This window comes from Aedes aegypti, chromosome 2 (assembly GCF_002204515.2).
Source record: "Aedes aegypti strain LVP_AGWG chromosome 2, AaegL5.0 Primary Assembly, whole genome shotgun sequence".
NCBI classification, from domain to species: Eukaryota; Metazoa; Arthropoda; class Insecta; order Diptera; family Culicidae; genus Aedes; species Aedes aegypti.
The window spans coordinates 425,555,021-425,617,339 of record NC_035108.1 but is presented as its reverse complement, the minus strand read 5'-3'; the positions used below and the strand labels follow the sequence as shown (position 1 = coordinate 425,617,339).

General features: G+C 38.0%; 1 protein-coding gene across 1 annotated transcript; it reads left to right on the top strand.

Moving 5' to 3' along the window:
* Positions 1-34,853: 34,853 nt before the first annotated feature.
* On the top strand, positions 34,854-58,747 carry LOC5573132 (chitinase-like protein Idgf4). The gene is made up of 3 exons (XM_001660698.2): positions 34,854-35,116; positions 57,407-58,130; positions 58,188-58,747. Exons 1-3 carry the CDS (start codon positions 34,990-34,992, stop codon positions 58,660-58,662), a joined length of 1,326 nt encoding a protein of 441 aa, XP_001660748.2. The 5' UTR covers positions 34,854-34,989; the 3' UTR covers positions 58,663-58,747.
* Positions 58,748-62,319: the final 3,572 nt, after the last annotated feature.

The following is a 62,319-nucleotide window of genomic DNA, read 5'->3' as shown; positions in this document are numbered from 1 at the left end:
ATGTAATAGCCCTATAAGGCCAAAAACGCGAATTAGCAGGCTAGTGGTTACTGGAGTAGTCTCCTAACATAACTCAAACTTGAGATTCACGAGTTTGTAACAATTGAAGCTTATCACCGCAAGTTTGTTAAGTTAGCAGGCATGCAGCGTTTGACCCTTGTTTCAATGAGTAACTTTGATGAACGTATAAGTATTCCAAATCAGCTGTATCTTAATATCTATTCAACCTTATAACTTATTATATTTATGAGCTCCATATAGTCAAATTTTCTGAGCAAGCGTTGAAATTCACAACTAATCATTTTATACTATAGTGACCCTGTTGCAAATAAACAGCGAAGAAAATATAACTTTCTATATAACTGTTTCTGAGATATAAGTGTCCACTTGCAGATTTTTGCTATTTCCTTTTTTTCAAAAAGATTTTTGCCATTTTGTTTTAAATGCTTTCCATAACAAACCATCTGCCTTTGAAATTTGCGAAACAATCGAAAATCAGTTCATATTTGGTGAAGTTATGGTGATTTGAATTGCAAGGCACAGACAACGAGTTATTTTCATGAAAATTACTCTAGAAACTATTTTTCGATATAATTGAAAAAAATCCTTGCGCGAATCGAAAAAACTTGCGGAAACTCACCAATTTGTGAAAAATTTTAACAAATCGGTTCTCTAACAAAAATGTTACATTCCCGTCAAAGTTCTCTGATGTCATATTGACCCCAGACTCAGACAAAGAGTTATTGAAAAGTCGCAAAATAAAAAGACCGCTTGTTTTTATTTTTCCCGATTCGTGTGGCCTTAAATCATAGAGAGTCAACTGACAGCAGGTGTGACCCTAATGGACTATTTGTATTGCGGCTCTAGTATAAGTCGTTAAACTCAAAACTTAGTATAACAAAACTATATGAGCTCGTATGGATATTATTCTAGTTCGCAAAGCTCAGAAACGCCACTCGTTATGCTTGTAGATCCAATGACCTGTACTCTAGGTAGTTCTTCGATAAATTTGAACAGTTGCTGAACTCAAATTTTGCTAGAGTATAATCAAATAAGCCCGTATAAGTATCAACCCTAGGGGCCTTCCTTGGCCGCGGCTATAAGCAAAGCCATGCTGAAGGTGTCTGGGTTCGATTCCCGGTCGGTCCAGGATCTTTTCGTAAGGGAAATTTCCTTGACTTCCCTGGGCATAGAGTATCCATCGTACATGCCACACGATATACGCATGCGAAAATGGCAACTTAGGCAAAGAAAGCTCTCATTTAATAACTGTGGAAGTGCTCATAAGAACACTAAGCTGAGCAGCCAACTCTGTCCCAGTGGGGACGTTAATGCCAAGAAGAAGAAGAAGAAGAAGTATCAACCCTGCTCATGATTGTTCGAAAAGTCAAAGATCACGATAGGTAATTTAAAGACCTGTACTCAAAGAATGTTTTAGGTAGCTTTCAATATCCGTTGACCTTAAAGCTTGGAAGAACCAAACTATATGAGCCTTAGACATGTTCACTTTCCTAAAGGTACCCATGCCTCATCAAATTCTTATTTTTTTTATCAAGGTAAGTCTTTTGTCCAAAAATGAACCAATTTAATAAGTATTTGTTTATAATTATGAATCGTGGTTTACGGCCAACCAGCCGAGTGGAAGTTTAACAACTACAGAAAAGCTAAACATTACATATAATTTGCAATTGGATTAGATGGACAAATTGATGTGAAGATTTGCAAAAAAGTTACACGTCTTCTCAGTGAGAATCGAACTCACGACTCCCCGATCTCTAGTTGGGACGCGTTACCACTACGCCATGAGAGGACTCATGAACGCAGAAGTGCGTTCAATGCGCTCTCGGGCTAGGCATTGGATATATATATAGAAAGCGTTGTGTTTGGATGGGCATCTAATTCTTCCGAAAGAGGTGCACTTTGCGAAAAAGGACCACGTGATTATTGAGCTGAAATCGAATTCAGGTTAACTTCTGCGTTCATGAGTCCTCTCATGGCGTAGTGGTAACGCGCCCCAACTAGAGATCGGGGAGTCGTGAGTTCGATTCTCACTGAGAAGACGTGTAACTTTTTCGCAAATCATCACATCAATTTGTCCATCTAATCCAATTGCAAATTATATGTAATGTTTAGATTTTCGGTAGTTGTTCAATTTGATAAGGTTTAAGATGTGTATCAAATGGATTGTGTGGGTTTTTAATCAGTTTTTCGAAATATGCTTCTCGAATCCCCAAAATTACTTTGAAATTTATTCAAAATCACCACATATCTTTTGATAAGAAGATTATCTTAAACTACGAAAACACTAGGGTGTTGAGAAGGAATTCCATTATTTTTTCTATGTATTTATTAAAAATCTTTTGACGAGTATATTATTTTTCCTTGTATTTGATTCAGCTATCCATTTCATCAGCGTGTGACGAACATATCACGTAACGACCCTCATAAAGCCATGCGGTAGACTACACGAATTCTCAATGAAAATTACGGTAACCTATGATGAAGACGTTACATGTTTGAACTCTAAAGTAGCATCACCTTTGGTTTAAAATACAGGTGATGGTTGGGCTAGGGCTCGTAAATCGGATGATCCAAGGTTCAGGTTCAAGTTGATGAAGTTTTTTGCATATACAAAGGTGAAAGGGTTAAAAAAATACAAAACCAATTTAAGACACATTTTAAACATTCAAATTGACGTCCTTTTATAAAGAAGACTAGTGTTAATAAATATGTTCAACATTTGATGTGACACGGAAAATCTATTGAACAATTTTAAAGTGAACTGGTCTAATGAGCCTTTATGATTATTATCCAAGTTTCAAAGCCTCTGCAAGATCACTCGTTACACTTGGATAACATTCGTTGATCTCAAATCGTGAGAGGATCCAGCTATATGAACTTGTCAATTATTGCAAGATTTAGAAAGCTCACACTTTACGCTCGTGGATCTGATAAGTGTGATTTATGTTGTTCTTGGATTACCTGGAACAGTTGTTGAACTCAAACCAATCGACCAATGGATTACACAGTTGTAACAGATGTTGTTACTCAGTTAGCGCGTTTTTTTTTTAACAAAATATGTTATAATTTTGGCTTGTTAGTTGTCAAGAGTCAGTAGTGTTTGATCCTTTGCTCGCGTTACTTGCTCCTGCGGGGGCGGGTGATGTGAGCAGGATCAATCGTGTTGCGCGTCGCTCACGTGGCACGAATAAATAGTGGCACAGATCACGTTAGTAGTGTTTGATCTGTTGATCATATCGCTGGCGTTAAACGGGTTAGGCGTGAATGTATCATGGGTCGCATCACCAGTCGCTGGTGACTCTTTACCTTATCCCACTAACCCAATATCCTTTCCATGACAACTGTGGAGATGCAGAAGATTCTTCGGTCTCTAGTAACAACGGTTGTCTAGCTAACATTTCTTCCCTTCCCCGATGATCGTAAGGACGTGGCCGGCGCCGTTATTGACTTTTAAAATTTGAGCTCTCGATTTGTGCACATTGAAGAATGGTAAGCTAATCCCAAGCCCCATTCATTAATTCCCTGTGCAACTTGGATTGTTCTAGTCAATCACGGAGTAGCAACTACGAATTGTACGGTCATATATGCTCATGCTCATGCTCATAATTTTGGCTTGTTAGTTGTAAAAATAACAAAAATTACAACACAATTTCCTTCATGCTAAACAAAATTGAAACAAAATGTAACTTATTATGTTGCAAATCAAATACAAATATAAATCACTTTATTATTTTCCAAAACAGAATTATGACGCGGCGTCCATTTATTACGTAACGCTAAAATTGACGATTATCGACCCCCTGTCCCTCCCTCCGTCACGCTTTTTGTATGGAAAAAATAAAAATTTTGCATGGACCGTAACGCTTGAGCCTACTCCTCCCTCCCCCTTGAGCGTTACGTAATTTGTGGATGGCGCCCAACAATTTTTTATAAGGAATTGATATCAATTTTTTATAACAAATTGTGTTATAATTATGTTTTAAATTGAAACAAATTTTAAACAGACTTTGTAATTCAAACTGATTTTATTTTGATAATGTTATAATTTCTTGATTCAAGTTAATGTGCTTATAACAAAAATAAAATAAAATGTGTTATTTGTAACAAATCTTCATATAATTGTGCTACAATTTTGATGTAATCCACTGGTCGGGTAACACTTATAGATCTGAAGGCCTGTACCCTAAGAAGTTCTTAAGCCTAAACGGGAATAAATGTTGTCCTAAATCATTCTAAAGATCAATATTTATGATTGTAGAACTGAAGATCCGTACTAAACGGAGTTTACTGATAATTTTATATAGCCATTAAACTAAAAACTTGGTAGAACCTATTTTTGATCCTGCGTGGGTCTAATATTGCAAGGTTCTGAAAAGTCTCTCCTTACGCTTATGAATCAGAACAGGTTATCTCCAAGTAGAATTTGGATAACCTTAAACAATCGTCGAACTGAAATCTTGGCAGAGTATAAAAACAAACCCGTATAAGTATCCACCTTGTTGATTATCCTCCGAAACATTATTGATGAAATTTGTTGATCTAAAGATTTATACTCAAAGGAGTTTTTGGAAAATTTTCAAAAGTCTTCGAACTCAGAACTTGGCGTAATTTTAATATATGAGTACTATCCTAATTTGCAAGCCTCTGAATGGTCAACTTTGTAGATGATATGACCTGTACCTCAAGTAGCTCTTGGATAACCTTTAAAATTCGTTGAACTTAAATCTCGGTAGAGTATAATAGAAAAAGATCGTAAAGGTATTAATTACGTTCATAAATCGAAAGGCCCGAAGTCAAAGTAGCTTTTGTGTAACCTTAAATAGTCGTTGAGGTTTGACGAAATAAATTTTCATGAGCCTATAAATGTGATCAAACCATAGAGAAATCAAAAGTTAAGCATGTAGATCTGAAGAACTGGATTCTGAAGAGTTCCTAGCTGGTCCAGAACACCAACGCAAATTAATATATAGGTGACATAGCTTTACGCAAGCATGGTCAAACAAGTCGTGTTCGTAGTCTATTTGCCAATAATTTATGAAATATCATACAAACTGAATTCAGTGCACCAAAGGATTCCCTATGGATTTTGTCTCCATGTTCCTGTCAAGGATCTTGCTAGCAAACTACTATTTAAAAAGTTTCCGATTCCGTCTGGAGTTTTTCCTGATAAATTGATTAACGAAGTAAATTAACGATTTCTCGTTGATTTTCACAGAATTCTGCCCAATGATTTATTTTACCCAAGAAATCCGCTCAGAGCTGTTTTCCTTTAGGAATCTTCTAGGAGTCATTTTTCTTCTGTTTAAAAAGAACACCGACACGTTAATGCTTCCAGTGGACCGATTTGCCCTTTGAAGGAAGCACGACACTAGATAACGGACTAGCATGCAATGCCCAGTAGTACAGTCGAAATACGTTCCTGACGAAAGGTTTTCCGGACTGAAGCTGGAATCGAACCCACACTTTTTGACTCGATGCGACTAAATTCTCGGTAACACTAACCGCACGGCCACGAAGCCCACACATTTTGCAAGTGAACATCTTGAGATTTATCTGAGGATTTCTTTCTGGTGATCCTCTAAAAAAATCCATGCAAAAAAAATAGTTGGAGATTTTTTTACGAGCATCACAAAAGTGTACCTGACATAAAATCACTGAGAGTATTCTATCAAGCATCTTATCTTGATTATCAATGGGAATCACACCAATAATCACAACGAAGATGTTACTGGTAATTTTCTATTCAAATTTCTTATGGAATTCTTACAGTTATTTCATTAAAAAATATTTAAGAAGGTATTCTATTTTCGTTATTTTACTTGAAAATTTAAATAAGATTTAAGCCGGAGATCACTGGCAAGCGAGCAAATTCAATCCCCTGGGGGCGATTTCCTGATCCAAGGGGGCGAAAATTTCTAAATTTGGGGGGCGATTCTACTAGAAAGGGGGCGAAAGTGGGAAAAACTAAAATCTACGATTCATTAGAATAGACTCAATTTAATGGGAGATTATATTCTATTAATCTGAAGGTTCCAAATCAAAACCTTTCGCTATATTTGTTTGTACCATTCAACATTTTCTTTTAAAATTAGGATAGACCAAACTAAGACACATATTGTCAAAGACAGAACATGAACCAGTTTTTTTAGCATATCGCATTCTACATAATTTATATTTGTAGTCAGGGATAGTTTGAAGGTGTTTTTGAATTTAATAAATTGATGTTTTATTTATAAAAGAGCTTTAAAATTGGGCAGCTAGTGTTATGATTATTGGCATCCGGGTCCTCACAGGCAAAGTTTTAGACCAAATTTGAATTTTTTTTTAGCGAAAATCAGGTGCCAGCGTTGAAACTAATAATTACCGAAGACGTTAATCGTGCAACTAAAAAAGGATTTAAAGAATTACCAGATAAAAAGTTTCCAGGTTTTAAGAAAAAAAAAAAATTACTTTTTTATTTTTATTTTTTTTACAAAAACGTTTTTATATTGCACTTAACAAGACATTGGAAAGTTTTTTGGATGTTCCTTCTTAAGTTTTGGAGTTTTAATATTGTCAAACATGCATATCATAAAATTTCTAAAATTTGCTCTCACAATTTAAAAAAAAATATATTTTTTAATCAATCAAATTAATAAGTTTCGAAATTCAGAAAATCATCCAAAATTATTTAGTGCAGTGAAAACTGAGGCAAGGGAATGCATGTAATACACTCGGGTTGATTGCTGTTATGGATTACTTACCAGGACGTCATTTTTACAAAATAAATGATAAAATTTTTCAGTTCAGCAGATAGATTTGATGATAAAAAATTATTATTGAATATAATATGAATAAATGAAGCTTCAAACATTTTTACATCAGTAACCTTGATTGCTTCACCAATCTTTGATTAATTATGGTTATATATTGGTCTGAATTTTAGCAAAGTAGAGCGTCCAATCAGAATATGTTGAATCTCTTAAAGAAACCGTTGCAATTTTTTATCTTGAATTCCAGCAGAAGTCGCATCAAAATCATGACAAGGATTTCTTTGACTCCTTTAAAAATTAAAAAGAAGGATTTTTGGTTGGTTTTCTGAAAAATTGTGTATGGTTTCTCCAAGACTTAACGTATTGATTTCTCTAGGTTATCTAGAAATTCTTCAAAAAATATTTGCAGGGATTGTATCAGATACTTCTCTGTCAGGATATTATAGCTCTGCTCAACATACTATCAGAATACACTGAAAATTTGTGATAGGAAAACTCCTCCAATGATCGCAGCAAGCCGTGCACGCGGTCGGCTGTGTTTTAAATTTTGTGTCACGTTTACCTCGTCTCGCATTTTTTTTTTTCAATTCGAATGGTAAAAATTAGATTCGGTAGATGGTACTATGCCACGTGCAAATATTCTGTGGGAACAAGTTTTTTGATAAAAGTGCTTTTTTACGGAGATTATATCTGGAGCTGGGGCCCAGATAGCCGTAGCGGTAAACGCGCAGCTATTCAACAAGTCCAAGCTGAGGGTTGTGGGTTCGAATCCCACCGGTCGAGGATCTTTTCGGGTTGGAAATTTTCTCGACTTCCCAGGGCATAGAGTATCTTCATACTTGCCACACGATATACGCATGCAAAATGGTCATTGGCACAGTATGCTCTCAGTTAATAACTGTGGAAATGCTCATAAGAACACTAAGCTGAGCAGCAGGCTCTGTCCCAGTGGGGACGTAATGCCAGAAAGAAGAATATCTGAAGCTGATTTGTGCAATTTAGCTTTTTATAATTATATTCGATTTGCTTGCGTTTTGCTCGAGAGTGCTCTGTGATGGTTCCAGCAATTGAATTCGTTTCGCGCGACTCGTTTTTTTCCTGTGTGTTTGTTTGATGGGCAGTGCTAAGTTACGGCTCACGCTATTGTTCATTGTTAGATGAGCAACGGATTGCAGAGGAGTTTCGGAAAAGGAATTTGGTGAGTTTGTTCTAATCAGCAGCGCATGGTCACAATGCGTAAATATTAAACATTTGTCGGCCAGAACGTCTACCGAACGTATCCTATAGCACTACGCTTTCCATCAACCTTTCACAACATCCCGTAATACCTATGAGAGGTCGGAGAGTTCTTTGCATCTTTCATAAGTAGGTGTTCAATAAATCATTCTTTCCCATTCCCTAGCTTTCGCAAGGACGTGGCCAGAACAGCTCTCGATTATAGTAGGATGCGTCAATCTTGTCTAAGAGTTAGAAATTAGTCCCAAATTTCTTACTTTGGTAACGGACGGGAAGAAGGAAACCCTCATACAATGGCCTAGGACTGTACCACCTACGAATTTGAGCGAAATGCTTAATGCTAATGCTGATGCTATTTTTTTTTTTCAGAAACTCCTCCAAAATGTTAACATTGATATCAGTACTTCTTCTGGTACTCCTCTTTGCTTCTATGCTGACCCTTATTAACACTTAACATGAGCTCTTGAGTGACCCGTCCGAACAAAACAGTTCTCGCTGCATTGTGATGGCACTCTTTTACGATGGATTTTTCATCCGTTGTGTTTTGTGTCGCATCTTCCTCGCTCATGTTTCTTTGGCTCTTTGTTTGATACTTTTTTTGCTTGCTCACAAAGAGGCAAATAAATTAGGCTGCAGTAGATTTTGTACGTATGGCGATGTTGATGTATATTTTCAACCCTGCTGTTGAGTTGCGTGAGTAGTTTTTGTAGGACTCCTTCATAGCATTTAATCGAGAAATGTTCGAGAAATTTTTGGCAGAGTTCCTAAGATAATTTCAAAATGAATGGTGGGTGTTATTCCAGAAGGAATTATGGAAGTCTAACAAAAGCAGTAGAAGAATTTGATGGATAAGTTTCATGGAAAAAGTTAAACAAGTTTAAACAAAAAAAATAATTAATTGATTTTTCAGAAAAGACCTCGAAGGAGTATCTGGAGGAATAACTGGAAAAATTGAAGTGTATTACAAAGTGGAATCCTGATGAAGAACAAATTTGTGTCTAGAAATTTGCTAGATTCCTCTAACAGACTTGTGAAGGAAATCCCCCGAAAAAATAATCGGTAAAACGTTGAGAAATAATGATAATGAATCTACTCGACGGTCCAATAAAGAAATCATGATATCCTTATATATCGTCGCATACTGTAATAAAAAAAACTAGTTCAATCAACATTTATTGTGTTTAGGGATGGTCTAAACCGTTAACTAATACCAATACCCAACCTATAATTTCAACTGATTCATGAAAGAGAAAATTCAATAGCCTTCAAAACATTTCTTATAAAAAAAAACTTCAGTAACCATAGAAGAGGAGCGCAGAGAGTGCAAAACGATAGTTTTTTTTTAGTAAATTATAGACATTCCTTAGCCGAGTGGTTAGAGTCCGCGACTACAAAGTAAAGCCATACTGTAGGTATCTGGGTTCGATTCCTGGTCGATCCAGAATCTTTTCGTAATGGAAATATCCTTGACTTCCCTGAGCATAGAATATAATCGTTCCTGCCACACGATATACGAATGCGAAATGGCAACTATGACAAAGAAAGCTCTCAATTAATAACTGTGGAAGTGCTCTTTGAAAACTAAGCTGAGAAGCAGGCTCTGTCCAAGTGAGGACGTAATGCTTAGAAAAAGAGGAAAAAGAAAGATCTGAAACAATTTTGAGGGATATTTGCCTCCTGGCTACGTCTACAGCAGACAGCAACCGCATCGTTCGGACAGTGTGGGTGCACTAGGTACATATTGAAAGCATGCTTTTCGATACACTGATGTTTCCACATTTTCGTGACGTTTCTTTTTCGAGGAACATCGAAACACTGGATGATGCCGGTGGAGTTGTATTACTTTCCATGTACTTTATGTGCATGTTCTGCCTTTTGGGAGTTGCTAGAAAGAAACTATGGATGCATCCTTGGGAATAGGCTATAAATCGTATTCTTCTCAGTGAGGAGCAGTATGAATTTTAATAAGCGTCAGAGCGTCATTGTGTCTAGATTCCACGAAAAATCTTCAGAAACTCTATGTGCTCTTACCAGTGTGATCCATAGAAACTAGAAGCGTTTTATTACAAAGCAGCAACATGTCTGTGTTACACGCCTTTTGCAGTATGTCGACAATTTTAGAATCTTCCTCCCATAGAAATCACCGTACAATGGGGGTATCTCGAAAACACGGGTATGGAAAATTGTGCGGTGTTCGAATATATTCGAATATGAATCTTGCTAATATGAATCGAAATGAATTGTTTGGGATGCAAATGAGATTTCGTTTTCCCTCGTAACCATCAATAGATTGAATTGGACTACTCTCTTCATTACCAATGGCTTTAAGGACATTATCGAATGCTATGGGAGAAATATTTCTATCAAAGAATTCGCTATTATTCATATTTAGAAAAAGTAGCACCCATCAATTCCCAAAGCTCCCCATTTCCGTAAAATCATAATATGGAAAAATTAAACTAATAAAATATGATTAGGTAACTACAAACAAGCATTAAAATCAATAGTACCTCGTTTTACAGTACCTGCCATCTTCTCTGGGGGATCCTCCTCAAGCATTTTTCTTCATTTCCTGCTTCCAATGGGTTTCCGACTTTTCACAATAAAGTAAATAGCACATGCAGTTGGCATTTATGCTGCTGTGTGCTGAGAGCCGAGCGCATTACATCTAAAATGGAAATTATGTGACTTCCTGTGGTTCTGCTCGCTGGAGAGACAGGACGGTGGTTGCTAAATCGTGGCTGGATGTTTTCTTATAACTTATTCTTCTTTTCTTTCTTGCGTTACGTTCCATTGCCTGCTGACCGTTTTTGCGTTTGTATACAAAATTTAAGCACGAAGATACTTTATATTCTGTGAAGTCGAATAATTTTTCAACTTATAAAAGATCTTTATTTGACGGGATTAGATCCCATGACCCTCAGATTAGTTTTGCTCTACCGGCAGCATCGTTTTATCACCACAAAAATATGCAAATTTTGATAACTGTGTTGTTTTTGATCACACACACCAAAAAATCTTAGATTTACAGGTAACGTTATTTTAGTTTCAATCATGCAAAGCCATCTGTCATATATTATTCAATCATAAAACCTATAAACACATCTATTATATCCAACATTGTTACCAAATTCGTCAATATTGAACGCGAAACGTCTTCTCTCAAAGGATGTTGCTTGCAAAACGGCTCGGTTTACATGATTTTCCCGCTGAAAATTCAATCATAAATAATTCACATGAAATGACACGCCGTCAATCCATCCATGTGCATTATTCTTGGCAGAATATTCAGCATGGAATCATGTAAACTGAGCGATCTTGTTTCCAATTTCACTTTCAAGATGCAAGAAAGCATGCAATATTAGGGTGGGGCTTATTTCCAAAAATCTTCCGTAGTCAGGATTTACAAAGTGGAAAATGATCATCAGTCCCAAAATAACATCCTGTGAAAAAATAAGAATTTTCGGTGAAGGTTTAGAGGTGGCGCAAAGGGCGTAAGTGCAATTTTCCCATTTTAGTGATTTGGTATGTTTTTCAGCTTGTTTTGGTGATTTTAGGACCCTTAAAGGCAAAAAATCACCTCAAAATTGCGATATCTCTACTCCTTTAGATGATATTTGACGAAAAATATTTATGCATGCGATTTTTGGCCCTTGTATAGGTTACGCTGACTGATAACTATGAACCCGAATATATATATGATATGATTAGCTGAGGAGAATTCCTATGCTAGTAAAATGGAGCGAAGAGCAAAGAAGAATGAGAGAAAGAACAAAGAACACAGAAGAATGTAAGGTGGGGTGGGTGAAACAGTTGGGTGACTTCTATTTAATATTACCTACTTTAGAAATATTTCCAGCAATGTTTCTTCAAGTAGGGGAAGAGCACCAATTTTTGACCCATTTCTAGTTTTTGACCCATGCGTACGATTTTAGATTACTTTTAATAGAAAAATTGCAGTAACGGCTAAAATGGCCTCAAGTCCATGCGAAGTTTCATCATTATTCTCCTGGTAGGTATAGATAAGTGCATGTCCACTTCACTGCTTTAGTTCAATAATCGTTCGGTTTTTTTTCCTGGATGTTGATAGCAATTTATCGAAATGGACCGTTGCAAAATATGCATCCTGGAAATTCAGCCTCACACAGTAATAATTAAATTCATAACAAATTTATATAAGAATTTATATATACATAGGACATCCTGTGAAAATTCCTTCATGTAGCTCTGTCGCAATTCCTAAATAATATGTTTCAGAACTGCGAAGCTTAAATTTTGTTTTAATTCGAGAGGTTTTCAACATGAAGTGCTTTATTTCTTGCACACTATAGAAGCCCGTGCAGTAATTTGAATTTTGACTACCGATTTTTTCCTTCTGTTGTTGTTTATATACATCGATTTCATATACAGATGTAGAACGATGTATTGAACTTCAACTGCATTTTCGTTTGTCCGAAGTTATGTTGAAGGTGTTGTGGCAAAAGTGAAGTATTGGAAGCCCAAACGCAATTAATTGTTGAAATGGCATCATAATCCAGAAATTCTAAGAGGAAGTGTTACTGCTAGAAAGCAGAAATCGTTTATGAATTTACCTAATAAGGATATATCGTGCGGGATCAAAATCCGAACACCTAACATCTAAATCCTTCCATTTCATATAAAACTCCTTCTATTTGTATGCAGTGTACGGATTTTGAGCCTGTATGGGTTTAGGACCTTTTTAATTTCTTTCAGATTATAAAAGCAATTGCTGGAGTTATATTAAACGGGCATTCTAAAATACAAAATTAGTGTTAAACTTGCATATAATCACATCTCATACATCCAACCAAGATATTTTCACGGTTCCGTAGTTCATTCTAATATAATATCTTTCCATGTTTAACTCACCCCACCTTACATTCTTCTGTGTTCTTTGTTCTTTATCTCATTCTTCTTTGCTCTTTGTTCCATTTTACTTGCATAGGAATCCGCCCCAGCTATTCATATGCTTATTCGGGTTCATAGTAATCAGTCAGCGTAACCTATACAAGGGCCAAAAATCGCATGTATAAAATATTTTTCGTCATATATCATCTAAAGGAGTGGAGATATCGCAGTTTCAAGGTGATTTTTTGCCCTCATGGGTCCTAAAATCACCAAAACAAGCTGAAAAGCGTACCCAATTTTTTCAGAGTTCACTTAAATGGGGAAATTGCACTTACGCCTTTTGCGCCACCTCTAAACCTTCACCAAAAAATCTCCTTTTTTCACAGGATGTTATTTTGGGACCAGTGATCATTTTCCACTTTGTAAATCCTGACTACGGAAGATTTTTGGAAATAAGCCCCACCCTATTGCAATATTGGCGAATGTTGGATGTAAGATCGTGAAATGTTTCAGGTTCACTCAAGATTGCAAGCTTTTTCGAATGCATTGAGACAGTTTACATTATTTATCGTTGAATATTCAGTTATAATTCGTTTAACATGATTATTATAAAAAATTACGTGCCATGTAAATTTGATATTTTTACTGTGTACTTATTCAAATTGAGGACGATACATGAGAATAGGTTTAACTGTTCGTTATTCAAAAACTGGTGATTATTTTTAGCATGAATGTGAACATTTGTGGAAAAGTTTTAAATAATTGAACAGCCTTTACCATCAATGAGAATATATACTAAGGTGTGGAAGAAGAAGCAATGGCTATGTATTAGTAAAGAGAAAAAACGTAAACAAAAATAACTACGTCACTAATTTACACGGCTTTTTATGGGAGGTCGCTTGCTTGTAGTTGTGGAACATTTTGCACCGTACACGGATGTCACGCACACTAAATGTCTTCTTCCTCACCTCGGTATATATTCTCATTGCTTTACCATGATGACATGAACAACCTTCAACTTTTACCTCATATGCTGTCGTCGATAGTCCTAGTTGGGAGAAGCCACTGCAACAACAAAAAATTTCACTCATCAACGGAGAAAACTCAACTAGAACCAGGCTGGTTGCGGTGCGGTTTAGTTCCGGCATTCTATTGCCCCGGACAAGAAGGATTGTGTGGCTCCGTACAAGTTTCCACTGGGGATTCGAAATAAATAAGACACCAGACAAGATGCACGCCTCGAAGGCGGAGGTAATGATCCCGTCCGAAAGAAAGAGAATTAACTTTCCGTTGCTGGAGAGCTCGAAAGGTGCTATCCTATCATCAGTGATGCAGGTCCGTTGCAATGAATGCTGGTCTAAATAAATCTTCCAGCATTATTTCCACTGGAGAATTGTTTGTCGACTATTTTTGCGATATTTTCTGTGATTTTTGGTTCTTATGACCGCCGAGATGGCTCATAGGAGACTATCATTACGGCTATAAGATTATAGTGGTCGGGCGGGCATAATCACGTTTCAGCGAAGATGTGCGCCTTTAGTTATGCATCAGTGTATTGCGTTTTTGCTTCATAGTCAGTAGGGTAAATTGCCAATTATTGCACGGTCTGTGATCTAGTGGTCAAACAGAGTAACCAATATATTTTGGACTAAAGGGTCTTCTTTCCAGGACTTGCAAAAATCCCGGGTCTCACACGGGTAGAAATCTAAATCCAAAAACAAGATTATGACTCATGATTTCAGAGTGTTTTCAGTTTATGAAAATACATCATGATTTGGACTCATGATATCATGAGTCAAATTGCCGTAACACAAAACCCGCGTTATGTTTTTGTTGCGGATTGCTCGGAATCATGAATCACATGCCTAAAACCATGAGCCGCGCATCTGTTTATGATCGACAACATAAGAAAATGAAAAACACTAGAGCGAGATTCCAACCAAGTTACTTCGGATTGAGAGTCCCGTATCATACTTTACTACTACTTTGTTTTGTTGGAATTTAGGTGATTGAAACTAATGAAATGATGCAATGCACCCCGTTTAGTGTTGTCAGTCTGGATGTTACGCATATGAAAAATCATGATTATGGCTCCAGGAACCATGATTTGTGGTCCTGATATCATGACCTAACCAAGTTATTAATTTCAAGACTTGTAAATCATGATTTGGGCATTTGATTTTTTCCCGTGCATGATTTTTACTTTTAAATTCCCGGGATTTTACAAAATTCGTTCAAAACTAGCTTAAAGCTGTTGAAATGAAATCATAGAAGCAGGGCCGGATTTAGAAATGTAGGGGCCCCGGGGCCAGTATCTTGTGGGGGTCCTTGTCCCAGAAAAAAAACATGTTAGGTTCTTATAAGGTTTTCATTACTAACTATTTTATAACGTTAAAAAATACTTCAAATCCTCTATGAACGTAAACCAATTTGAAATTTAAACTAATATAGGTAATGTTTTTTATATTTAATACACTTAAGAGGAAAATAACCATCATCGTTTTACAAATTTTCAAAACCAGTTTTTTTGCTCAAAATCAGAGCAATGTTCATGAAAATCTATCATTGCATTACACTTGCAACCTGTAATGCAATGATAGATTTTCATGAGGATTGCTTCAAATTTGAGCAACAAATTTGCAAATTTGATTTGCAATGATTGCTGATGATTGAATGATGGATTCTTGAGCCTTAAGCACATTTTATATGTTTACAGGTTAAATTTAATGTTTCTGTCAATGTCAGTTAATGCCAATGTCAACAATAAAATTCATATGACGATTCTATTCTTATAGATACCTTAATTTAAATTATGCTTATTCTATTCATGTTCAATATTCAAGTTGTTGAACAACCAGAATTATTTCGAGTTGAAGAAATTGCTGTAGGGCCGGTAGCAGGTCTTTTTCTAGAGACTTCCCAACAAACATTTTCACGGAATAAGAGTTGAACCAACCAATCTCGAACATATTTCAGCTGTTGGGAAGGTCTCTATTTTAATGAAAGTCTCTGAATAGTCTTTAATTTTAATAGAAGATCTCTAAGATCTTTATTTCAATCAAAATGCGCTCTAGAATCTCGTTAGGATTGCAGTGAATCCTGATGCAAAACTCTACGTGCTCCGAAGAAAAAAAAATCAAGGACTTTAATGCAGCTTTTCAACAGGTTCTTTAAGAATTTCCTCTCACATGTCTCATGTAAAAACTTCAAGAAATTTTCCAGTGATTTTTCCAGAGATTTCATCTGAAATACCTTCAGGGACTAATACTGGGATCCTTCTAGATTTTTTTTTCTTTCAGCAGTATTGCAAAGGATGCTAAGGACTTTCTCCTAGAAAATCTTGAGCACTCCTACGATTCACTTCCAGTTATTTCCTCAGGGGTTACCCCGAGTTTTTTTTTCCTAATATAAGGAGTTCCTTCAGGATTTTTTTTTACTAATCCTTCAACCAAATTCTACGGTTGCTACTAAGGAAATCGATGGAAGAATCAGCCTAGTCTTAAACTTCGTTGAGAAAGCTTTCGTTGTAGTTGGAAAAGTCATGTTAGAAAATCGTTAAGAATTTAAGCAAATGGATAGCACTCGACTTGTTTATTCAAATCGTGTTTGAATCTTTCTTGATCTTCTTGTTTCTCGTAAAGTCAACTAAGTTTCATTCTGAATATTTTGTTCTAGTAATTTTACATATAAGAGTTTATTTCGAAAGTTTTCGCCCATTATTCCGGATTTATAAAAAAATGAATCTTTCAAATCATATGATGCGTTTCCGAAAAGTATGTCCTATTGCATTGATTCTAATTATTTTTGAAAGTTTAACTATAAATATTTTTGTCGAGATCTGTAAGAGCTCCTGAAATGTAGGGGTCCGATGGCCATGGCCATGGAATTTTAATATATGCTTTTGCAATTATTTTTATGCTATAGTATTGTTTGTCCATCAATAATTATAGTTTGCGACTTTTTAGTACATTTGTGAACAGCATTGAGGGAATTCTATAATAATTAAACGATCGATGTTAAAATAATATTCGTATTATCCTTGCCCTAAAAACAATCTGGTCTATTGGTTTCATATAAATGTTTTCACTTTTATGTCATTAATCAAACCATGGCAGAACCATGATTATTACATATTACATTACAACTCATAAGAAAAAAAAAAATAAGGGAAAGATATCAGATATACTTTTTGAATTATGTTTTTCTTAAAATTCAATGAAAATCATCACTTTACTATAGGGGATTTGAGACACACTTTCAGTTCTATAGCCAATGCTCTCATGCGAACAAGATCCTCTTCTTCTTATTCTTTCTAGCATTACGTCCCCACTGGGACAGAGCCTGCTGCTCAGCTTAGTGTTCTCATGACCACTTCCACAGTTATTAACTGAGAGCTTACTGTGCCAATGACCATTTTTGCATGCGTATATCGTGTGGCAGGTACGAAGATACTCTATGCCCTGAGAAGTCGAGAAAATTTCCAACCCGAAAAGATCCTCGACCGGTGGGATTCGAACCCACGACCCTCAGCTTGGTCTTGCTGAATAGCTGCGCGTTTACCGCTACGGCTATCTGGGCCCCATGATTGTCCTATTCTCCATGATGTATTTCCGAGGATTTAAAGGTCTTTGCAACACTCTCAATAAACCATCTGACTAATCATCTTCCCTTTCCCCAATACCAAAGCAGTTCTAGACTGCAGAATAATTTGTTTAAGAACTAAAGTGAAATTCCAAATCGCTGACATGGGGAAGAAGGCAGCTCTAATTCAATCGTCTCAAGTATTTTTCATCCTGAGAAGTTGTGTAACCCGGGATTTTCAATAAATATCCCGCGATCCGGAATTTTTCAGATCCCGGGAAATCCTAGGCAACGCTTCCTATTTTCGACCTCTATAGATTTTGCTCCCCTCCCTCCTTTCCAATGAAAACGCTGGGGGTTCATAATATATACTTTAAAGGTTCCAAAATACAGAAGAACAGTGCCTGGTAATTTAATTCCTTGGTACTTCAGACTATATGTATATGACCGTGTGTTTCGTCCAGGATAGACCAGGCCCTACGTTGTGTGCATTGCTGCTATATCTTACTGCGCCTTGCATGCAGTGAATGGGAGATGTAGTTGCGGTGAGACCGAATACTGTGTGAGTAATTTGGCAAGTTCATTGATTTGGTTTCGATGTGTAAATAATATGTAGAAAAATCCAAAATCACTTCCTTTGAGGGTCAAAAATAAGACTGTTACCCTATGTCAAATTAGCCCCTGCTAACCCTATTTCAGGCTTGAAGCCTGAAAATTTTCCAACAATTCCTGGGAATTAATTAGTGTAGCTTTAAAGTTGAAATATATCACTTAAGGTGAAGATGAAACGAAGCCAAACTTCAAATTTTCAAGAGCACAAATCTGGAGAACCAGACACCCGTTTGAACTGGAAATCTAATCGATTGGTTACCACCAGCTAGTGACCAATCGATTAAGTTTTCAGCTTAGACGGATGTGTGGTTCTCCAGATTTGTGCTCTTAAAAATTTGAGGTTTGGCTTCAATTTCACCTTAAAAGTTATTTTTGTTTTTGAAGACTGGCAGTCAATTGTAAATTTATTGTAACATCTTTGTCACTTTATATCTTACAACGGGAGTTGATTCGAGATCTGTAGAACCAAATCATATGAATTAATGGAAAACAGAATTAAGTACTACAGTCGACTCTCCACATCTCGATGTTCTACATCTCGATATCTCCTCCTATGTCGATGATTTCATAAGTCCCTTCAGTCTGCATACATTTTCATTCTCCATGTATCGATATCTCCATATCTCGATATGTTTCTGTGTGTTTTTCTTCTCAATTTTCTCTCCGTATGTCGATATGACCAATATCGAAGGTTACTAGACCACAGTTTTGGAATTCAAAACAAATTAGAAGCGCAAAATGACGTCAGTTTGTGTATTACTTTCTTGGCAACGGAGTGTTTTTCAATCTAGTATTCATCAAAAATTTGTTCTTTGTCTCGATCTCTCCCTATCTCGATGGTCCCTTCGATATCGAGATGTGGAGAGGCGACTGTATACCCTTTCATTCCACTAGAGTTTGTATCCTTTGGCAGATAAGCGTATTTCGACCTCAAATGTAACGCAGTTTCAAATTCTCCTATCCGATACTTTTATCACAGCGACTTAAAAGATACATCAAATTTCCAAGTAGTTTTTTTTTTTTAAGACTGAATGAACAGCCGACGAATCTATGACAAAAGGTCGAAAGACAAAAGGTCGAAAGGACAGAAGATCGAAAAATGAAAGGTCGAAGAACAAAAAAGAAGGGACAAAAGGTCGAATACCTTTTTTCAAAGAAGGAAAATTTTCCCACCAAATAAATCATTTTCGACCATTTGTCCTTTCGACCTTTTGTCTTTCGACCTTTTGTCCTTTTGACCTTTTGTCCTTTCGACCTTTTATCCATAAACCCATCAGCACACAACATATGTGGAACTTAGAAGTGAAAGCGATTTGAAAAGTTGTTCCCCACTTTCAGCTGCTGGTAAATGGTATATCTAGTATTATTTCTTGCTCGTTGAGTGACGATTTACTATTACAACACGTTTATAATAAATTTTGTTCTGAAAACTCCCATAATGTGGAAAAATGATAAATTTAATGATTGGCCCATTTTAGATTTCCCACTAGGCATGGGCCTTTCTTATAGGTCAAATTGAATTTTATTATCGTACTTGGCCCAAGGCTGGGCTCTTTTGGTTTTCAAAGAATGAGCAAGAGAGAGTCATTGGCCTCTCACCATAACAAGGCCAATGACAGTTTGCGAAATTTTCCGATTGTAGGCCCTCTTGATGGAGAGAGAACCGATCATTGGCCGTTTCGAGTAGGAGGCCAATAAATGATTTGGAAAACGCGGTTATTTGTATATATAAGTTCTATGATTATGTTATGACAATGTTAGCAAAGCTTGTGGATGTTTTGAGATGATATAGAATGGTATCAAAACACGATTTGTTTACAATTTGATCATTGGCCCTTTAGAATTGTTACACGAAATATGATTCGAGCAGTAGACCAGTTGCTAGCAAATATTGCAAACATTAGGATTGACACATATATTTTTATAAAAAATATAAATATTTTTGACATACTCTCTAATATTAATAAAAATAATAATGTGATCTTTTAGAAACAAAAAGTCCTATCAAAATTGTTCCTGTTCCTTAACATAGAAAAGCTTTTGCTTTCCAAAATCCTTCCATTCATTCACCTGCAAAAGACTTTATGCTGAAAGCAGCATAGATTTATTGACTCAATTATCTCGGATATGAGTGGCCTAAATCAAATTCTAAAGCTGTACCAAAATTAGTTGCTTCCTGTTTTTTCTATTCCCTTCGCCGCCATTCAGGATGTATTTTATCTTCGATTAATTTCAATAAAATGTCGATAGATAAAACGCTTTTGACATTCCGATGTTCTTATACCAGCATTCAAATATTGAAGTGGATAGCACTTTTTGAGCTTGAGCCATCAGGCTTATATGGATTATCTATAAAATTAAGATTATTTGATTATTGGTTACGATAAGTAATACAAATTCATAGTCAACACTTTGAATTAGTGCACTTAATGCAGGCAACTGCTTCATTAAATTTCGTTCATAAGCTTACAATTTAATTTTGAAAACCTAAAGAGCAAGATTCCGAATTCTCAATCACTCTCACGATAATGGATTTCTTCCTCACGACAAATTTTCTGCGATACTCTGCCTTGCGAAACTATCCGCCAACAAAACAAAGCGAAAATAGATATTCGAACATTTCCACAGATGTGAGAAGTTTAAGTAGATGAAAAAACCGAATTTAGTACTATACTCACGGTGTGTTTCGTAGAACAACTTTATTACAAAAAAATAGGTAAGTCTGAAACTTCGCTACAATAAAGTCTAGGTCTCTCGCGTTCATTTGCTGCCAAAACCAAAATAATCGGTCGGGGGGTCTAGAGTATTTTTTTTTTTGTTTGATTTTGAGTGACTTGCACATATGTTTGTTTTTGCGTATCTATGTGTTTATGTACATTAGGGCCATTCAAAATTTAAAAATGTTTGAGAATCCAATCTCCCATATGCTTCTTACCACCCTTATTATAAAAATAGTGTTCTGTGAAATTTTCAGCTTTCTAGGTGGTGATTTAAAGGTGGCCCAAAGATAATGTAGGTTTATATGGAAATTACTATGAAGAAAAATTTTGAGATTTGTTCCAAACACGCTTGTACTGTAATGTAAGTACAAACTTATTATCCCATTGTAAAATCTCAATCTTCAAACCATAATAAAGAAATTTGCTGAAGAGAGAAATTCAATCCGGCGGATAGGAGAAGAAATAATCATGAGTTTGATTGCTATTACGGTTAATTCTCCCTTACTCGATATTCTGTATCTCGATATCGAGTTAGAGAACCATATTAAAAGTTGGTTTTCATCGCTAACTCCATGGTCCCTTGGATGGCAGTTGCATTGGTTTTGTGTTCTGTAAATCGATAACTCTCTAACTCGACTCGACTCGATACCTCTCTAACTTCAATATCGAGTAAGGGAGAGATGACTGTATTTAGCTTAATGTGGGATTATAGCCCTGCAAACATGTACACAAACCCCAAACCCATTTTAGCCTCATGATGTTAGTTTCTTATCTTTTCACAAACACTGTGCCATTAAGAAAATAACTTAAAAAATATAAGATTTGAAGCTTTTCAAATACCATCCAAAATAGCATATTTTTAAGCACCAAGAGGCAAGTATGTTACATGTTGGTTTATTACATGCGGAGCTCCCTACTAGTCAATTCGAATAACTGAAATTGTGTTATTTGAAAGGCGGATAAGTCAATTTTGTAGCTACGAGTAAAACGAGAAATCTCGCATAATTAATGACCTCGTCCTAAAAGCCATAGGTGTGTAGCTTGTTATTACTGAGCAAACGGATGGATTTACCGTCAAGTCATTGATCGCCGTGCGGCCTCCATTCGGCGTGCACATATACAGATTCCTACAGAATATTCATACAAATTTCACAAACTATTGTTTTGTTGGCAAAATAAGATAAAATTGATGAAATGATGTAGCTCTTGTCGCAATGAATTTAAAAAAAAAACATAGTTTATGTGGCCAAAACCATGTGAATTCTTTTCAATAATGAGTCAAACCTCGAATTTTCAAGAGCACAAGTCTAGAGAAGCAGACAACCGGTAACTCACTGGTCACTCGCTGGTGGCGACCAATCAATAAAATGTTAAACGCAAAAGGTTGTTAGGTTCTCTAGATTTGTGCTCTTGAAAATTCGAGGTTTGACTTCGATGCATCTTCACCTTAGGACGAGATCATAAGTTTTGCGAGAAATATTCCCTAATAACTTCTAACATCATTATGAGCAATTTAATTATGCTTATTACAGCTCTTTTGACCAAGAACTATTTTACCTTCCATGCCAAAGTGTTCAAATGGCTTGATCTTGCAGTTTGTTCCGTATCTCCATACGTTCAACGCAATGTGCGTCTGTACAAAAACACATAGGGAGCCGGATCCTATTCTTGGTACTTTTGATTCACTTCGGCAGTGGGGTTTTTTGAAATCTGCTGAGCTCATATTTAGCCACAATATGCATCGCGTTGGAGTGCTTCTCATTGCAAAGTTTCAGACAATTCAGCCGAGAAAAACCCTCATGCCAAAGTGAATCTTGGAAGTGACCAGGTAGCTCTGCACCCTATCCATAAATACTTCAAACAAAATAAAAAAAATGTTCTAGACCCCCCGACCGATTTTTTTGATTTTGGTCTCAAATGAAAGAGCAAAGTCTAATTGTTTTTAGTTCGAAATTTCAGACTTACCTATTTTTTTGTAATAAAGTTCCTCCACAAAGACACCGTGTACTATTTAAATTTGTTTATCGGCATATCGGTCATTTTGCTCGAAGTAAGAGGGAGCATGGAGAAGAAAGCAATGAATACTAGATGGATAGGTACCGTAAGGGAACGGCGAGAGAAATTGGATTAGATGTTGAAGAGGGCATACCATATTAAACAGTATTACTTGAAACGTCACTTCCTTGTGGCTAACGTCCCCTATGGGAACGGCTTGGGTGTGTTTTGAGAATGACACTACCAAGACACTACCATAACGTTAGCCACAAGGAAGTGACGTTTCAAGTAATACTGTTTAATATGGTATGCCCTCTTCAACATCTTGAAACTACTTTTGACCCCGGGAGATAACTGCACCGTCCCAGACGGGGACGTGCCTAAACCCCAAGCTGCTGGTACTAGCCAACGGCAGCTTCCGGAGTGGGCACCAAAGGCCTCTTTTGTCTCCCGGGTCCCAGGGCGTTGTTGGATGGGGAAGTTTTCGGTGGGGAGGTCCTAGCGAAAATATTAAAATTTACCTTCAAATACTTGTATTCAATCCAAGAGGGGCGTCAAAAAATCGGGGTGGTGATGGTGTCGTCGTTACGGTTTCGGCACGCTGGATTACGGGCGCCGCATGGGGACGCGTCACCGAATCAATTGAAGAGCGATCCCTGACGCAGGACCATAGGGAATGGAAGTCGTAGGTGTCCTCGGAGGTACCTGAAGAGCCGTCGATGCCACGGTGTTCCACAGCGGCTGTCGGACGGGGCCAATGATACCGCAGGAGGGTGGCCGACGACACCGGTGGCGTTTAGTGATGCTTGCCTTGCTATTCGTCGGATGTTTGCAGCAAGATGGCCGACGCCAATCCGTGGGCTTCGGTCCCGCTGGCAATGGATCTCGATGGGGGAGTGCTAAGGACGTCCGGAGGGCGGACGTGAGTATCTCGGTAGCGGTGTTCTGAGTTACGAGAGATTTGCTTTGTAGCGCCAACTGGGCGCCCTCTTCGGATGGGTCGTACTCGGTGTACTGGATATTGGGGCACCGGGTATCGCCAACGATGGTAGCCCGCAACTGGCACGTGGTCGGTAATTGGCCAGATTATTGATCGGCCACAACTACCGTTTCACGCAATCGCTGGTTTCCGACGCACCAGGGTGTTGAGGTGCACGCTCGGGTCACTACCCAGTAATATATCTTCGGTGCGTAGGCGACACTTCTTCTTCCAAGGCACGTTATATAATTTTTGCTTCGAGCTGGCACACTTCTGTAGTCTAGAGCAACCTGTCACTGACTGATCCCGAACTCTCGTTTTCACTCAACTCCCAGCCCCATCGTATGATGCTCTCCCGGTGCCTTGTCTTCGGGTCGGGTATTTCCGCCCCCATCGCCACCCACTTCAGTTGGCTGGCTGAATTCACCACCCGCTTTGGACGCACAGGTGCCATTAGATCGACACACTCAATGCCCGCTCATTTGAACTGACCGTTAAGCTACCTTTACATTTCCTTCCCTACATCCCCACTGGCGTGCAAAGTTACCGTTCGGTAACATCCCCCTCTGGTCAGGGTAGCAAAAACTAATTATTTACAATGAGTGGTTTTTGGAATAGTAAGAATATGACCAACAATAATAATGAAACAATAGAAACGGAAACAAAACATTTATAATTAGCATGCCATCAACACTAGTTAACCGTTGCAAAATTTGCATCTTTTACGTCCACAACGCAAGTGTCGCGGGACTATAAGGTCAAAACCTTCGACTATCCACTCCGCCTACACTTCTCCGACACTTCTGCACTCTTAATTGTGCCCATTTAACCAAAACACCGACTTTCACTTCTATTTCACACCATCTATCCGTGCTTTACCAATAATGCCGTAATACAAATTCCCCCAAACCGGAACCGACTGTCTCGCGGGACAGTTCTGATTCGAACGAGATCACAAACAATACTGCCGAACGGTCGACAACCAACAAAACTGGCTCTCCAGTGGTTAACTTGAACAATAGTAGTCTGATTATGTATAGAGTACGAGGACCTACAAAAGGTTTTATTACTCAGAAGTACATAAGGGTAACAATGAAAATAATGCTATGTAACAATGCAACAATGAACATGGATACGAATTCAAACGTATAACAGTTTCCGACCTGCTGTCGATCAGCTAGCTACGAGGTCGATCAGTTTAAATTCTGACCGTAGTTCTAACTTGGTTTTCGTTCAATTACGAACAACATCATCGCGCGCGAATTTGATTTTTTTTTTGTGGTTTGGAGGACGTCTCCCCCGTAGTTACCGATTTGACTCATATTTTCTCCTCTCCTTCTGTAATTCCCTTTGGCCGATATATCGTCGTGATTAGCCCCGCGGAAAGCTAAAATCAGAGAATTAGAGGTAACGGGATGGAAGGTACGGATCTAAAATGAACCCGAGAAAGTCATGAACCATTTGAATTGATTTAATTTTAAATTTTCAGCCTTTACATACGGAGACTGGGAACATTTCTTCCCTTTCATCGAACCGATTGTCATCACAAAACGTGAGCTATTGTCCGGATTTTAACAGATTGGCTGGCCATACACCGATATTGCGGCCCTGGCTATCTATCAGCTCGTATGACGACGACCCGTGCCGTGCAATTACCGTGCAAGGTAAATATTGAGCACCGAGTTTCGCATTATAAAACTCGTTAGCATTGGACAACTTTGTATTCTTCTTAAAAACCCTGTCGCCTACAGCGAATGGTTTAGCTGGCTTACGGGTTCGTAAATTGTATGTTTTAGATGAAATGTTATGCGCTTTTTGGAGCTGTTTATGCACCAGTGCATACAGCTGGGGATTTTGTTCCTTTACTCGTGCTGCCCTTTCAATCAGAGTCGCTTCTTCTTCACTCTCAAACCTAGATCGGTACCTTTGAGTACAATTTCTTCTCCTTTTGCTACGCGAAACGGGGTATATCCTGTCGACGAGTGGATCGTAGAGTTAATAACAACCTCGATCTCAGACAGTCGAGAGTCCCATGTTCTCTGATTGCTTCGGGCGTATGATCGGATGGCGGTATTGATTACGCGATTCACGCGTTCAACAGGGTTAGCTTGCGAATGGTATCGCGAAGTAAGCCACTGTTGAACCTCGAATCGATGCATTAGATCGCGAAATTCATGAGAGGTGAATGTCGTCGCATTGTCCGTAAGCACAATTGCTGGCACGGAATTCCGGTAAAACCAGTGGTCTACCAATACTGAGCTCAACGCCTTGGCAGAAATGCTTGGGAAAGCATGAAGTTGAACCCATTTGCTAAAAAGATCCAAGGTAACAAGGATGTATTGCTTACCGCTGGTTGAGCGCGGGAGCGGCCCAATGAAGTCAAGGGCAATTATTTGCCAGGGACGACTGGCCTCCCGCATATCACCCATAAGCGGCGTAGTGGAAGAGTTAGGTGGTTTGATTTGCTTACATTCGGTACATTTCCGGACGTATTCTCTGACATCTCGATACAGATTTGGCCAGAAAAATCTTTGGCGGATTTTTCCAACTGTCTTATCCACTCCAATATGGAGCATATGGTCATGATTCGACTTTATAATGTCCTTGCGTGTCTCCGGACTGGGAAAAATTTTCCAATCAAATCGATGATCAGCGAGATCATCATTGAAAGCGTATTTTAAAAGTTGCCCGTTGTGTATACGAAAATCTGGGTATTCTTCAGGAGATTCCTCGACCTGTTTTCTAAGTGAATTGTACCATTCAGAATCGGATTTCTTGGATATGACCATCACACTTCTCGATAGGGCGTCCGGAACCACATTGTCTCTACCTCGGCGATGGACGATGGTCATATCGTAGTTCTGAAGAGCCAAGCTCCACCGACTGAGACGCGATGACGTTCTCCATTTTGATCTCATTATAAACGTTAGTGCCGAGGAATCCGTTATGAGGACAAAATGACTGCCCTCTAGATATCCTCTAAAATGCTCTATGGAGAGAAGAGCTGCTAGGCCTTCTTTCTCCGTGGCGTGATACGATCGTTCTGGAGTAGTGTGCTTTTTGGAGAAATACTCTACCACTCGCTCTTGCCCATCCACCTTTTGCGTTAGGACGCCAGCAATAGCATAATCACTAGCATCAGTGTGTACCATGAACTCGTGAGCAAAATTAGGGCTAGTCAAGATTGGTGAGGTAATCAATTTTTCTTTTATAATCTGGAAAGCTTCCTCGGCTTCAGGAGTCCATTTCAGAGTCTTCGACTTTGTTTTAAGAAGCTCTGAAAGAGCAGCGGTAGTCCGACTATAATCGGCGATGAATCTCCGATAATAGTTGGACATACCTAAAAACCGACGGAGTTTAGTTATGGTCGTTGGCCGTTCGTACTCGACTATAGGCCTTATCTTCTCGGGATTGACCCGCAGTCCTTGGGAAGACAGGATATAGCCGAGAAACGGTATTTCTTCCAGACAAAAGTGGGACTTCTCCAACTTAATTGATAAGTTGACCTCGCGTAGGCGTCTGGGAACCTCTTCGAGCAACCGTACGTGTTCTTCGAATGTCTCTGTCACTATGACGATATCGTCTAAGTAGACAAAGACATACGGTTCCAGTGCACCCTGACCTAATACCCGGTTCATCAACCTGGCCAACGTAGCCGGGCTGTTGACTAAACCAAATGGTAGGCGGGTGAACTGGAACATCCCCTTTCCCTGCACACTGAACGAACAATATTTGCGTGATTCTCGCGCCAGAGGGATCTGCAGGAACGCCTCTGAAAGGTCGATGGTTGATAAGTAACGCGCTCGTGGAAGGCGACTGAGTATTCGTCCAGGGTGAGGAAGGGGATAAGCGTCACGTACGGTTCGCTCGTTGAGTTTGCGAGCGTCCAGACAGAGACGAATTGCCCCGGATTGTTTGCGTACAGGGACAATGTTAAGGGACCAGTCCGAATTTGATTCCTCTATGATTCCTCGGTCAAGTAACCTTTCTAGCTCAACGAACAAACCTTCTTGGATTTTCGGAGCGATGGGATATGGGTATAATCGTACGGGCTTAGAGTTCTTGAATTCGTCCATGAGTATGATTTTATGCTCACACCAGTGAGTAGTGTCCAATGATTCTCCTGTAGCAACCTTGAAGATCTTCTTGGTCTGTTCCAAGATTTCTCGTTGCTCAGCGGTCAGACATTCTCTGGGTGATTCTAGAGTCGGTATGGACTCTGTAGAAAGAGAGGTAATGGAAGCAATTGCGGGGTAGATTCCGAAGATTCGCCAAAAATCCATGCCACAGATACATTCTTTGGTCAACTCAGGTGCAACTAAGGTCGACAAGACCCTCGTTTTTCCGTTGAATGTATACGGCACCAGGACTTCTCCAATAACTTGCAATTGAGATCCATCCGCTGTTAGTAGTTCGACAGGGTCAGCAGGCTCTCGGATTTGAATTCGTCGGAATTTGTCGAATAAAGACTGATTTATGAAAGTCAAATTGCTTCCACAATCAAGGAGAGCAGTGACTTGCACATCAAATATTTTAATGTTGACGTGTGGCCGATCGTCTTGAAAATAATTGAGAGTGATTTTATGTATTTGAGATGGAGTCGTTTCACCAACTGTATCATCCGTGCAAGTTTCGTAAAAACGGCCCAGCTCGGACAACCAGTTTAGAAATTCGGCTTCATCTTGCGCTTGCGGAAGTTCCAGCGACTTTAGGACTTCCTTATCTGGTTTTTTAGACAGAACGGGCAGTTTTTGCGGGTAAAGCCTTTGAATGCATAGGCATGGCAGAACACTCTACGTGGAATCGTACAATCTGAAAGATCGTGCTCTTCACCGCAATTGAAACATTGGCCCTCTTCAGGCGGAGAGTAATTTGAAACCATTTTCAAAAGAGCGCTGGGCTGACTTGATCCTGGTTGTGGTTCTTTTGAAGAGGCAGATGTTTTCATTTCCCTTCCATCTGATTTCGGCTCAACCTTTTGGTTTTGGTTGATGGGCTTGGAAAACATACCTTTTGCGCTGTTAGCATTAGGTTTAGAAGCTTTCGGAGGAAAGTTTGTCATTTTTCCCGATTGAGCAGGCTGACTCCGTGAGTAGAACGTTTTAGAAACGGTAGTCCCGCTGTTTCCTGTGCTAATGGCACAGGTTTCCCTTTTGGATGGTCCAAAAACCTTTGAAAATGCCGAGAAGTCAGTAGCATCCAGCTCTTTGCCGATGTTTATAAGATCCTTCAAGGAACGGATACTTTTCCCCACTAGAGCTTTACGGCAATCATACCGCATGTTCGTTTTGAGAACTTCGACCTTCTCATTCTCTGGCATAGTCTGATTCATGGCCTGAAAGAGTTTCTCAACCTGCAAAAAATATTGCTGGAATGATTCTCCTTTTTGTTGTCGGGTTTCATAAATTTTCGTGCGCAGTACGGAATCCAGATCTGGGTGTCTGAATTCATTCTTGAGTTCATGAACCAGATGCTCCCACCCGAGAAGAGAATTTCGATTTCGACATGAGGTGTACCAGCTAAGCGCTGCACCCTCAAATAAATGAATCGCCGAATCGAACAACTCATCGGCTGAGGCATGTTCAGAAATGGCCAACTGCTGCACATGTGAGAGAAAATCGTTCAGTCCCAACCCTTGATCGTTTCCGGAGTATCTTTTTATTTTCCACTGGGAAACCGGCGTAACTTTACGATGCTGAGCTACAGGGTACGGTACATATTGAATGTTTGGGGCTGTACGAGTTTGCTCGGTTTGATTCGCCGCATTCCCTCCTTCGGACGTAGTGAACGATAAATCGTCAATTCTCCGACGGAAAGAACTATTCCTTGCTTCTCCATCCACCAAGGTAGACTCTGGAAAACCAGCACTTCGCTTTTGGGGTTGTTCAGGTCTTGCTGAAGGCCTCGAAGTCGGCCCAATTTACTCGGGGCGCAGCAGGAGCTGCCTGTGGTACTTCAGGAGGTTCAATAAACGGATTCGTACTATTGAGCTTTGGGAATGGGGAAGAGGAGGAGGTTTTACTCATCTCTTCTCTGAGTCCACTGATTTAAGCGGACAAAGCCTTAAATAGACTACCAATATCGGTCATGGCTTGATTGAAACGTTCATCGGTCACGTATTTTACTGACTCCGATTGTTTGGGAATCGTACCTGTCGATTGATTAGTTCTTTGAACGGAGGCCGGAGATTCGGCAGGCCCGCCAATAGCTTCATCCATTAGCCCCGTTTCATTATCAGTATCTTGATCGGATTCTGCGAAAAATACATCTTCCGACCAGAAGTGTTCAGAAAAAAGGTTCAGAACACTTCGAAAAGCTTCTGCCGCTTGAGCTCTGAGCTCACCAATTGAATGATTTTTTATGACCGCGAGTCTATGGCCTAAATGTAATAACCGGGCTTTGAAAACGGTTTTTGCTTGCGCAGAAGTGATTTGATTGAGTTTACGTTCGATTCCTTTGAAAATGTTGTCACACGCCTCAAGATCTATCTCGGGGTCTTGATCATAGTGTATAATGAATTCATGACCTTCTCGTTCATCCTTGAGGATCTGTTTCAATCTTCTACGACGCCTACACCGCGAATCGTCATCCGCAATAAAAACGTTGCGGAGGAAAAGTTCATAATCAAGTTCTCCCGATTCTAGATGATCTACCCTCATTCCGCGATACAGGACGCTAAAGTCTGGGCCAGAAACGGAAACGCGCGGCGACATTGTGACGGTTGACGCAACAGATGGATGAGGGTGTGATAGCTAACAAAAAGTCAAATTTAATAGACGGAACGATATTTTTTTAAGCTCTAGCCGGTGCAAAAGTGTTTGAGAGGTCGATCAACAAGAGTCTAATAGTGAAAGTGACTAATTGGTTTGACAGCTTGTGTTGCTTTACAAAAGACGAATCCTGCGTACGGTAACAATCTAATCCAATTTCTCTCGCCGTTCCCTTACGGTACCTATCCATCTAGTATTCATTGCTTTCTTCTCCATGCTCCCTCTTACTTCGAGCAAAATGACCGATATGCCGATAAACAAATTCACAATAAAAATCATCACGGTCGATATCTTTGTATGTAAAATATACTATTTAATTTCACTAGAGTTTGTATCCTTCGACAGATACGCGTATTTCGACCTCAACTGTAAGGTCGTCTTCAGTGTCGTGTACCAGACTCAGAAGTCGAGTCTAGTACACGACACTGAAGACGGCCTTACAGTTGAGGTCGAAATACGCGTATCTGTAGAAGGGTACAAACTCTAGTGAAATTAAATGGTATAGTACTAATACGGCTTTTTCATCTAGCTCGAAGATTTATTATCATCGTGAGAAGTTTGTTTTCTCTTTCTCCTATCCCTGCACGGAGAAAACGGAAAACCCATATGTGAGTATTATTTTCCCCTATTTCATTCGCTCCTTCTAGGATTTGTTCACAAATTTCATAACGCCAAAAAAGACGAATTGGTCCGTGCACGAGTTCACTATTTGACGTTTTAGCGGTGCCGTGTTATTTATATGACCATGGAAACCAGTGAATCCGGCACCGCTCAAATGTCAAATTAGTGAACTCGTTCACAGGTCCATTGAGTGTAATGAACTCATTTTTAAGTAGTTCATTTTATCCGTGTGTATCCATCGCCACGAGCAGCATTTGCCTATATGAACCAAAAAAAAAAACACTACCTTACTTAAATACTTACTTACTTAAATTGATGTGGCAGCATGGTCTGCGTGAGCGCATTACGATTGTTTTTGGCAATGTTCTAGGTTCGAATCTCATCGCCGGCACAAATTTTCCACATAGTGATAATCCTCGGGAGAAGTTGATGAGCGAAAAAATGATCGAGTTAAATAGAAATTATCCCCAGAGTGGTATGATTTTGGTTATCCTCCATCGTAAGGCAAAACAAGTGAAAAAATATGTTCAGGTGAGTAAGCATGCTCTTTTCATGCGAGAAATCGTACCCAGTGAACCACGTATCGTATAAGAATGTGCGCCCAAAATTATATGTTTTTACGTCAAAAATCAGAATCGCACAATATGCCAAATTAAAATGATTAAATGTTAGCACAAATTGTATACAATTCTTCACTACGATTTATTATCGACAAACTATGTTGACAACAAACCGTGCCGTAAATAGTATAATCTAGAATCGTGTCAAGTTGTATGAACTGATAGATCATATATGGCAAGTGATTCATTAAACAGTTATCTATCAGTGTGCCGACACATTTAATGTCGAACTACTCAAAGCTTATTTTTAGTAAATGGGACAAATAAATCTAAGAATAGGTACGTGTATCTCATTTTTTTTATAAAATAGTAATAAGGGCTTATGCCGACACTTATAGTGACCGTAAAAAGTTTGTTAAACGATAAAATAAATCCATCATTACAACAATACAAATTTGTGTTATCACAAGCATGGAAAGAGCTCACCAGTTGATAATCCATCCTCGGCTAAAGTCCTTCCGGCGACAGTGAAAAGACCCGCTTGTTTGGGTTTCACCAAACGCATTGCCGACTAAACGCGAAAACGAAAAAAAAAAATTTCAATTCGGCGACGCAAAGGAAAACATAAACTCTCTAAATCACAGATTCGACGAAAACTGATCACTTCCTCTTGATATTTCATTGCTTTACAAATATCCGAATAGCAACATTTCAGCGGTCGCATCATCATCGCTGTGCAGTACAGTGATGATGAATGTTCGCGCGACAAAATTCCACATTAATATTTTTCTAAACGGTTCAAGAAATCAACATTTGTTTTTCCAATGTAGTGTAGACCGAAGAATACTGTAAAAAAAACCAAATTCATGTTTTGTTTTTTATTAATATAAATTTAATTTTAGCTACAAAAGCTTGAATGTTACATGACCATAATAATATTTCGATCGTTAAGTAGCGCATTATTCACATAAAAGTTGTAGATGGCAAATAAAAATGTGGGATAACAACAAATCTCCACCTCACTTACGTCGGCTTGATATGACGAAAAAGTGTGGTGAAGGCTCCAGATCCATCTGACGTAACCCCGTACTTTTATTTGAGAACCAATTTAAAGTAATAAAATTCATGTATTAATAATTTTAAATTGCCTCTCAGAGGAGTCCATGACGAAAGGTCGAAAGACAAAAGGTCGAAGAACATAATTTAGTTTGTCCCTTAGTTTTGTTCTTTGACTGAGTGATCGAAAATCTTTATTCAAAGAAGAAAAAAAATTCCCACCAAGCATCTCATTTTCAACTTTTTGTCCTTTCGACCTTTTTGCTTTAGACATTTTGACTCTCGACCCTTTGTCCTTGCGATGTTTTGTCTTTCGACTATAAACCACTTAGGGTAAAAGCACCGGTTTTGGCCAGCCTAATAGAAAATGTCAATAAAAATTAAATGGGAAGCCGTATTTATACTACAAATATGTCAAATGCAAGCTTTCAATCCATATTATGTGTGTAAATATCAAAACTGAGCTCAAACCATTTTTTTGCTTTCAAAATCCCGTTGGTTAATATAGGCCAACGGAACCAGTTTCGGCCAGAGATTTTACTTCGGTTCCTAAATTGGCCAATTGCATTGATTTCTCATGAGAGTGGCCAAATTAGGAGTGCCCTGGCCAAATTAGGTGTATGAAACTTAAAATTATAAAGAAAATGAATTGTTTTTCTTATGTTTTGAATCAATTTGGACGAGTAAATGAATGTAGCTCTATCATATGAATGTGATCTACTGAGCACAAAAGGTTTCATGCTGATTGGCTATGAAAATGGTGTATACCGCTCTGATTCAAATTCCGGACAGCTTTTAACTCCGGACACTCTACTTTGTATGGGAAAGATTTCACTTGAAATGTTTCATAATTTGACATCCAAAAATTCCAAACTTTGAGGCATGTTTTAATAAGAATTCTCCATAGCAATCCACGGAAAATTTCTAATGCGCCACTAGTTTTGACGTTGCTCTCACAGATGGGAAAGTGTTGAATTTATAATTTTACTATTTTAGTTTTGCTTTTAGTGAATTATCCGGAATTCGAAAAAAAGTGTCCGTAATATGAAACAAAAGTGAGGTCGCGTCCGGAATAAGAATCATGGAAAGATCATATTTTTTTGTTTATTTTAGGTAATCCAAGCTGTGCAATCCGAATCTTCACCAACCAATCGAAAGTTTAGTGTTTTAAAAGCATGATAACGCAGAGGTATCCTACATTATGTTCCATTTTATATGCTTTTCGTTCGGTTATACTGCACTGAGGCCTTAAGTGTCCGTAAAATGAATCAAAACGGTAATCCACTATGGCTTAAACCGGTGCTTCTACCCTATGGGGATTCTAAGTGAAACAAGTCTACATTCAATCGTAACCACGTTCTCCCCTATTTCCGACAAGTTATTGGAATATGCACACATAAACTGTTGAAATCTACAAATATGAGGATCAAAAACTGAAAAAATTGACTCAGCACTATATTCGTAACAATTCTTAACAAATAAACAGGTCGCTGTCAATCCAGTCATGCGACAAGTTGAAATGTTCCGCAAAACCAGAGAAGCCAAGTCGAGTCTAGTACACGACACTGAAGACGGCCTTACAGTTGAGGTCGAAATACGCGTATCTGTCAAAGGATACAAACTCTAGTGGAATTAAATGGTATAGTACTAAATTCGGTTTTTTCATCTACTTATAGGTATTCTACTAAACAGCTCGAAGATTTATTATCAGCTCGAAGATTTATTATCAGAGAAGCCTGATCACTCCATATTAGATCAACCTAACGGTAATGAATTTAAACAGCGATTATTTGCTAATCAACGCTGAACGCATCGCTGTGAATCACTAGCATGAAGTACTTTGCATGATCAATTTCCCGCTGATAAACTTCGTTCGCTAAAACACAGTTACCTAACACTTACTCATATCACTGATCAAAACAAATCATAAAGCCCCGAAAAGAGCACTCATTCTCCCAAAATATTTCATCTCTCGTTTCTAGTCTGGACGATTTCGCAACAATCGTCCAGAATTTTAATCTGCCCGAAGTGGGCATCGGCGAGATCGCTCCCCATATAAAAAGCTCTCGATCGCCGTTCGTCTCCGATCAGTTTGCCGTCGTATGTCTACCATCTAGCAACCTATAGTGAGGAAGTGCGCGCGTTCACGAGAACATAATAAGAATCAACCGGTAGTGTTTTTTTTTTTTGTGCCGCTGCTGTTGACTTCAAAGTGTCATGGGGCTGATCAAATCAGCTGTGACTGCGGTTTGCCTGTTGGGGGTGCTTCTGGCCCCAACCGGCTACAGTCAGTCCACGGCCAAGGTCCTCTGCTATTACGATGGAGCCAACTTCCTGATCGAAGGTAAGTGTGAATAGCCGGCGATCGAATGGAGGCGCTGTGATAAAGGACTAGTGGAATTGGAATTGGACATGATGTCATCCTTCCTGAACCGGCCATGCGCCGGTGATTTGTGTGGTTTTGCGTTCATGGGCTATCACGAATTGGTTATGATAGTGGATGTGAAGTGTTACGTGTTAAAGTACACAGATCAAGGGGCTATTTACTATTGTGCTAGCGTAGAAAGCTGATCTCGATGATTTCAGTAATGGCGTTTATCTAGGGCAGGGGTTCTCATCCGCATACAATGATAGAGCACTTGTTGATTCCATATACTTGCTGATAATGGCAAGTTTGTGACTGGACATGTTTAGAATGGAATGGAAGTATTTGTACGAAAATTTTAACAAAAATGTCGAAAAGAATGTTCAGATTAATATTTGAAAGTAAAGAAAGTTAGTGTTCAAATAGTGCTTTACCCTATAATTTCTGCACGATTGCATATTCTTCTTGACATTTTATTTTCACTTTGGCTATGCAAAGCATACATATCACAGCTTAGAGTAAGGTGGGGCAAAAGTTTCTTTTTATGATTTCTAGCTCCTTTCAAAACAAATATTATAAATGTCATGGTGGTTTGAATACTATTCAAGTGAGAGACTTTCACTCTAAACATTATAGAAATCGATAGATATTTGGAAAAGTTATGGCCATTTATTAGTTTTTGACAAGAAAATCGCATGAATAAAAAAAATAAAACTTTTTCGATTTTCATGTCGGCGCATAACTAGACTTAGTTTTGTTTGGAAAAAGTTCGAGCCAAGTAATACCTCACGGGAAAAAAATGTAAATCGACTTAACTCTACATATAAGCTGTGAATTTTTTAGTGAAATTCGCGTAAACGAATCATCAAAATTTCACATTTTACCTTGGTTTTGCAAAAAAAAACTATTTTTTTTTTTCGAAATAATAAAATCATTCTTTTTTGAGTAAATTTGTGATCAAAATTTAGTGTGCATTTCTATGATAGCATTGCTTTGTGTCTTGAAAAATATATTCCTGTCACAAAAATACCAATACCGAACTTTAGCTCCACACATGATTCGAACTCTTGCCGCACCAGTGAGGCAAAAATTCTTTAAAGACAATGAATTCATATATCGTTTGGCAGTTAAAAAAATGTATTACGCCGAAGAAAGGCAAAAAAATTTCTTCAGATAAACATACACAATATCTTGTGTGTACGTAAATCGAACACAGATACCTTAACCACCCTTGTGCATTTTGATCATTTTTGACCATTCGGCACTCTAAAGGAGCTTAAATTTTGTAGAGAAAAAAACATAGAAATCTGAAATTTTCTGGCTTTTCTTTACTATTGAAATCGAAAATTTTCGTGCTTAAAGTCACATTCAGCGACCTCTAGGAGTGATGCTACAAAAATGTTACACATTATGCCACGGTGCTCCCCTGACCGTTACTATCAGAAAAAATCTTCATCAAATCTCTGCTCACAAGCCGTTTTCTAAAGCTATGTTGCATTTCTGAAAAAAAAAATCTTAGGGCCTGTTATGAAGATACGTCCTTTTGATTATATAAGTTTAATATTTCATAGGAAATCTGAGATATTTAAATGGATTTCCATTGACCCTGATTATCAGAAGAAATATACTATCAAAATTTGGTTCAAAATTGGTTTGTTTGGTTATTTGTAACCTCTTGGTGGAGTTTTGAATGAGAAAATAGAATAATTTAGGAGTTACGCCCTTTTCAGGCACAACCATTGAAAACACTAATTTCAAATAGATAAATTAGGCATTCCAATACCGATAAGCATGTTCCAATGTTTTCAATTTTTCAACGGCTCAAGCGCTGCATGGCAATACGGAGCCATTTTTTGTGACATTATTATTATTGAAAAACATATTGTTATTTTCCAACTAGCTACCCCTTCGGCTGTTCCGGCTTACTTTGTTCTGCCCAAGAACCTTTAGATTTTACACAAATCTACAGGTTTTTCTCTGGGTTTCCTGGTCTTTGCGATGGTTACACCTCAAATAGGAGGTAACTCCAAATTTCGTTTCCTTGCTCATTCAAAACTCTATCAAGAGGTTGAAAATAACTAAAAAAACCAACTTTGAATCAAATTTTGATGGTATATTTCATCTGATGATCACGGCCAATGAATTTGAATAAGTGGACTTATACAATCAAAAGGGCGTTACTTCAAAACGGGCCATACGATTTTTTTGAAATTTTGCCCTGACATGGAGCTTAGCTATAGAAATCGACTGATAAGCATAGATTTGATAAAGATTTTTTTCCGATAATAACTGTGTATGCATTAAGGGTAAAAAAATGACCAATTATTCTGAAAATTTTCAAACATTAATTTTTGTTTCATTTTTCGTTTATATGAATCATTTTCATTTTCAGCTTTATATGAAAGTTTTAAAACCGTAGAGGAGAATACTGGCCATTTTTGTAAGCAGGTCTACTCTAGACACAAGGGCACACCAGACACTCTTTTAGAGTTTCTCCAGGAACTCCTTCGAAGATCCTCCTGGGATACTACCAGAAATTCCTCAAGGATAATTTTTACCGTAATGCCTACAGCGATATCTCAAGGAATTTTACTAGGGATCACAACAGAGATTACTCCAAGAATTCCTCTTGTAATTATTTCAAGGAGATTGTTACTAGATTTTTTAGACCAGTTCCGACAGGGCTCCAGGAATACTGCCTCTAGGAATTCCTCAAAATATTATTGAAGGGATTTCTACAGAAAAATCTACAAGGATTCTCGGGATTTTTAGAGGAGTTTCTAAAATAATTCCACCAAAGTTTCCTCCAGTATTATCTTTGCTGAGATTCCTCCAGGAATTTCTTCAAGGTCTACTCCGGGAACTTTTAAAGCAATTACTCCAGGGATTGCTCCAGGAATTCTTTGAGAGGTTTCTTCAAGAATTATTCAAATGTTTTCTCCTGATATTCAAGACTTTACCCCAAGGGTTCCACCAGAAAAATCTCTTCAAAAATTCTTGGCGTTATCCAAGAATTTCTCCAGAGATCTATAAGAACTACTCATGTTATTTCTCCAGTATTTTTTGAAGAAATTTATCCAAGCATACTTGCAGAAGTTTTCCCAGGAAAACCTCTCGATATTCTTGCAGGAAGAGTAATTTAAGATATTTTTTCAGGAATTCCTCACTGATTCCACCAGGAATTTCTTTAGAAGTTCCACCAGTAATTCCTCCAGGGATTTACAAGAAATTACTTCAAGATGTTCATTCAAGACTTCTCCCAGTGATATCTGTAAGAAAATAGCTAAATGAATCACTCCAAAGATATTTACAAGTAGCCCTCCAGGAACTATCCGAGAAATTTTCTCAGAGATTAGTTAGTGGCCTCCGAAAATTCCTGTAGATATTTCTCTAGAGGTTTCCTCATAAATTGCTCCAAGGATTTAATCAGAAATGACCCTAAAAGTGGCATCAGGGATTCCTCCAAAGAAATTTCTAGGTAGTGTTAGAGGAACTCCTTTGCTGAAGATGTTTTTGAATAGATCCTGTATGAATTCCTGGAGGAATAGCTGAAGAAATTTATTACTTTATGAAGAAATTCTTAGAGCATTGTTTCCCAAACTTGGTTTTCGTGACCATCTTGCGCCTCGTTCTGTCTGTTATATAAAAAGCGAGCTGACGAGACGTTGGAGGGGTCGCGGAACCCATGTAGAGATTTTTTGGAGTAATTCTTGGAGAAATCCCTGCATATATTTTCCTGGAAGAGTCTGGAGAAATTCCCGTAGAAGTCTCTAGAGGTTTTCCTGGGTATATTGCTAAATGAATTAAAGAAAGGTTACCTTGGTTAATTGATGAAGGGATTTTTGAAGGATCTGTAATCCCACGAGGAACCTCAGGAGGAATCCCTGGAGAAATTTCAGGAGAAATCGCTAGAGAAATATCTACAAGGAGTTTCTTCAGTGATTCCTCAATAGGTTCCTTCAATATTATCCTCACTGAGATTCCTCCAGTCCAGCCCTTCAGTTTCATAGTTTTCTCCGGGACCTTAAAGCAATTATTCCACGGATTTCTCCAGGGATTCATTATTATATTCCTATAGAGCATCCTCCAGAAATCTTTTCAGACACTCTTCCAAGTATTCCTCAAAGAGAATTCTCTACAAGAATCCTTGCCTAATTCTTAGAAAATCCTTGGAAAAAATCTTGCGGGGGACTCTGGATGAATACCCGAGGAAACATCTGTAGAAATTCCTGAACAAATCTCTAGAACAATTTTTTAGAGGAACCTATGTAGAGATTTTTCTGGAGTGTTTCTTGGAGAAACTTCTGTTCAAAATACTGGGTAAATCTCTGGAGGAATCCCTGTGGAAATTTTCTTGGAAGTAACCCTGGAGGAGTCTTTGGAGAAATACCCGCAGGAATTTCTGAAGGGATCTTTGAAGGATTTGGGTAAATTGCTGAAGGAATCCCTGAAGGCACCTCAGGAGGAATCCCTTTAAAAATTTCTGGAGTAGTCCTTGGAGGATTTCCCGGAAGAATCACAGCGGAGATTATGCGGGAGGAATCCCTGGAGAAATCCTTGCAGAAATATTTCTCTAGAAATCTCTGGAAAATGATTGGCGGAATCCATGGGTAAATTTCTGGGGAAACCTCTAGAGAAACATCTGAAGGAATCCATAAAAAGATTTTCTTAGAGGAATCTAGGTTGAGATTTTCCCAGTGTAATCCCTGCAGAAATTCTTAGAGTATTTCATGATATTCCTGGAGGATCTTTAGAGGAATTTCAAGAGATAATATTGAAGGATTCCCCGGATGAATTTTTAGAAGGCAAGACCGAATCTTTGTAGAAATTTCTGAGGGAATGGTTTGCAGATCACCACAAGTGTAGCATCAGATCCAAAAATAGATTAGGTAGGGGAACTTACGTATTCTCGGCAGCTTAAGCCGATGCCGTGCTTCTTTTGTTATTTTCTCGTACATCAGGAGACAAATTCCGTGTTTGTCTATTTACATTTATGCGTTGCTCAATCCTCTATCGAATAACATCGACAGACTTATCAGAATGCTTTAGGAAACGTTTTTACAACGCTGCGAACATCCCTTGTCAGTGTGACTATTGTCGGCAGCCTCAATCTCTTCGGCAACTTTTCCATTACAACTGCTGGAGGATCTCTTCGGCAGCTCCAAATCAGTCGCATTTTCAGGCGTGCTCATTTCAATTGATGACATCTCCGGCGATATCGTTTGTTTAGTCTCGAAAATCTCACCAGCGGCAAGCAGGCAGAATAAAGAATCATCTGAATGTTTCCACTGATGTGTTTCGATAGAAAAATACTGTATATTTGGTGTTTGAAAAATAATTGCCGATAATAGTCGAATGGTGCCGAAGCCGTAAGTCTCCCTAATAAATTACAGACATCTCTTCTTTGACCGATATTGAAGGGACCATCGAGTTAGGGAGGTATCGACTTACATAACACAAAACCAGTGCATCTGCAATCCAAGGGACCATCGAGTTAGCCATGAAAACCAAATTTCACTATGGTTCTCTAACTCGATATCGAGATACGGAATATCGAGTAAGGGAGAGTTAACTGTAGTATGAATTTAGGCGTTGTGCTCTCTAGTACAACATTTCAATCGATCCTCGCTCAAGTATGCTAAAAATAGCTGATATATTTCAATTTGGACCAGCAGTCAGCTTGAATCAAAGCTGAATTAATTTGCTTTTTCAGCTTCCAATCAATATACCAGTTGGGCAATTTAAGGTGAAATTTAAGCGTACCTGCCACAAAGTATTCTCATGCAAGAATGTTAAATCGGCAAAGATAGCTCTCAGTAAAAAACTGTCGAATGGGTAAATATTGTGCCAATATGTTGAAAGTTCGACTGTGTGGTATATATTTATCACTTTTTACCTGGTGTAATTTTACTGGAAATATGGATTATAAGGTAACCCGGGGCAAGTGAGAATCCGGGGTAAGTGGGGCGTTTCGTCATAGCTCAACTAGGAAAAGTTTTTCATGGGGGTATTCTTCTAGGAAGTTGAAGATACAATGACAAGGAATGTTTTTAGTACTAAACATATTGTTATTTTTATAACCATGTGGTTCATGTAACAGTTTTCAGTTCAGCGCCATTTTCAACTTGCATGACAAATTGTGACACGTTTCACGTCTTGCATTAACTCATAAAAAATAAATGTGTTTTAAATCGAATTTCCATCAGTAAGCTATAATTTTTAGTATTATTATAAGCTGCTAACGATAAACCAGTATTTTGTTTTCATTTCATATGAAATTTTCGATGGTCTATCTTACCCCAAAATATATTTGTACCTGGGGTAAGTGGGACCTATCAAAACAAAAACCAGAATCAAAACTTTTCGTACACGTTTCATATATTTCGCTAGAGAGGAGCACTAAAACATTCAAACAAATGATTTTTATCAAAAAAGATCAACCTCAAATTACGTAATTGCATAAGAGGGAGAAGAAAGGTGTTATTATTCTTTATTTTTTAATTATTTTTTTATTTTTGAAATACGACTTCAAAATTGAACAAACATACAGCTGAATTTTGAAATGCATCATGAGAACGATTACTTTTCTATGTTATTTGAATTTTATTTGTTATTTCTACCAAATTAAGTAGTGATGGAAAACAATTCCATCCCATAAGGTGGTTTTCTGCCATGCATATAAATAATAACAAAACATATTTATAATTTCGTCAATTATTGAATGTTTATGTGCTATATTTTAATTAACAACTTATAAATGATATATTTTGAGCATGTTTAATTCCTCTTTACGCTTTTATTGAGGAATTTTCAGTTAATATTAAATGTGAGGTGACATACTATAAAATAAAGGGTTTCTTCCTAAAACGTAACGTATTTTATGGTTGGTCCCTTACGTACATCAAATATGTACTTAAAATTTAAAATCTATGACTTATCAATCCTATTATTGTAATGGTTGACTTACTGATGTGGATTGACGCATGAAACTGGATGTGTCCCACTTGCCCCGCTTAGCGAGGTAACTGCGTCCATTGGCTCATTCTAAAACTTTCTTCCAAGGTTTTCACAATTTCGAAATTATTCTATTAGTTTCATGCACACACCAGCAAATATGTTGCCAAAACGTGATTGTGTTGTTGGATTTGAAAAATATTGACATTTGAAAATTTTATTGAATAATTTGTTTGAACTATCGTTTTTTTCGTTCCCACTTGCCCCGCGGTACCTTACCGCTAAAGTCGAATTTTTGCCTCACCTTACTCTATGGTTACTTTAGTGGAGAAGACGATGAAGATTTTTACGTACTTTTCTGAAAAAGACTTCTGTGGAGATTTTTGGTCATACCTTTGTTGTAGACTTCTGCGGAAACTTCTCTGAAGATTTTTGAAGAGATCTCTGCTGATCATTTGACTTGGGTGAAAAACTACGATGAAAGTCTTTGTGAAGACTTCTTTGGAGACCTCAATGGATACATCCAGAAATATACGTTGAAACTTCTGCTGTCATTCCTGGGATTCTTTTCTTTAGAGTATTTTCTGGAGACTTCCAGCCCTATCGTCCAGCTAAATCACGCTTAGTCGACGACTAAGCTTTCCTCAAAATTTTATCAAGTTCCGCAAAAAAAATGTTATGACAACTTTGTAAGTTTAAGTGCTGCTTAATGCCCTGTAGGACATCAACCGCAATTTTCAAGGTGTTTCAACTTCCTAGTGTAATTTTACCTTATCTGACGTAGATCTCTGCGACGTCATAAACAGGGTAACGCTTTGTAGAACATCAATCAAAATTATCTAACAGTTGCACCACCTTGTAGTACTTTTACCATATCTCAAATAGTTTTATGCGTGATCATGAGCACATTAACGTCCTACAGGACATCAATTCAAATTTTCTCGTTGCATCAACGCCTTGATGAATTTTGACCTTATCACACGTAGATTTTGGCGAAGTCATGAGCATGGTAACGCCCTGTAGGACATCAATTGCTCTGAAGTGTTTGACCTTACCACACGACGATCTTTACGCGGTCATGAGTACGTCAACGCCCTGTAGGACATTCATGTAAAAAGTTTCTAGCTATATGATATATCAACGCCTTGACCTTATATCACGTAGATATTCTCATTTTTACCAGATTGTCATTTATTTTAACACTTTGTGCTAGGGGGCAACGTGGCGTAGTTGGCTACACGTTCGCTTTATAAGCGAATGGTCATGGGTTTGATTCCTAGTCATCTCAACAAAAAACTTCGTCAGTCCGCTCAAGAATAACTGCCCTTACGTCCAACATCACGGCCATCTGAAAGCGGACTGACATCTGACCCTTCTCTGAGCGAACGTTCAACTGCACCCGGATTAACACGACAATGGAAAAGAACGGCTATGAACAAATGGAGCATCCCTGCGTGCTCTTCGATCTACCTGTGAAAAGTAGAGAGCGCAAAGAGACAGCGTGTAGCTTCTTCTTCTTTCTGGCGTTACGTCCCCACTGGGACAGGGCCTGCAGGGCACTAAGCTGAGAGTGTTCTTATGAGCACTTCCACAGTTATTCACTGAGAGCTTACTATGCCAATGACCATTTTTGCATGCGTATATCGTGTGGCAGGTACGAAGATACTCTATGCCCAGGGAAGTCGAGAAAATTTCCAACCCGAAAAGATCCTCGACCGGTGGGATTCGAACCCACGACCCTCAGCTTGGTCTTGCTGAATAGCTGCGCGTTTACCACTACGGCTATCTGGGCCCCTAGACAGCGTGAAGCATCAGATCTAAAAATAGATTAGGTAATAAATTATGTAGTATGAATTTAGGCGTCGTGCTCTTTAGTACAACATTTCAATCGATCCTCGCTCAAGTGATGCCCAATGGCGAAATGAGCTACCAATTGGAATATAAGTAAATTGAGAATAAAAAAACACTGTGTGCTAAAAATAACTGATATATTTCAATTTGGACCAGCAGTCAGCTTGAATCAAAGCTGAATTGATTTGCTTTTCAGCTTCCAATCAGTATACCAGTTGGGCGATTTAAATCTAGATGTATTTAAAAATTCAATTTCAATAACTAAAAGTTGAGGAACATTACATCCTTTTTGCATGCTTAGGCCCCATGGAAAAAATCTTTGGTGCGCCTATAGAAAAGATGTCGACAAGGACTTATTTTTGTTGTTTGCAGGACATACCTGTTGCTTGGAACTGTAGCTTTTAAAGGCAAGTTTAGTTCCTCGGGTGGAAACTCTTATTGACGTGCGTGCTATTTTTTCTTTTTTTTTCTAAAGTAATTTAAAAGTATTGGTGACATTTTTTTTTCACAAGTACCCTCATATATATGTACGTCAAAGAGTAGAAGCGCCTTCTGGGCTATAAAAACGCCCCCCAAAAAAGATATAACTAAGTAGCTCAAGTTTTACGACGACAGTACTGGACACTTCTATGTATTCAAATTCTGTGAAGACGTATTTGAACATCACAGTGTAGACTCTTTGGGAGAATTCCGTAGAGGCTCTTTTTGTGAGCAGATCTACTTCAGAATTACTGGCTCTATTAAACCTATATTCCATTTCTAATTTGAATAGCGCTCCTATTTTGTGATACTTGAATCTCTGTAGAGACTCCTGTGTAGAACTTTAGGCGGCGTCCATTTATTACGTAACGCTAAAATTGGAAATTTTTAACCCCCTCCCCCCCCCTCCGTAACGCTTTTTGTATGAAAAATTTCAAATTTTTGTATGAGCCGTAACGCTTGAGCCTACTCCCCCCCTCCCCCTAGAGCGTTACGTAATTTGTGGATGCCGCCTTATGTAAACCTTTGCGGAGTCCTCCTCAACGCTTATTTCAATCACGAAATTTGGACTAACGCTTCTTATCTTGTATGCTCTTCCATTGAAAAGCACTAATATATGCTTCTTCTTCTTCTTCTTCTTCTTGTTCTTGGCATTTCTCAGCTTAGTGTTCTTATGTGCACTTCCACAGTTATTAACTGAGAGCTTTCTTTGCCAAAGTTGCCATTTTCGCATTCGTACATCGTGTGGCAGGTACGAAGATACTCTATGCCCAGGGAAGTGAAGGAAATTTCCATAACGAAAAGATCCTGGACCGACCGGGAATCGAACCCAGACACCTTCAGCATGGTTTTGCTATGTAGCCACTATATACGTAGTGCCTAAATAATTCTCAAGACACTGTGGAAGTGCTAATAGAACACTTATCTAAGAAACAGGCACTGTCCTAAATTGGATGTAACGTCTTAGAGATGAATGAAAAAAGAAGAAGTTTCATCTAAAAAATTGAAGCTCTTCACCGACTCATTTACATACTTTAGCACACTGACTTATTTTAAATTCTGACGCTTCGTGAATCACGACCTGAAACCCCCTGTCCATCAAAGTACATAGATGAGAACATCTCAGACCGGTGACAATTGCCTCTAATTGTGGTCCATATTTTGTTCTCGTTTATCACATCCATCACTACCTACGAAACGGCCGTTTAACTCTCCATAGGTATAATGCTATGGATTCGTGCCCGAGGCAGAAATGACCTAATGAGAATGGTAGATTGCCTTGTTTTTGTGATGATGGCGATGCTTCTACGAAAACCGGCTCCCGGCTTTTTTTCGTCGTCGCTGTTGACCGATTTGATCTGTGCTCTTGAATTGTAGGCACTCGTTATCAGTCGGAACAAGTTTCGGTGCTATGGACTAAATCTTTGCGCGATGCGATTTATGTGTCTCTAACCTCTGGCAACCGATTGCGAAAGGTAAACCGATGATGACCTCTCTCGGTCGGGTGCAGCTTATCAGAATTGTTGCAAAACATGCAGACACGCGATTGTCGAAACTGCACAGTGGCGCATGGCGGGACAAAACCTCTAAACATTTCCACAGTTATTAACTTGGAGCTTTCTTTGCCAAAGTTGCCGTTTTCGCATTCTTATATCGTGTGGCAGGTTCGATGATACTCTATACCCAGAGAAGTCAAGGTGATTTCCATTACGAAAATTCTATTACATTGAGGGTAGGTGTTTTATTTTACTGGCACGATAAATAGTCCACGAACTTCCGATAGCAATAGTGTCTCCCAGGTTTTGAGCTCATGTACTGTTATCCCCCCGATCTAATCAGAGCTGCAGCAGTTTACGAAAAACAGGCTTTTATGATGCTTTGCGAATCATGATTGTTACAAGCGATAAATGAGGGATAATCTCAATTTCCTCAAAATTCAAACCCTGCTTCTAACATTGAATAAAGTTGGTAAATTATTGTTTTCAACCGATTTTTGAACGTATGAGAGATTTTTGGCGATCTTTATATAAAACCACGCCACTGTGAGCCTGGGCAAAACCACCGCGCGTGACCGCGTGCTGGCCGTTGATTCTAGTTCAAACTTTTTATATTTAGAGATGCTGCCTCCAAATTTATGCCGAGGTGATCAATCATCGCTGCAAATTGGATTCGAAATCCCCGGCAAATCAAATTGTGTATTGAAAATCACACTCCCATCGCCCGGCATTGTTGTTTCAACGAATCGGGTGCGGCTTTCGGACGTGATCTGTTTACTTATAAAGACGATAAGGTAAATGTTTGGCTTCCAAGTTAGCGTTCAATATTGGGAAACGCCGCCTCGAGATGTGAGTAGCTTTCGAGGAATCACGCGTCTTTTGCTTCGGCAGTATTATTCCGGGGGATTTACAGAGCGAATGGCCTTCGAGATTACTGTTGATTTAAAGCAGGGCTGGTTGGTACCGTGACCTGTCAGCGACAACAAGAAAACAACTCCTTTCACTGTCAGAAGATGAAACTTTCAGTCAAGCTCTCTTATGCGTGTTTCTACAGTAAGAATTTCTGCTGAAGTCAATTTCGGGAAGTAAAAGTGTTTATGAAGTACAGTGTCTACTTTCACGCCGACTCGACAAGTGGCTGTCTTGGAAATTTGTTGATGTGAAGACTTCATAAATTTAAGTCACTCTGCTTTTTGATAATAAGTCTTCGAGCTATTTAGTGGAATAATTAAAAATAAACGAAAAACCGAATTTAGTTCTATACTTACCATTCAATTCAGCTAGAGTTAGTATCCTTTGACAGATACGCGTATTTCGATCTCAACTGTAAGGACGTCTTCGTGTAAGTCGATTCTAGTATATGGCACTGAAAACTACCTTACATTTGAGATCGAAATATGCGTAACTGTCAAAGGATACCAACTCTAGCTGAATTCAATGGTATAGTACTAAATTCGATTTTTTGTTTATTTATACATTTTGTTTTTAAAAATTGATGTATAATAATTTTGTAAAAAAACCTTAGCCTTATCGTCATTTTTTTTTTCAAAGTAATATTCGTCGAATATGACTAGAAATACAGAAATCGATGAGCACTCGAGTTAAAAAAAAAAATACTGAGAGGCCCAAGTGCATATGGTTGTAAGTGACATTTCAATCGGTTTTGAGTACATAAACAACTGTTAGTTTTAAAATTGCTTATTCATGCTCAATCTTTTTATTTTATCAAATAAATCGTAATCGGTTTTCTGTGCATCGTACAAATACTATTTTACGATGTTATGAAAATTTAAGATCTTATTAAATGCTTCTGGTTGAAGAACTATACAGTTTTTCCAAAAACTCATAAGAAAAGCTGTCTCCAAAAATAAACATATTTTTTTTTTTTTTGCACAAAACCAATCCTAAACAAGTTGTATGATGATACCATATACTATTCTACTGAAGGTTGAGCTTTAAAACCGCCTTTGATATTCTACCAATCACTATTCACGTCACTCTAGTGATTTATCCATTTATAGCTAAATTCGAAATACTATACTTTTGCCCCCACCAAAAAGGTAAAATAAAAAGCGTGTTCAAAATTTGTTTAGATTACTGAAGAAACTATATTTGCAGTGAGAGCTAAATCGTGATTACATTCTAAAGTATAATTCTAAATTGCATTCTAAAGTTAAAATTTTACACTTTATGGTCATTTTATAGAAAAATCACATACTTTTGATAACATGCACGATAATTTACTGATTTAATGCAATTTGTAACCGTTTTTCTCCAACTTCTTCGATTGATAATATTAGAATAACATATTATGAACATAATACATGCAAATAAAATCGATTTTGTTACAGCAGTGTTGCCAATTTCGAAGATATAAATTTTGTTTTGAGAGGTCTTCTGAAAATAACGCTTTTTTTTCTTTATTGTGCTTTTAATATGACGTGGGAACCAACAAATCAATATTATCAAAGTGTAAGTTATTATTCATACGAACACTGAATAAGTGCTTATATCAGGACGTACTTTGAACATAAAAATTCTATTCATTTCAGTTTAAGGCAAACAAATTTAAATTATTTAATCCCAAAAAAAACACAAAATTTGGCGTGAAATCTGGAATGTTCTTACTCTTATATCTTGCCTTTTTTCAAATAAAAAGTCTAGTGGAATAGAGATAAGAATCTAATTAGATCAAGTAGATTTCCGTCAGACTGATAATGTTGTGGACCTCCGTTTAACAATTTGAATTTACTTTTTAACTATGATTCGTGGTTTCGGCTAATCAGCCGAGTGGAAGTTTAATAACTACCGAAAAACTAAACGTAGCATAAACTTTACAATTGGATTAAATGGACAAATTTATGTGAAATTCGTATTTCCCAGCGTGAGAGAAATTGCATAGAAGTCTTCATCATGAAATTTTCGGTTGAACACTTGATAATTCCTAGAATGATTTCTGTAGGAATACCGAAAGCAAATAGGAAGGTTATTGTATTATGAATTTGGACTGAAGGATACGATTTTTTTGCCGACCAATTTTTTCGCTTTCCAGTCTTTAGTTATCTCCGAGCTCAGCTCATGCAACACTCACCAAGACTAGATTTGGTTGGAAATTGAAGAATATATTTATAAACTAAAGCCGTAATTCAGACTATTCATCTTCAAAATAAGAACAAGACCATACCTATGTATCGACCTCAGGTCCACATTTCATAATAAGGATACTCGGTATCATGAAATGCTTCAATTGAACAACAAGAATAATGACTTACTAAACTAATTTTTGTAAAAGCCTCTAAATTTTGGCGGCCCAAGGCCACAGTTCCCCTAGGCCCTCCCCTGGAATCTCAGTGCATAACCGATTCGAGTGTTCTCCAAAACTTTTTCAACTTGCCATACTTATACTCGTTATTATAAACCGTCATGTTTTCTTTTTGTAACAAGTTATGCAGTGTTTGGATATCGTTCCGAATAAGCCGATCGAACCATATTTAGAGAGTGTAGCTGTTCGTGAACTATAACAGTTTGTGGCACATCGCATTCGGAGAGCCCTATGAATGTAAACATTCACTCTCTCGTTTGGTACGTAGCGCCAGAGCTTTCAAGTGTAGCAACCTTCACATTTTTTATATTTTTTTTTATTTATTTTTTGCATAAAATTGGTAATAACTTTCATATATTCTGGTAATGCAACCTTTAACAACCTAATTATAATCTATTGGATCATCAAACACCCCATGGAAAACATTCGCCTCTGTTCTTGATCAGAATGAGAGTGTTTCAGTGAATGTTACAAGTGGTGACACACAGTAATCGGCAGCAAACAGCGGGAGGTGTGTGTCTGTTTTGTTTACGGTCATGGCTCATTATCTTCCACGAACGATAAATGTCATGCGTGTTGTATGAATGCAGGCGGATAAATGGGACGAAATTATGGCTCGTGTGTCAATGATCGTTAAATTTACCAAAGCCAGAAGCTATGTCGAGTTTTTAATGTTATAAGCAATCCACTTCGTGATTTTGAGGCCCCTAGGAGCTCAGGGTCCGGTCCGGACTACACCTATCGGACCTCCCTAGCTACGCTGCTGTCAGCAACACTTAATTAGGTAAAAAAGCAGTTTTTTAAGCAGTACTTGAGACAAAATCGTGTTCCGCAGTGTAATCAATGATTTTGATAATCTTTTAACCCATATCCGCCCAGCGTCCTAAAAATAGGACAGAAGCCCCGAACGCCCAGCGTCCTATAAATAAGACAGTACTTGTGATACAAATATCTTGAAAATAAAGAGGTTTAGGAGAAAACTGTCTTTTGCAAAGTTGATCACAGGACTGTTGACTTCCACTTGGTAACTATTTTAATTCAGAATTAATTCACCAGGTGGCGCACAGACGCCAAAAAATGTCGCATATATAAGCAACATATGAAACAATTTTCCGGCGTACAAATATTTGCTTCGTTTATATCTCAGTCCAGCGATGAGATACAAAATTGGTGTCTTCGACAAAGTTGAACAACTCAATAATATATATTCGCATAGAACCTTATAAATTCTGAAAACGCTCCCACGATGGCGCTAGTGAGCCAAAACTGTATTTGCTTATATATTAGTCCAGTTATGGGATACATAATTGGTGTCTTCGATAAAGTTGATCAACTAAATGAGACGTTTTCGCCTAAAACTTTATAAGTTCAGAAAATACTCAAAAGATGGCGTTAATGGTCGAACGTTTTGATTGTTTATATCTCTGTTCAGTGATGAGTTGGTGTCTTCGACAAATATGTTCAACTGAATGAGATCTAGTCACTCGAAAATTTATTAGTTCGGAACACATTCGCTAGATGGCGCTAGTGAGCAGAGATTTTATTTGCTTGTATCTCAGACAAGTTATTAGATACAAAATTGGTGTCTTCGACAATGTTGAACAACTAAATGATTCTGAGTCATATAAAACCTTATAACATTCACAAGATGGCACTAGTGGGTAAAGATTTTATTTTACTAATATCTCAGTCAAGTGATTAGTTACATAGGTTTTATCTTGGACAATGTTGAACAACTAAATGAATCCTATTCGCCTAACTTATTAGTTCGGCAAACACTCACAAGGTAGCGTTAGTGGTAATTTTTTTTATATCTTAGTCCAGCGATGAGATTCAAAATTAGTGTCTTCGATAAAGTGTTCAACTAAATGGGATTTATTCAACCGGAAACATTGTAGTTTGAAAAACTCTCCCAGGCGCTAGTAGGCAAACATATGATTTGCTTATATCTCAATACAGTGATTTGATACAAAGTTAGTGTCTTTGACAAAGTTGAAGAATTAAATGAGTCCTATTCGCCTGGAACTTATTTCTTTGGAAATCACCTGAATGGCACTACTGGGCACACATTTTATTCGCTTATATATCAGTCCACTGATTAAATCCAAAGAAAGCTATTCGCCTAAAACCTTCTTAGTTCGGAAGTCATTCTCATGATGGCGCTAGCCGGCAAATATTTTATTCGCCTATATTGAAGTCTAGTGATGAAACATTTGGTATCTTCAAAAACGATGATCAACTAAAGGAGATATTTCGCAAAAAAATAATTATTAGCTGGGAATTACTTCTATGTGCGAAACATCAAGGAAATAACCAAGAAATAATCAAGGAAAGGAAATAAGAAAATGGTCTGCCTAGATCAGAACAATGGATAATTACTTTCGAGTCGAGGTACAATCGCTTATTTTGGATGCAATGCTCCTTACATTTTTAGATGAACCTGGACACCATTTATTGACGGCTAAAAAAATAAAACACATGTTTTCTACACGGGTAGAAATCAGAATCCAAAAACAAGATTATGACTCATGATATCATGATTCCAGCGTGTTTTCATCTTATGAAAATACACCATGATTTGGACTCATGAAATCATGAGTCAGATTGCCGTAACGCAACACAAGCGTTAGGTTTTTGTTGTTGATTGCTCGGAATCATGATTCAAATGCCAAAAATGCTGAGTCACGCATCCGTTTATGATCGACAAAATAAAAAAAAAAAAAATAACATACACTGAGACTCGAGCCAAGAAGCTTCCGATTGATAGCCACGCACCCTACCACTCAACCACATCGTAATCTTGAATTAAGAGTGATCGATACGATTGAAGTGAAGCAAAGTGCACCGCTTAGTGTTTTCACACTGGATGTTACGCGTATGAAGAATCTTGATTATGACTCCAGGAACCATGATTTGTGATTCTGATATTATGACCTAACCAATTTATGAATTTCATGATTTGTAAATCATGATTTGGGGATCAGATTTTTATCCGTGAGCCGTCGAATGAAGAAGATGATCTTTTGAAGGGAGTGAAGAACGAAAAAACCGACAAATTGACTAATCTATCCAAGAACTGAACTCCAAGGGTGAAGGGCGGCTGTCAAATGAGAGTAAAAATGAATAGCCGCCAACCTATGTCCAGAACCAGTTCCAGTGGCTTAACGTGGAAAAGTAAAAATTATTATTTGCAAAAGTACAGGTAATAGATGCGCTTGAAAGATATTGCTTGCAATCAGTTATTTACTACGCGCTACTGCAGTGCGTTGTTGCCAATTTAATCCGAAAATTCTACTAAATTCACAAAATGAATGTTTTCGAGAGAATTGTTTACGCTTTCACCATTGTTTGGTCGTATTTTTGCTAGATGTTTTCTCCAATCATCATCCGTCATTGAAAAAGCAAAGCTACCCAAGTAACCATAAGCACTAATAATAAGCCCTTAATCGGCATCATAGATGCGTACATGCATTATAATAGCACCACAAATGCTTACAGACCTTATAACAGCACTTCCGCTGCATAGAAACCCTATTACAGCATCATTAATGCTTCTAAGCCTGATGCCTACAGGCATTAAATAAGCACTATATTGGCTTTATATTCGAATACAGGGCATGTTTAAATGCCATCCAGTGTTTTGACAGATATACCACGTGCTTTGTGTTTGCATATAGTGGTAAGAGGGAGTCAAACATAAATCTTCTCATTACTACAATTGCAGGTTTTATGACGGAGAAAAGTGATGGTTTAAATCGGTCACTTTTCTTACCAATACTATTTATCTTATGTGGCCGTAGGAGCAAAGGAACAGGACAACAACTCAACAATACGGGTGTCGCAAGTTCGAGACGCAAAATGAGGAATTTCATCATCATAAAACGAGGATCAAAATGTGGCAATTGCAAGTCCTCAGAAGGATGAAAACTACCAAAACGAATATGTCTGATACGGAGAAGTACTATCTGTATCATTTTATTACATTTTTTGCATACTATTAGAGTTTTCCGTTTTCATTCATTCATTTATTTACCTCATGTACCAGTTGCTTGGCCGCATACGCGAAAGCTTTCTGGCTGCGTACGCGAAAGCACAAAATATTCGCCCTAAATACCTGGCGAAAACAACTGACGTTTCTCACGTAGTCTCATATCAGCATTAGTGGTGCAGAGAAGCACGGTTATATCTTGGCACTATAATGGCACGCTATTTCGCCTTTTCTGGCTTTATAATAGCATTATATGCGTATATAGAACTGACATGCATCAAATGATTTCCCTATATGCGCATATAATGCTGTTACCGTGCCGCATTATCGTGCTTACTGGTTACTTGGGGAGGCACCTCCTAATCTTCTCCAAATTGGATGAAAATTTGTCTGGTAGTTTGTTTTAGTATTGCGACTAGGACTTGGGGATGACTGGTTGAAACCCAGAAATTTTGATTTTTGTGAAACTGTCTATTGTTTACTTTTTAGAACCAGCGACACGTTGAGGTAGCAGTAAAGAGCCTCCTTTGCTGAACTCACTCGGTGCAATAATTGTGACATTTGAGCGGGCACGCTTCCGTAGGGAAAGTGGTGGTAAAATGAACAGGGGTGGTAAAATGAACACCGTTCTTTTTACCGAGAAAAAACAAATTTCGATGAATTTTTATCACGCACGGACGATTTAGAGCATAAATCTGAGTGTTCGAGTTGATACGGAGGTCAATTGAAGTGAAAAAATCAACGAAATCTAAGATTTTAGAAAATAACGTTTGAAAATTAAAACTGACGTAACTTTAAGCTCGGAAGACTTGAGGTTTTTCAGTGAGGTGAATATCGTTATGATATGATGTCAAATCTGATACCTTTAGAATTCTTTTTCAATGGGTTACAATCATTAATGGATGTATTTTCGGTGAAGCATTGAAATTTTTCAGAAATATTTTGTTTTGCTCACGTTTTTTGCGTGGTGTTCATTTTACCACCATCCGCTGTTCATTTTACCCACATAGTGCAGGTAAAATGAACATTTGCATCGCTTTTTGATAGCGATGAAAATATGTGAAAATTTAGCTATTTTAGTCTGAATCCATGTCGCTGCTATAGAGTACTTCCCTATTTTTGATGTTGTGCGAAAGAACTATACAAATTTTTCGTTTTTCTATCAGAAACAAGATGATTTCCTTAAGGTGTTCATTTTACCACCCCTTCCCCTATGCTCCCCAGGTATTCTAGCCCGCTGTAATGTCAAAAATCTTGGACCGCCTGGATTCGGTTCTATCGGTGGATAAGACCATATGAATCAGTGATGCAGTAACTTCAACGTTATAGACGAATAATGTTGGCTTCAAATATTGACGTCTGTAAAGCATATAAAAGTTGGAGTGCAATATTTGACTGTCATTGGACTGAAGGACTAACTTTTGAGAATCACTAACGAAATTCTGATATTGCCAAATATATATTTCGATCGCTGTCAGATCCGAGCCACATTGTATACTAATAACTTGACCCAGAAAAAATATGTTAATAGTTATGATTTCATTATCAGCTGGCAAGTTTAATAAAATCTTTTTGAAGACTACCGTCGTTGGGGGTGACAATGGGTCAAAAAGGGATGTGTACGAATTATTTATTGAATAACTATCGCAATTTAACTCCAATAAACTTCAAATTTGGTGTGTATGTACTTTGATGGTACATTTACAATTGTTCAAAACATTAAAGAAACATATTTATTCACAGCGGCACCACAAGTGAATGAAAAATGACTCATTTCTGCCAAAGATCTTACCAAAAGTCATGGTTTTATCAACAATTTGCAATAAATCTTGCGACAAATCTGTCAAAAACCTAATAAGAAACTCAGAAAGTTTTTGACAACTTTCTCTTAAGCTATCCTTTAATTAATTTGTTAAGCTATTCTTCAAAGAAATCGTCAAGAAATAAGATAAGGAATAGCTCCACATATTTGTTAGAAATTCCTTCTTTGATTTCTTTAAATTTGCAAATACATGCTTTAGATTTTTCACGAGAATTATTCAATAATCATAACAGGGTTTTTTCCATACACCATTTCTTGGAATACCTCTGATTAAGTAATGAGTACTCAGGACTATCTCAAGATTTTCTACTTCTAAGATTTTTACCAGAGATACCTAAGATTTACCAAAGATTTTTCGTTTTACCATTTATATCTAAATAAAATAAAAGAAATCTTCTATTAAATCCTGACAGAACTTTGTTTAAAATATGAGGATTTGCTTCATAAATCGTTTCAGCAAGTTTAAAAAAGAACATACTGAGAATTTCGCAGAGATTCCTCCAAAATTTGGAGAATATATTTATCAACATATAATTAAAGAAATTATCTCATGCATTCGTTCTCGGAATAATTTTAGAAATTATTTCTATTAGCTCTCTTAGGGTTTCATGAAATGCTTCCATCATTCCTAAAACAATTGTTTTCTTCGAGATATCTCTGTAATTTCTTAAAACAAGTAACCTGCGTCTAATCTAAAAGTTTGTTTGAGGTACATCTGAGAACTCCTCCAATACATTATTTAAAAAAATTCTTCTGTATACCTTCTGTCAGTGTTGCATTTGAACGCGTTCAGTTTGCGTTTCAGTTTATTTTTTTTGAACGAGGGACCAAGTAGGCTTGAAGATTGAGCAGTTCAAAAATTTGAATCCGTGCGAGCTGGAAGTTTAACGTGAAATGAAAACTGTTTTCATGACAGATACTCGAGACATATTTCAATACGGAAGTTTTCCAAAGATGTTAAAAAACATTTAAGGTTCCATATATTTGTAAGGATATTAATTCAATATGTTCTGATGTAGCTTTTTTTTTGAGTTTTTTAATTCATTGTGCAATTTTAAGTGAACGTGCCGTTCATGCAGAGTTGCTTGCTGTCACCATCAACGTTTAAAATTTGCTGATTTGTACAGGCCGACTGCGATAAAATTCGGATCATTCCATATCACATCAACATCATGCTCTCTACTCCATCACCAGTGCATTGATGGCGATAGACTATGGATATCACTGATGGCTCAAGTTTAGCCTTAAATTAAGCAAATAAAATGGCAATTTTTCTTTTATTTATTAAATTTGTTCAGTAGATCAAGATCTGTCATTATTTTAGCCAGTAGATTTGAAACTTTACCAGGCGTAAGTGAACATGGAACTATTGTTATGCTGTCATATCAGGATTATGCTACTTTGAAAGGTAGCGTCTTCGGCAACAATGTTCCGTAGATTAAGGTGTGTCATTATTTTGACCAGTCGACTTGAAATTTTACCACCAGACAGCACGTTTGAGCTTGAAAGAAGACGCCATCTTTAAAAGTGGACATGATCCTGAGATATCCCACAAAAATGTATGATGCTCACTAGCGCCGCCTGGTGCAAACTTCCGAATCTCATGGATCAAATAATCATACCCCATGAACTTTATCGAAGACGGCTTCATTCCTAGTGGTAAGGGTTCTGAGATATCAGCACAATAAAAGTTTGAAGGTAACTAGCGCTGCCTGAAGGAAGAAATCCGAATCTTGTGGCTCAAATGATGACAGCCATTGAACGAATTTGTCAAACATACCATCTTTCTAAAGGTAATAATCCTGTAATATCCACAGTAAAAATTGAATGCCTTCTGCGCTAACTGGTGGTACACTTCCGAATCTCATGTCGCAAATAATGATAGCTCTTGAACTACTGAACAACTTTGCCGAAGACGCCATCTTTCTAAGTGGTCAGGATTCTGAGATATCCACAAAGAAATGATGCTCATTAGCGCCACCTGGCTGGCTTGAGCTACTGAACAACTTTGCGAAACATCGATCATTTTTTAAAACGTTCTTCAATCTGAAATTCGGTTGTTAAACGAGGTTGAAGTATATTTTATTTCATTCATGTGTTTATCACACAGTTTCAGATTGATTAGAACATTGTAAAGATATTTCAAGATATGTGGTTTCAAACAAATGCCTGTTCACCAGTGTGACAAACCATTCATTTTGAATTCACACATATCAGCTTGTACATATATAGCACTTACGCAAGTGCTAACGTGCGAAACCGACCCTTGACTGTCCTTTATCTTTTTCCCATGAATCATCAATAAACCTAACCTGAAGCACGCAATTTAACAAAACCCCTTTCATCCCTCTTCAAGGTCTCGGCAAGGTATCGCTCACTGACATCGAAGCTGCCCTGCCCTTCTGTACCCACCTGGTGTACGGTTACGCCGCCGTTGATCCCGATTCCAACAAAGCCGTTAGCCGCAATGCCAACCTCGATCTGGACACCGGCAAGGGTAACTACCGTCAGGTGACCGGACTGAAACGCAAATTCCCTGGACTCAAAGTTCTGCTGGGAATCGGTGGCTACCGCTTCTCGGCTGCTTCGCCAAAGTATTTGGAACTGCTGGAATCAGGTGCTGCCCGGATCACTTTCATCAACAGCGTTTACTCGATCGTGAAGGCGTACGACTTCGATGGAATCGATCTGGCCTGGCAGTTCCCACAGAACAAACCCAAGAAGGTTCGCTCCTCTCCGGGTAAGTTGTGGCACGGATTCAAGAAAGTGTTCACCGGCGATAGCGTCCTCGATGAGAAGGCCGACGAACACCGTGAAGAGTTCACCGCCTTGTTGCGTGAAATGAAGAATGCTTTCCGTTCGGATGGATACCAGCTGGGAATTACCGTCCTGCCCCATGTGAACGCTTCCATGTTCATGGACATTCCTGCGATTGTCAACTATCTGGACTTTGTCAACATTGCCGCCTACGACATGCAAACCCCAGAACGCAACAAGAAGGAAGCCGACTTCTACGCGCCTATCTATGAACTGTCTGAGCGAATCCCCGGAAACAACGTCGATGGTCTGGTGAAGGTTTGGTAAGTTCTTACAAGCTGTCAAGCTTTTCGTTCAACTAACCTCTATCTACCTCTCAGGTTGAACAGCCACGCTCCCGCCTCAAAGCTGATCGTGAGCATCCCAACGCACGGCCGTGGATGGAAGATGACCGAAGATTCTGGCATAACTGGAGTTCCTCCATTGGTGGCGGATGGAGCTTCCCCAGCGGGAACTCAACTGCAGCAGGAAGGATTCTACTCGTGGGCTGAAACCTGTGCCAAGCTGCCGAACCCGAGCAACACGGCTCTGAAGGGTGCCGATGGTCCTCTGCGCAAGGTCGGAGATCCAACCAAGCGATTCGGTTCGTACGCGTTCCGTTTGCCCGATAGCAATGGAGAGCACGGAATGTGGGTTACCTATGAGGATCCGGATAGTGCTGGCAACAAGGCAGCTTATGTCAAGGCCAAGGGATTGGGTGGAATCGCTATCAATGATTTGGCTTTCGATGACTTCCGTGGTAGCTGTGCTGGAGAGAAGTACCCGATCCTGCGGGCTGCCAAGTACAGGCTGTAGGCGGTGGGGTTTGAGGAACCAGTGATTTTTAATTTGTTAGATATATGTTAACTGCGTAATAAATGATGTTGATACATTGAAACAATTGTTGACTTTTCATGTAGGTGGGATGATTAAGAATGCAATAGCAGGAATATGAGCATGATTGACCGCCCGCAGTTGTTACTCCGTTATTGCCAGAACAGCTGTACTTACACAGGGAATCAACTGACACTTCTCAGGATCAGCATCCTCAATGTGTAAGTATTGGTACATCAGTACAACCTCCAGCCCTGTCGTCCTGCTTAGTCGGGCTTAGTCGACGACTAAGAAGCTTTTCTCAGATTTTTTTTTTCTTAACGCCCTTTGGGACATCAGTTGAAAATTCAAGCTGTATCATCGACCTCAATTAATTTAACTTTATTGGATGTAGATCAGGTGCAACTAAACGCCCTGTGTAACATCAATCGAAATTTTCAAGCTGTATCAACGCCCTGGAATAATTTGACCTTGTCTCAATTAGATCAGTTTCATAAAACGCCCTGTAGGATATCATTTAATAATTACAAGCTATATTAACACCCTGGAGTAGTTTGACTTTATTCTATGTAGATCAGGTGCATCTTAACGGCCTGAAGACATAAATTCCTAGTTGTATCAACGCCCTGGAGTATTTTGACTTTGCTCTATGTAGATCTGGTGCAACTCAATGCCCTGTATGACATCAATCGATCAAGCTGTATCAACGCCCTGGAATAGTTTGACTTTATTCCGCACAGATCTTTGCGAGATCGGGAGCATCTTTATACCCTGTAGAAAATCAATCAAAATTTCTAATCTGTATCAATGCACTGTAGTTATTTGACCTTATGTATATCAGGCGCATTTTGACGCTCTGTAGGACATCAATCGAAATTTTCAAATTGTTTCAACGTCCTAGACTGATTTGATTATATTTCACTCATATCTTTACGAGATCTGGAGCATCTTTATCCCTTGTAGAAACAAAATTTCCGAGCTGTATAAACGCCCTGGAGTATTTTGACTTTGACCTATGTAGATCAGGTGGACATCAATTGAAAATTCCAAGTTTTATCGACGCCGTGCAGTAATTTGATAATGTTTCACGTAGATCAGATGCATCTTAACTCCCTGTATGACATAAATCGATTCATCTGTGTCGACGCCTTAGATTAGCTTGACTTTATTCCACATAGATCTTTGCAAGATCTGGAACATCTCAACGCCCTGTAATAAATCAATCAATCAAATTTTCATGCTGTATTAACGTCCCGTAGTAATTTGACCTTATTCCATATAGATCAGGTGCATCTTGATGCTCTGTAGGACATCAATTGAAAACTCCTAGCTTTATCAACGCCCTGGAAAAATTTGGCTTTATTCCACACAGATCTTTGCGAGATCTAGAGCACCTGAACGCTCTGTACAAAATCATTCGAAACCTACGTGCTACAGGGCGTTGATACACCTTATTTGAGCTTATTCCATGTATATCAAATAAACCATAACGCCCTGTAGGACATTAATTTGAAACTCTTAGCTGGATCAACGCCCTGGATTAATTTTACCTTTTTCCATGTAGATCAGGTGCATGTGACCGCCCTTTTGGACTTAATTTGATAATTCCAAGCTGTATCAACGCCCTGGGGTAAGAGTCTACAAAGATCTTGGCGAGATCTGAAGTATCTAGCCCTATAGCAAATCAATCGATTTTTTCTTGCTATATTAAACCCCTACGGTTATTTGAAATTATTCTATGAAGATTATGCGTACCTCATAGCCTTGTATAACATCAATCGAGATTGTCTAGCTGTATCAAAAGATAATCATTTCGTAGGAGAAACGCACCAATTTTCGTCCCATCGCTAAATTTCGACCCATCTCAACGATTTTGGCCTACTTTGTATGAAAGTCGGAAAATTGGCACAGGTAGGTCGAAAATTAGTTTATTATTTATTGTCTTTATTAAAGAGACTTTCAGCCCTTGGCTGGTTCGTCTCTGACGAAAATTAGTGTTTTTCCCCTATTCTTGTTCATTTTAGGCCAATAGTTTTTATGTGTTAATTCATTATCAAGTACGCATCAAAAACGGTATTTGCTGTATTGAGTTTGAAAACCTGTTTTAATGAATAATTAACAATTCTAAAATCCAGTAATAGATTTAACGCCAAACTAATATCATAAACAATAGCGTAATGACGGATTTCACGCCAACTTTACACGCGATTGGCAGCACTCCTTCAGAATTCAATGAAACTTTCTGGATGTCAAAAGTATGTGAAACTAAGATACTTTGCATATTTTGATTTTTCAAAATCGATCTAGATTAACATTTGGAAAGGGTCAAAGTTTTTTTTTTACTTTTTTTTTATAAACCCGTATAACTCAAAAACGGTAAGACCTACAAAAAAGTGTTGTATGGGGCGTGATTTGTGATTATTTTGTGATTAAAACTCATTTATCACTTGAAAATATGATCATACTAGACTATTTAAAGCGAAATAAAAATAAAATGAAAAAATCATTTCGGACTTAAAAAACTCGATGTTAGAAAAACTTTTTTCTCTAAAATATGCCCAATTTGCAATGTTTGGACGACTTTTAGTAAATTTAATAACGAAACTTTTTGCTTAAGGATGATAAAAATCTGAAATGACCGTTTTTTTTTTTTAATTCGACTTTAAAGTTTTGAATCATTTATTTTTTCAGTGTAGAAAATGTGTTTTTATTTTTTCAATATTTTTTTCCAAAACGTCAGGAAACTTCACGACAGTCCCCCATACAACACTTTTTGTAGGTCTTACCGTTTTCGAGTTATACGGGTTTATAAAAAAAGTGAAAAAACTTTGACCCTTTCCAAATGTTAGTCTAGATCGATTTTGAAAAAACAAAGTATGTAAAGTATCTTAGTTTCACATAGTCTTCACACCCAGAAAGTTTCATTGAATTCTGAAGGGGCGCTGCCAATCCCTTTGTCGAGTTGGCGTGAAATCCGTCAATATTCTGTTATCTAGGGCAATTGTCGATTTTTTTTTGCAATTTGGTGTCACTTCAAGAGCAACATTTGGCTGAAGTTCGAATTTTTTGTTAAATAAAAAAAAATAAAATAAGAAAACAAATGAGCATGAGCATTTGTTTGTAACCTTAATTTTTCGATTCTATATTTTTATATAAAATAATGTAAGGGAATTTACGTATTTTCAGCAGTCTAAGCCGATTCCGCGATTCATTTGTAATTTTCTCGGACATACTAAATGTTTGTAACATTTATGCGCTGCTCAATCCTGTCTTGGATCACACAGGCAGGCTCGTTGAAAACTTTTTAGAAACGTTTTTACAATACTTCAAATATTTCATGTTATTGTGACTTGTCGGCATCCTCGTTTTCTTCGACAGCCTTTACCATAAGAACTGCAGGCAAACTTGTTTGGCAATTCCACATAAGCCGCTTTGTGAGACGTATTTATTTCAATCAATGACATCTCTGGCGAAATTGATTGTTCGGAAATTTCGTCAGGGGGAAGCAGGTATATTAGTGGATCCCTTGTAAGCTAGCTAGCAGTTTGAAGAAAAGCTCTTTTTTTGATACATTTCAGGTATTTCTTCACGTATCTTTCTTTTCATATATCCTAAAACACAAATCAAACTGAGAAAGTA

What these genes read in the sequence shown, in the direction of transcription:
- LOC5573132 (XM_001660698.2), top strand. Translation starts at nt 34,990, where the DNA reads ATGGGGCTGATCAAATCAGCTGTGACTGCGGTTTGCCTGTTGGGGGTG. An exon ending in AGCCAACTTCCTGATCGAAG is followed by an intron (nt 35,117 to 57,406) that starts GTAAGTGTGAAT and finishes TCCCTCTTCAAG; the next exon opens with GTCTCGGCAAGGTATCGCTC. An exon ending in GATGGTCTGGTGAAGGTTTG is followed by an intron (nt 58,131 to 58,187) that starts GTAAGTTCTTAC and finishes TCTACCTCTCAG; the next exon opens with GTTGAACAGCCACGCTCCCG.